Below are 70,913 nucleotides of genomic sequence, written 5' to 3'. Positions count from 1 at the left end.
TGGCTTTTATCATTTTTAAAGCAACATTACTTTTAACTATCCGCATATATGCATTTTTACACGAAAGGTTTTTGTTGACAATTGAAATCTAATCCAAAAGGAAATAAATATTAGTGCAAGTTTGATTAGTTAGTTATGGACATGAGGTCTGTTAAAAGCCTTTCTGTGGATAAGGAAATTCAAAAATGTTTTAAATTCACATGATATGTCTCTTTTATTAGGTAAGTCACCACAATATGGAATGGCACAGTATCATCATACTATCCTATGGGCTCAACAAAATTAAAAGAAATCATCACAGCTGGCTATATTTACATTAAAAGAATTTAAATTAAATAGTATAGCTTTTGGGGAAAAATACATTAATTAGAAAAGCAAAAAAATGTACAAACTTCTTTTTTTTGTTCTCTTCCATTTTTTTAAAAGGTGAGGTGTTAGTGTTTTTGCTCAGTAGCTTCACTTTTTGTCCATGTCAGGTCACGTTTTGATGAGTCCCTCAAGGAAGTCCTTCTCAACCATTTCCTCAATGTTCTGTCTGGCCCGGCTCCAGAAGACTTTCTGGCTCTCCAACTTCCCATCCTTGCTAGGGAATGGGCCGTCTCTGGGAGTAGGGCTGTGATATGGTCCTGAGCGGCTGTTGCCTTTACTGCTGAACACCTGGCTGAGAAGGTTGAAGAAAGGGAGGAGCTGCTCCATGCTGCGGATCACATAAAGGGTGAGCAGGAGCTGTCCGGGCTCCCAGGACAGAGTGCGTGTGGAGCAGTCTTCCTCTGGATTTTTCTAGAGTTAATGGAGACATTCCCATGAGGGTAATGAACATCCTAGGGTTAGGAGCATTAGCAAATCTACTGAATAGTCTATAAATGTTATAGGTCCTATGCTAATCACGTGGAATGAACCTCTATTAAAATAACAAAGCAACAATTGGAAAGAACAGATTTCCATTGATTAATCCTAAAAGGGGCGACATTTAAGAGGCTGTGGGGAGAGGCAGGGAATGTGTAGGTCTCCTTTCTTGGATTCATGTTGAAAGGGTGTTTGTTGTGAATATTTAGATCTTTAATCTAAAAAAAAGTTTAAACTTTTTAATCTTTTTTAAGATTAAGACCCAAAATGTAATCTTATTTATTAAGGGTTAATTGCATATTGTGGCGACTGTTTTGTGGTCGTATTACCTTGGCCCTTTTTCTCAGCAGCTTGGCCAGTCTGACAACATAGGGCTTGAACTCTCTCTGATGGGTCCCCTGTCTGCGGACCTCCAGACCAGAGTCATCCGAGGCTTCAGGGACAAATGCCCAGCGATACCTGTGGCACAGTGTATTATTATTTCCTTCAAATTAAATATGCTCAATATTTGTAATGAATTGTATCAATGAAGAAGACTGATATAACGTAAAAGGATGAATAGTTTTCACAGCTCGGAACAGAAGGGCTTTGCACACTTGAAATAGTTAACCATGGGTCATTCTAAACCCTGGGTAAACAGAATCCTGGGTTATCACGTTTCACACTGCTCATGCTTTAGAGTTAACAGTTAATCATAAACTGCACTGTACATTCCTAAACCCTGTGTTAATGTCCTTATTTGCATATTTGCCATGTCAGTGTCATTGAATCGACAAAAGTAGCATGCGACCTGTTTAGACTTTTTGAACTATAACGGTGAGAATTAAATGAAACAGCCTTTTCTTCACTCCCATTAATGTATTTTCCATCACCATTTCTCAAACACAGTGTTTCTGTGACTGTCCAAACCGTGTGAATATGAGGCAAGCAATTGGGTCTATGTTGCTAAGCATCTAGCCATAACATTCTAACACCACATAATTTCACACAACAAGTTTGGCACTGCAATGCAGTGTTATTGCAAGAGCGGTTTGTGAGGTTTCACAACTTTAGGTAAGAAGCGGTGCTAACCTCACTTTTAAATTACAAGTGTGAAATGTTCCTATATCCAGGGTTAAAAGCAGTATTTAGAACAACGATAACCTGGGAATAAGTGCAGTGTGAAAAGCCCTTGAAAGCCCAAGAAATATTAGTAGCTTATTCAAACGAGTTCCTTCCTTGTACTAAAATACATTTCAAACATTTGGAACACCCAAACACCCACATCTGGAACTGAGGCAGACTCTCAGAGGGCAGAGCGAGGGCCAGGTCCAACAGCTTGCAGGCAGACAGGTAGAGGTTGAGCCAGCGCTGGCTGTTGTAGGAGGTAGAGAAGCCATTGCCCCCTGAGTATGTTGTCTCGAGCCCTGCAACCGAGGGGCCTGAGGTCCTGAGGAAACCCAAAGACCACATTCATCAGTATTCAAAATGTATAAATCACCTATATGAGGTCTTAAATTGAGCCTGATTTTATTTCTTGAACAAAAGCTAAAAGATAAAACAGATTTGATAAATGGATACCTGGTGATGTCCTCATCTGCAGTGAGTTCTTGTTCCATGAGTAAGAACACCTGAACCTGTGGGAAGAAACAAACAAGCCTAATGAACACGGCTGATTCTAACAGAATGAGACAAAAAAGCTCTACCAAATAACTATTCCTGTCCAGATTCTCCCTGGGAACTTCTGTTATTTCACCATCAAGGCCAAGAGCTTACAGACTGATATTTGAGATGTTGCTTGTGATTATTTGTAATATGTCATATCCTCACCAACTCAGTGATCATAGTGGGCCAGAGTGAGGTCAGGTGCTGTGGGGACATGCGCAGTAGCAGCACTCTGAAGAAGAGGAAGACCTGAGCATGGAGGATGGGCACTTGAGGGAGTCGTAGGCTCTCCACAAGACGCTCTGAAACGACATTGTGTGAAATGTTAAGGACTGTGTATACAGAGTTGAAAATCTCATTGACAGCGGTAGCTTTTACTCTGAAATATAAGGGCCTGTCCCAATACCTCCCCTTACCCTAGATTTCTGCCCTAACCCTTGTTTTTGACCGTTCTCGTGTAGGGGTAGGGTGTCCCAATACTCTAAAGAGCAAGGGGGAGTGCTATTCTCCCCTTAAAATCAACCCTCAAAACATAGTGCGGTCCGATGCAGGCTTAAAACGAAGTGGAAGATGAAATTACCCAGAATACCTTGCGGACTCAGCAAGCCGGTACATTTTTTTAACAAGATGGCGGATACCGCTGGAAAGGAACAATTGAATTTTAAGTATATTTTTGCAAATAAGCATGTTAAAATTTCTAAATATGTTGGAATATGTTAGTTTGATGCACATCCAATGGACTGTTAAGTTTTGAACACTAATGTTAGAAAATATTTCACGAAGCTATCTATCTGACGATGTTCATGATATCTGCTGAGTGCTTCGAGAGAGTCTGCCCATCAAATATACATCTGATCTGGGTAGTTCATCTAATTTTATTTTCGATTTTGGCTTCCAAGGATTATAAAAAGAAGATGTGAGGTAAAACGATTAAAAACTAGCCGCGTTCGTCTAGTGCTTCATCTTTTTTCTTTACAGCGCGCTGTCACTTCTCCCTAATGTTAAACCCAAACAGCACTGAGCACAATCAGTGATTGTTGTTAAATGCAGTGTCTGCTGATTCTAAATTGCGGGAGGTGTTTGATTGTAAAAAGAGCTATTATAAGCACAATGATCCGCGCAAGAGACGTTGACCCTGTTCCCATGGCGGCGCGCGCGCGTTCGGAAACGGACTGCAACGAGACAAGCAAACTATACTTTGGGTTTCATGTGCTCTAAACGATCAAATACAGACAAAAATATGGCTAAATGACCGGTTTGGAGATTCACTTGAACACAGTTTATGTCTTAAATGGGAGTTAGTTGGGGGTGGTAGTGGCGCAATGGATAAGACACATGCCTTTGGTGTGAGAGACCCGGGTTCGAATCCACTGTGAGACACCAATGTGTCCCTGAGCAAGACACTTAACCCCTAGTTGCTCCAGAGGCGTGCGACCTCTGACATATATAGCAATTGTAAGTCGCTTTGTATAAAAGCGTCAGCTAAATGAATAAATGTAAATGTAAATGTAGTTGTGGAATAGTTGGGAGAAAATGTATTGTTAGATCTGCATTCGGTCTTAAAGTGGCAGCGTCTAATAAACCTGCTAATGATTACACCTTTAATGTGAATAAAACAACTAAAGGCAAAGAGAAAATTAATCCCAGCTCTTGAATTAATAACTTTAGCTTTAATAAGCATTAATCTATCTATAATAAACTATGCTGTGTTATTTTACATTTGATTACTATAGGCCTACTAGATTTCTAGCATATTATTATGGATATTTATATCCTGATCATAACTGGGATAGTTATGTGCATGTATTCACATAGTAGTGGTGTCCCATTTCATAGGGAAAGATCTTAAACTCCACTTCCCTCGTTGAGGGGACTTTACTTTCGAGGGCACTCAAAACCAAGTGGAAGTTTTAAGGGGGGAGAAATGGGACAGGGCCTAAGAGTAACAAATACAGCAGAACAAACTGTGAGCTGTCATCTACTCAATCGTGCAGTGTGACTCACCCTAAATAGTATTTATAGCTTCTAACGTTAAACAGGTTGTGTGACAATGAGGAACGATTACCTAAAAAATGTTCACTGGTGTGCAGGTGTGAGGGGTATTTATGTGAAATACATATACCTCTCTTGCTATTGCTCACGTGCAGAGTGCTGTTGGAAAGTTGGCATGGGTTGCCGACCCCTGATTTAGAGCTTATTATGTGCGGTAGACTCCTAGGCTGCGCTTCACTTAACTTTTTTATGCCCTTCCCTCACTGACTTCCCTCCGTCTCATTGATGTCCATCCCTCTCAGATGTACATCAGTGCTTACGTTGGACTATTGGCGATTCTTACAATTGTCCACTACTGGCAGTACCCTTGGAATGGATTGAATTGGAAAGTCCCAAGCCCTTGATCACTTTGAAATCTTAAATGGAACTGATTTATTATTTCCATTATATTGTTTATTTATTTTTCCTGATTACTTTGTTTGATGCACAAGTCTATATGCCTATAGGTATGCTTGGGCTGTTGGAGAAAATCTATAAAATTACCCAAACTAATAAAATATCAATACAATAACCTTATAAGTTAAGAGTTAATAGGAAGTTAATAGATTAAACCTATTAAGTGCGATATACTGTGGCGTTACAATCGTGTTGCATTGTGGTGCATGTGTGCTGCCTGAAGTTTGCATAGAAGTCGCCTCGCTCCCTCAGTCAAGGGTCTGTCGAGGGGATCGAGGGTCTGTCCATATAAGCTTTCCTCATTCACTTGAGGAACTCGAACTCACTTCAAATTGGAGATGAAGAAGAGCTCAGGTAAGTTTGCAAGTGTGTGTCTAAAAGCAAAGTGGATCGCAACCCTAGAAACTTACAGGCAAGTGTTTTGGGTCAGGCTGGAACTAAATTCAGGACATTGGCCCTCTAGGATTGTACACCCCTGATTTTGAAATCAATGGATTTTTGTTTAGGTGCTCTTATGTAGCATGTCTGTTAGTGTCTGCGTGTACCTTGAATGTCTGGCAAGTACTTCTGGTATTGGTCCACCTCACTGCTGTAGATGGTGAAGGCCAGTCGTTTGAGTAGCATAGCTCTCTGCTCAAGCTCTGCATCTCGATTGGTGAAAAGACTCAAAGAGCTGCTCTGAGCCACAGCAACTCGTGCTGCACATATACAAAATGTTAGCAAGTTCCTCTCTACAACACTCACAAACAAAAAACCAACTCGATGATAATGATAGAGCAATAAGATTGCCGCAGCTGGAAGACTCACTCATCAGGTCTCTGAATGTGGTTTTGTCATGAGTCATCAGGTGGTCTATGATTGCTCTCCAGCTGAAAGAGAGAGATGTGGTCAATTAGAGGTCACATTGCTCTGTAAGTGGCAGTAAAACCACTGTGACAAGGAGAAAGGACATGTTGTGCTGTACAGGACTCACTGGCTGACGCAAGAGGAGTCCATCTGGAAAAACGTATGGTCCATAAACAGGTCGAAAGCTTCTTTCTTCCAGGCTCTCCGGGTGTACTGATATCCACTGAGGCTGCTCAACAGCTGGATACATGCACGATAACTGGGGGCATTGTGAGCACTGGCAAAAAAATGATAGAGCAACAAAATCTTGATCTCTATAATAACTTTCAATTACACAATCCAAGAGACTGAAGCAGCTTCAACAACTTTGTGTCCGATAATTTTGTCAATTCCTCATCTTGTGTCAACAGTGTTGGATTTTGAAGACTAAATACCTATGGTTGCGCAGGTAGGGCACAACATAATGCATGAGGTTGACCAGCAGAGGAATCACTCTCTCCTTCTCATCACTGTAGAAGACCATATCTAATAGATGAGCCAGTACCTGCAAAGACACCCATGAGCACAATAATTCAATTCACAGAAAGCCAATCAACACAACAATGCAAAAAAAAAGCAAACATATAGGAGACAAGTAGGGCAGGGCAGAGCACGACCTCTGGTGACCTGTGAATGTTCTTGGATACCAATGCAAAATTCTAATTTACAAAGGATATCTGCTGCACCGGTTGTGGTAGATCTGGGCTCGTTGTATATTTAAAGAAGGAAAAGAGTGTGCATGTGACATTCTGTGTTTACCTCAGCCAGCAAAGTGAGGGCGTGAACACTGTACACAGATGGAGTGAAACTGGAGGCCTCCATCACTGTGAGCATTAGATCTGAAACATACATACTGTTAGTGAAAGACTCGCCATACCCTCATGGTCATGGAGCTGTGCATGTAAACAGCGGTCGATGTACATGGGCTATACCTTACATAAACACAGACACACATAGTCTCTGACCTTCTACATCTGTCTCCAGACTGGCCCCCTCCACCATGATTTGAGGGGAAGGTTTGACCTCCAGGTTTCTCCTCAACCATGTGGTCTGTTCTAAGGATGAGCCTGCAATCGTTCCAATAGCCTCTACGATCTTATGGGTCACATCCTGGAAAATCATGGTTTTATGATTTAATGTAAACATTTAAAATGAGACATGTAAGAGAAACAGCTGACACTGACTAAAGTACCATGGCATTACCATCTGTTTCAATGTTTACCACAGTATTATAGAATTGCCATATTTATATACTGTGATATTAGCAAGTGGTAGTGAAATACATGGTATTACCATGGTACAATGTCCAAAAAACAGTAACACAAAGTAACCATGTCAAAATAAATATGATACTTGGATGTAACAGTGGAGAGTGTTGGAATGAGGGAAAGGTCACCTGTAGCTCTCGCTGGTCCTTCTTGCTTTCCAGGGTGGGATTCTTTAGGATGAACTCATTCAATACTCTAAAGAAAACATAAAAATGAATTCCTGATTCTTAATGTAATCTAGAGCTGTCAAAAAGTCGGAATCGTAAACACCTCTGTTTGCCCATTGTGCTCACGTGCTCATCAAATATGTCTGTGATTGGCTACAATGATCAGCGCTTCAAAAACATGTTGTAAATATAAATCAATGACGCTCTTCACCGAGCGCTTACACAGATACACACGGGAGCGTTTGAAAGCAGGCGTCTATTGGCTGACCGGTCCTCTGATAAACGGCTGCTTGTGCTTTCAAACGTTCTCCCGCTCCTGTTTTTTCAAACACTTCCGTGTGCTCTCAAACGCTCCCGTGCGTTGCTCATTGTAGCCAATCACAGACATATCCGATGAGCGCGTGAACACAATGGCCAATCAGAGGTGTTTACGATTCCGCTCAACATCGTTCAAAGCATCACTATTTAAAAATTTCAGAACCGACTTGGTACCGAAGTCGGTACTTTTTGACAACTCCAATGTATTCCTATAAGTCAATTTACTTATTTATTATTTATCAAATCAACAGCAAACACTAATTTCATGTAGAAATGTAAATAATCAAAACAATACTTTCTCAAAACAATATAGAAAAATACAGAAATTATATAAGCTCTTTATCCCAGGAGAAATCTTTTTTTTTAAAGTCTATTAATAAACTTTCTCAGTAAAACATTGCCTAATATAATTTAATCCAGGACATTCCAATGAAATATGCTTGATAGCTAATGAAGTCTTTCAAAAGTATTGCCTATTTTTTAAACAAAAACAAACTTTTCATTTATGACAAGGTTCACTTTGTAATTGGACACATTCATTCCATTACATTTGCCACCATTTATCTTATAAGTGAAACCTCTAAATGAATGTACTTTTGAAATGAAAGTATGGCTGTCCTAGGATTGGGAAAAATAACTTACCCTAGTATGAGGAACTGTCCTGGAGCAGGCAGACTGAGCTGCACAGAGTCCTTCAGCAATGCCAAGAGTGATGGCCAGCTATCAACCAGACTAGACACTGGAATACTAATAGAGACGAGACAAGGGCAGTGAGACAGAGTACTTTAAAGAATACCTGTGGCATATGCTGATATTACTATAGTTGCTCAGTTCACTTACCTCTGCACATAGGCATAGAAAAACTGAAGCATGCAGACCTCCAGGGAAAGATTCTTCTGTAAAATTAAGAAAGGCAAAGGGGAGTCTTAAATCTGCCTGCAACTCCAACAGCAGTAATTGACAGTGACTGGAGAAGAATTATGGGAGTTGTCAGGGTATATTCGTAACTATACCTTCTCTTTGGCGATGGCTGGGGGCTGCTTGAGGACTTCCTTCACTGTCTGTATCACAGTCTCAGTTCGCATGGCACTTACTGAACGAACAAGTTCCACAAGGAGAAGTTGTTCCTCACTAGCTGTGGGAATTACCTAAAATACAGACCAATGCATTTATTTTTGTAGTCCCTGGGTTCAAACCTAATAGTTTACTTCTGGTGTTGTTCATACCTTGTTCCTGGATGGAGTTTTAACTTGCTTCCTTTCATTCCACACATAAGCAATAGCAGCCATGAAGTGAGCTCCATGATTCATTGAGATTGGGCCCAGCAGCTCTAGAATTTGCTGCCTGAGATTCTGTGAACAAGCAGTAAAAAGTTTGTTAACCTAGCGCCTGGACTACTCTCAGGACCAAAGCACAGTCACTACATGTCTTAAGACACAAGTCCACTCTCCTCACGGTACCTTTGTGGATCCTAGGTTGATGTTGGAGGTGGAGCAGGCAGAGGCTGCAGCTGGCTTGTCAGAACTATCAGCCAGATAAAGGACACCCCACAGCAGGGTTACGGAGGACATGATGGTGTGCAAGATGGAGAGAATGCCTGCACGTGCCTCTGCAAGGTGCTTCTGATCTACATTAACCTGAAGCTGAGGATTACATGCACATTAGCATAAAAAAAAAAAACGAATTCAAAGCTCACACCCAAGCAGTGATTAAAATTGGAAAAAAACTGACACCTATTAAATTAATATTATATATACATAAATTATAGATGAATAATAATTAATAAGTAATTATTATTAAATTGTTCTCACCATTTATTCACTTTTTTAATGTATCCATTATCTTAAGCATTTGAAAGATAACAAGCATGAAACACTAGCTCCCTCACCTGGTGATATTGTGATGTTGGGTCTAGCAGACAATAATGGATTATGGCTGTCATTCCTTCTAGTACAGTTAGAATCAGGTCAGGAGGGATACACAATGCCATCCACTGGGGCCTAGAAATATACACACAGAAACATTGGCTTTCCCCTCATAAACAAAGCACTGCTTCAAATGTTTATGGTATTTATTTTAATTTATATTTCCTAAAGTGCTATTTAAAAGAACATGATATTTTTAGAGCGATAACTGAAGAATTGATGGTGAACAGTGCCCTCTTGTGGATATAAATTAATATACTTATCACATGACCTATAGTCAAATAATCACTTTGTGGTTGCGGTGTGTGTAAATTTTTACAATTTCAATACAAACAGCTCCGTAAACTACTGTGCTTTGCTGTATGGCACTGTTTCTCTGCTATATAACTGAATTGGTCCAGTACCTTGTGTCCGTGAGGCCCGTCTCGTAGCGGTATTGCTGGATAAGGTTGTCAAGGTTTTTGCACAGCTGAAGAGTAACAGATGCAACTACTCGCCGAAGCACTTTTCTCATGTATGGCAAAGTGGCTGTGATAAGGCCAATCCACTGTGGGTGCATCTTGCATGCATGATGCTGATGCAGGGCTCGGATCACAGCACAAAGAAACATGCCCTGAGCTGTAATGGGTTGCCCATGCAGATATTGCAAGGAAGTCATAGGTTGTTGTGGGTTGACATGCTCTACCTCGCCCCCAATCAGCTCAAAACCAGCCCCGGGACCATTAGGTATGCCACTAGACCCAGTTGACCCCGGACCTCCCTCTCCACCCTCATCCACTGGGATCATCACACGGTGCTCCAACACCACCAGGCTCTGAAGCAGACGCAAAAGTTGTGACTGTATCGCGCTGCAGTTGTCCAACTGGTCCTCTGACAGATTGATGACGCTGTCCTCTGAAAGCCCCTCCTCAACTGCAGCCACATTGGTGCCACGGGCACGGTGTTCATGCCACTTCTGTACACTAAATATGGTGGAAAGCAAACAGTGTAGCACTACTTTCTGCACCTTGCATTTGGACAAAACGTCACAAATAAAGCTTGCAAAGCCCTTGGCTGAGCCCCCAGTGACCTTAGAAAGCTCGCTGAAGAGCAACGTCAACACCTCCACGCTTGTCAGCTGCATGGCATGGTTGCCTGCCAGGTCCTGTGAGGTGGCGGCCACATGGGCTGAGTAATAGCTGCGCAGAAAATAGAGGCAAAGGGAGATTATGATCTCCAGGAACATAGCACTACGGAACGAGTGAGAGTGCGAGTCCTGCGGGATGGGGCAGTAGAAATCCTTGCCCATGACAGAGACACGATGACGTGCTAGCAAGTTCTGCAGAAGAGAGAGCTGTGGGGTGTATGTGTTGTTTATGCTGGTGGTGGAGATAGCGCTCACAAATCCTGCTGGTGAAGCACGTAGCATGGCGGCAACGGCAGAGAGCGCATGCAGAGTCCGAGAGGAATCATAGAGCTGAAGATAGAGCAGCACATGCTGGTATAGGGGATGGATGTTAAAACGAGGTGACCCAGAAGTGCGAGATCCTCCCACCCCACTAGCAGCCCCACCACTGGGTGAACCTGTCTCACTTTCAATCTCAGACACTTCCCCTTCCCCACAGCTATACCAGTTTTCCAAGTCAAGACTGTCACCAAAGAAGATGCTGGGTGGGCGGCTCTTCTCAGCCTGGTTGGTTTTGCGTCTATCATCATCTTTCCTCTTGACCTTCTTGATTTTAGGCTTGGCCCCTGGGGATTTGTCCACCAAACGCTCCATAATCTTGCCCTTTAGGCTGAGTTGTGTGCTGCTGTGGCTGCGCTTGCGGTGCTGGTCATCTACCTGGAGACTCTGCTCTGTGGCAGCACTGCCACCGCTGTCTGGCAGTGTAATGATGGAAGGGGAGGAGCTATGCCGAGCAATGCCTTCCCGATGCTCCTCTTCCCCTAAAGCATCAATTGAGGCCACAGCCAGGAACTCCAAGGTTCCCCCTGCAACAAATTCTGGGAGCGTTCTGGGTTGGGTGTTGGAAAAGGGAGCAAGGGTGATGCATGGCCCATTAGAGGTATCGGTGGATGAGTTAGAACTGTCAGAGTCTGTCTGAATCCAGGCATCAGGAGATGATGGTGTCTCAGAGGACTCTTTCTCCACCATTTGCACCACTCTGTCTACTAGCTCAAAAAGCACAGCAGAAACTGCCTTGTGCAAGGACTCCTCCTCTGACGAAACAGATTGACAAAGCACAGGATCAGATAAATTAACAGTGCTACCACCTCCCTCCAGTTCATCAAAGCTGCCATTGTCTATAGTGGAGGACTGAGAGCCACTTGAATCTGAGCTCTGGTGCTCCCCCTGCTGATCAGGAGGTTGATATTCGCCACACAGCTGCAGGTTCTCGCTACTAAGGCTCAAGAGAGAAAGACTGTCACTCAAAGGGTTGACTGTCAGGCTAAAGGGTTCCATATCATCCAATGGGAGGCATCTGCCACACGCTTGGCCATTCCCTGATATCTGGCCATAACCTGCAGCAGAGACAAAAATCACATTAGAAAACAAATATTTATTTTGGTTAAAAAAGAAAAAAAGCAGATGATATAAATCTATTTAGATTACTAGATGAACCCTCTTACTTTCAGTATAGCCCATATCCCTCATGTAAATTGGCTCAGAGGACTCTTGTTCCGTTGGGTTAGGAAAGACCGGGGTCCAGTGACGCTGTGCTTGAACCCGCTGTATGGATACACGGTGAGTTTTAGGGTGCAGCAGCAAAAGCAGTAGAGGTTCAAGAACACGAGCTATGTCATGTCTCTGCAAAACCTGGTTCAACCAGGCCCTGCCAACAGCACTTGCAGAGCCGTCCCAATAACTGAGGCTGTCTAACATGATAAACAGAGACCTACAAGAGGAAGAGAATGGAGAGGCGATTTAACAATTAATGACAGTGTCTTGAGATGATTCTCCAAGTCATATTTGTTTTTGTATAATTAGACTTCATCTCCCATAGAAGTGCTGTTACCTGTCAAAGGTCCGATTGAAAGGGGAGGACTTGGTGATATTCAAATCTCTGGTTAGGTGCCAAAGAACTGAGAATTTTACATGAGCCTCCAGGCGTATTCTCTAAAATAAAATTGGTAATATGTGAAAAAATGTCTGTGCATGTATAATTGTGCAATTCTATGCCACTTGTTTGTGGGGTGTCTGTGCATGCATGTATGACTGACCCTGTCTCGATGCATGAGTTGCTGGCTTATGACATCTTCACAAATGCTGGGGGAGGGAGCCAAATTATGAAGCTGGTAAAAGAGTTCAACACTGCGCTTGTGGTGCTGGGGGGTCTCCTCTCCCAACTGATCCCATAAGATAAGGGCTACACTCTACGGAAGAGAAATGAGAAGGTGATCAAGATAGAAGAAGAGACTTCAAGAGAATTAAAACAAGTGAAGAAATAATGCAAACCTTGAAGAAACCTGTTTTCTCCGCAATGTACTTCAAGATACCCGGTGTGAGTGGTGGTCGTATCACCACTGCAACACGCCCCTGGCTCGGACTCATTGGCTGGCCCGAGTCTGGACTTGCCACACGCTCAGCTGTCACCATAGCTACAGACTGTGTGAGTCCAACAAGGTCCATGACAAGTGAGATAGCTACTGCTTGAATACTGAAATCAGCAGCTGTACAGCATGCATCCATCAGGGTCTGAAGCCACACCGCTGGCTGAACACTCTCACCTGTCAAGAATTGGCACAACACAAATATGTGACATAGAAGGATTTCAAGTGTGAAAATAACTACGTATTTATATAAATTACCCTAATTAACTGGCCCCAAATCCCTTTGTATTAAATTAATTCATACTGCATGTGAAAAAAAACACAGATTGTGTTATCAGGTATGTAAGGGTTGTTTATTAAAGCAATACTAATACTTATTTCTTAGTTATGATTAAAGGCAGCAGAGGCAGTCAAGGATAAAAATGTCCAGCAGGATTTGTGATAAAGTCACAACTTACAGGAAGATGACTAACAGGCTGACCTCTGACCTCTGGTACATTAAGTTAAGAAATGGCAGTAGAAGGTCATTTTTACCTGCCTGCTCCTCTCTAGTAGGCGAGGACTTTAGGTTGCCCTCAGCAATGTAGACTGGAAAACTGGAGCACTCCAAGAAGAGCTGGCAGGCAGCAGTGAATGCAGCCAGACACTCCATATGCACAGAAGACTCCTCAAAACCACTTGTCAATCTTTTATCAGCCACCACTGTTAGAGTGTCCATCTCTGCATTGCAGCTCTTTCCTGCTTCTGCCTGACCACCTGGGGTAATGTAAAGCCTCACTAGGCAAGAAAGGAACTGCTGGAAATGTTCAAGGCAGCACTGCATCACTGGCTTGTCCTGGGGCTTGCTGTGGGATGAACTATTAAGCCCAGATTTGGGTTTAGTTTTGGGTTGGACAGGTACATCTTCAGGGATGGAGGCATCATCCTCAGACTGTTGCATCGTATTAGGTTGCTCCCCACGTTCAGCCTGGTACTGGATGAAGTCAGTAAATCCACTCTCTGACAATCGGCTGCTGGAAGCATTCTCGCCATCCTCAAATACATCAGTGCTGCCAGGGGCTTCAAGGGTGACTGGTAGGGTCTGAGCAAGATTGGGAATGAAAAAGATTATTTCTCTCCAGGATGGCATATAAAACATTGTTTTTTTTACTGTTTTGTTTCCTTGCCACTGTCGCCTTTTTCGCCTTCTTTCACCTTTGTTGCCATTGGCTTTTGGCTTGCTTAGTTGGGGACATTAAATTTAACATTTAATTTAATATTCAACAATAATATTGATCTGCTTGCATTGACACCATTATATGAGAACTGAACTGAGCTGGACGATGACATCGCGGTTTTCTTCGCGGTATTAAACTAAATTAATAACTTTTTTACAACAAAATGAAACATCACTGAACTTACTTAAGCTGGACTGTGACGCAATTCTCTTCTGAAAACAAACTTTGTTGCATTATTTTCCTGTTATCTCGGTAAAGCTGCTTTGAAACAATCTGTATTGTAAAAAGTACTATATAAATAAATAAATAAATAAATAAATGTAAATGTATTTTTAGAGGTGGTGCTTATAGTTAGCATGCTGACAACGTGTTGTCCTTCACTGTTTGAATGGTAAAACAATTACTATTCAAAAAGTATTTTTTTTTAATTTATCCCCTTTAAAGCACTGGAACTGCAGCCAAACACATTCAAACATACAAGACATCCACAACTCAGTGGCTTCTATAATAGACCCATGTAGCAGCGCAGAGCCAGACTCAGGTGGCAAGCAGAGCGCTGCATGAGCCCCGAAGGAGGGAAAGGCGAGAGCTTGAGAGGTTGAAGTCCATTTTCACCTGAGTGAAAATGACAGACTCTTGGGCCTCAGAGGCTAGACTTGGCTCCCACTAGAGAGAGGAACTCAGCTGTGCATGAACGTCTCATCCCTATTCCCTTGCTTACCCTCCCTGCATGCTGGCACCATCCAGGGAGTCTGGCACAATTTTGATGAAGCTTGACTTACGGTAGAGACACATAGTCCCAGTAAGGTAGCAAACAGGTCATGGGGGCGTACACACACACACACACCCTAACAAACTTATGTCAGGGGTCAATGACGGAGGACCATCCTGTCTACTGAACCCAGAGCAGGGAGTCAGTGAAGGCATGTACAGTGGGAGACACACACCATCAGGCAGAAGAATGGTTGTTTCCAGGCCAGTGCTTGTATGGCAATCAGGCCATGTTGGCTTGACTTTAACAGACTAATGCTGTAGGGACTGCTTCCAAAGACTTCAAAACAATTAAAAGACATTCTAAGTTGACAGAGTACTGTTGATATTGGCAGTTAAATAAAGTGCTGTACAAAGTCAGAGAAGAAAGAGAGTACATTTCACAGCTGAACTGTGAACAGTTAAGATACTTTTTAATCTACACTACATATTCCCTATGTGGAATGCCAAAAAAAAAAAATTGTACATGAAGCACAGGACAGAGATGAGAGTAACAGATTTTGTGTTTCAGACTGGAGGTCAGTCTCTGTGCACTGATGCCAATGTGTTTCCTTAGTTGGGCTTGAATCAAAGCTTCTAAAACCCATTAAAATTCAAATTAGATCATCTTACTTTCATTTGATTTATTTCATCAGTTACCAAGGGCAGCCTATATAATTGACATTTACATATAAAGAAGAAAAAAAAAAACTTTGAATATTCATTACTAATCAAATGTTTACTAGAAGCTTACAGAAATTACATAAAATATAGCTGAAGGTAGCAATTATCGGGGCCAAGCACAATACATCATACCAACATGGCTGGGAGCATCAGACCAACTGCAACAAAGAGCAATTAAATACATTTTAAGATTATTTTAGACAAAATGGCTGAAAAAAAGGATAAATACAGCCATTAGTATGATTGATTTAATGGTTTATCACTTTCGACCAATAGGTGGTGCTGTGACCAAAACGTGTGTTCAGAGTGAGGTGACAATGACACATGCAACGTTTGGTGTCAATATGCCAAAGCATTGCAGAGATACAGCCTCAAGAGTCGACACCAAATCCATTACTTTTTTTCGGCACAGTCTGAAGATGATCTGCCTTGAATTTGGTGAAAATCAGGCAAACGGTCTATGAGTTTGAAAAAATTGGTTTTTAAAGAAAATCAAAATGGCGGAGAGGAAGTTTGGCAAAGACTACGGCAGAATTGGTATCTATGTTGTCGGCATGACCCAAGGAATCTATTAAGATCATCATAATAGGATAATTTGATCAAAAGTTATTCGCATTTTTGGAAATTTCATTATAACTTTTGACCACAAGCTGGCACGGCCACAAAACTTTTTGAGTACTGTCAGGGCATGGTGCCGAAGACACATACCTAGATTTGTAACAATACACCAATGCGTACTTAAAATATAGCATTTTACGACAAAATTCAAAATGGCTGACGCCCGAAATGGTTGATATAGGAAAGTTTGGTATCGTTTGACTCAGCATAATGCAACAAATCTAACAAGACTGGGCTGCCATAGACTTCCTCAGCGGAAACGGAATAATAAGAAGAAGAAGAAGAAGGCCAACGATTACAATAGGTACTTTCGATGCTTGGCCCCTAATAAAGGAGGTCTACCTGTTACCTGCAGGCAACATACATCTTTGAATTTCCAGTCGTTTGATTTTAATGGCAATTTGTTCTCTACTTGTTTTTCATGACATTTTAAGATGGTGTTTTCCTGAATTTTCCAGACCTGGAAATATTTTAATTCTTATATACAGTGCTATGCATAAGTTTAGACACCCATGCTAAAGTTGACTAAAAAGAGGAATAAAAAAATCATCTTTTGGAAATTGAACTTAATGCCTTAATGACATAGCCTTCAGCATACCTAGAGATTGCAAATCAAACCAGCTATTAGGCTAACTGAAATAAAACCATGCCAATCTCTAGGTATGGTGAAGGCTATGTGATGATGTGGGGCTATTTTAATTCCAAAGGCCAAGGGAACTTTATCAGGATGCATAGTATCCTGGATCCAATAAGTAACTGGCCTTTAAAAATAAAAATCTGCCTGCCTCTATGGTAATTTAACATAGGGGTGTCCAGACTTATGCACCCTGTATTTTAAGGGAGAACATTTATTTATTTACGATACATTATTCATTCACAAAGAAAATTGGTGTCCTTAAAGGTTGGATTTTTCCTAATTTTTTTAATTAAGGCATTAAGTTCAATTTCCAAAAGATGATTTTTTATTCCTCTTTTTAGTCAACTTTAGCATGGGTGTCTAAACTTATGCATAGCACTGTATATATTTCTAGGTTTTCCATCATAGGAACCCTGAAAATTAAAAAGTAGCACTAAAAAAAATTGCAATTTCTAACTGATGAAATATTTCAGAGCTGAGCATAACAAAAAAAAAAAAACATTTTATTCAATGTCTTTCCTAAGCTTGTTTGTTCCCAGTTTCCCATGGCTGTGTAGACCCTGCATATATTATGCTTTACCTTAAGCTTAAAATGTTCTGTTAAAAATGTGACCTACATATAAAGTCTTTTTGAGTATTTATTCACAGAACATGTTTGAATCATTTGATGGTCTGCTCTCACCATTTTCTCATCTTTGTCTCTAGAGGAAGGGGTAGTTGTGGCAGAGGACGGACCAGAGGGCAGTGCAAGGGGCGACACCAGAGGGGGCTGGACTTTGCTGAGGATCTTCGAGCAGAGGCGCAGACAGTGGGTGAGCTCTCTGAGGCCCAAAGCCTGCAGGTGTGTGGTAAAAGCAGAAACCATCCGCAGCAGCAACTGAGGTAGATGCTCTGTCTGGATCTCAATGTATGTCTCCTAGAGAGAAAAAGAGACAGAGAGAGATACATGAGGGAGGCTCAATTCCTTGTCAATATTAAGATAGCTGGAGGTCCATTCCTGCATCACAGTCAGTAATATACATTAAGAGTGATGGTTAACAAAACTGAAAAACATATAAGAACAATTTAGGCTTTATGTGTGGTGTAAAAGTGAGTAACAAGCTTAAGAATTTTAATTGGTGAGCTCATGCAAGTTTATGGTTCTACCTTCCGCAACATCCATAGATAAACATGATGAGTGTTTCTTTTAAATAATTATATAATGTTAGATATAATATAACATTAAATATAATTTAATACAGCAAATAGGCATTTTCATTTTTTTTATTACTCCGCTTGTCTGTTTCACGGCATTCAAGATCAGAGGGTGTGAGTGGTGTGAAGCTGAAGAGGCATTTATTTTTTCAAAGCGAGCAAGGAGGAGGAAATGGAAAACCTGGAGATTACAGACCATTAATGGATGTTTCTGGAAAGGTAGCCAAAAAATTAGAGTGAAGTGAAGGTAAGGTGAAGAGGCAAGTAAGAGCAGTACTGTACCTGGCAGATAACCCTCATGCTTCTAGTAGGCTTCGAGGAAAAAAAAGAGAGCAGAGATTTTCAGACAGACAGAAGCGAGCAGTGCAGAGGCCAGAAAACACTTCAGAAACCCTGATTGGAAGGCCAAGATGATCTCTGAATCTTTCACATGGACATCAACACACACATAAAAATTTGGATACATGTAGAAAATGTCTAAACTATGAGGCTAAGACAAACCAAGTGTCAATAAAACGTTGAAGTAGTTTAGTTGCGTATAACTAAAGAGGTAGAAACATCAATGGAGATTATTAGACCAACTACAATTTTAATTTCTAGCTGGCAAAAATTCACCAGGGATCTGAACATTTCAATAGATAAATTATCATATCCAAGTGTAAAGTTTACCAACCAAAGATACAATATCCAACAAGAAGTCCACCAGCTCACAGAACTCAACCAATGAGCGTGTTGATGTCACAGAGCTCATAGTCTGTCCAGTGGTATGACTGCTCTGAGTCCACCTATAAAAAGAGAATGAGGTCAAGCAAGAATGGACCAAAAATTGGAATGGACCAATGGAAAAAATATTTTCCACCCATTATCCTACACACACCTGCAGCACTCCTCAAACCAGTGTGCAATATAGTCCCACATGTAGTAGGGCTCAAATGAGTTAAACAAGAGGTTGGCGGTTTTAATGAGCTCTGCTGTTTTCTTGTTTTCTCTGAGTTTGCTGAAAAAGCAACACAAAAGAACAAGTTGAAAATACTGTCATTTAAAATATTTGTAAGAACTGCATAATTGTAAAAACCATTAGTGAGAGAAAAGAAGTGCGGACCTGCTAAGTTGAGTTTGGTCTTTGCTGAAGGGGTTTTGGTTCTGAAGGTCCAACTCAGCACGGCACTGGGTGTGCAGGGTGCGAAACACTTCAATCAGAACATCCTCTAAGATTGCTGGGCCTAAATAATGTGGATAAAAAAGTATCAAGGCAATTCCAAACACTTTGTGTGAGTCTAAGCATACCACAGACATCATGTAGTAATGGCTGTACCCAGCTCAGGCTTGTCGAGAAGGCTGATGAGAATGCGAAACGGCTTTAAGTCGTGCATCAGGATGCTCTCCTCCTCCCCTCCTCTAGCCTTCCCCTGCAAGATCCCCACCATGGCCTACAAACACACACAGAGACATTTAGGGATGCACAGACAAATGCAATTCTGATCAGTAACGATAAATGGCTGAAGTTAAATGGCTGATATCACACATACTATTTTGTATAAATTAAAAATAAAATACTTAAACCAATTGTTTAAAAAATTACAGGTAAATGTATCGTAACATTATAAATGTATATAATGTTCAATATGAAAAACATACAGTATATTCATTTTGAACTTTGCTAAAGATTACATTTAACAGTGTTATTGATTGAATTATTAGAGTTCGAAAGTAGCGACAGATCCTTTTTTCCATATAATGGACATACATCAGAGTATAAAAGATTATTGAAGAAAAAAAAAATTGTGGGGTTCATTTCTCTTTGTAGATTGGATTTTGAGATGTGGGCATGAATGTGAGCTTGTAGGGGCGGCGGAGGGGGGATGGGTTTAAAGGGATAGTTCACCCAAAAATGAAAATTAGCCCATGATTTACTCACCCTCAAGTCATCCTAGGTGTGACATTCTTCTTTATACATACAATCGGAGTTATATAAAAAAATATCCTGGCTCTTCCAAGCTTTATAAATTGAATTGAATTGCTGTTTCTGTTTTGAAGTCCATAAAAGTGCATCTATCCCTCATAAAAGTGCTCCATACGGCTCCGGGGGGTTAATAAAGGCCTTCTGAAGCGAAGCGATGCGTTTGTGTAAGAAAAATTTCCATATTTAAAACTTTATAAAGTAAAATAACTAGCTTCTGGCCAAACGAACATACGGATTCCATTTAAGTCTAAGCGCAACTTATGCAAGTAAAGCGACATACTGCTGATATTTACGCTAACGCCATGACGCACTACGCTACTTCCGACATCACATGTTGCGCTTTGGGCACAAGTAGACTGCGTATGGCCGTTTGGCCGGAAGATAGATTTTACTTTCTAATGTGTTAAATATGAATATTCTTCTTACACAAACGCATCGCTTTGCTTCAGAAGGACTTTATTAACCCCCAGGAACCGTGTGGAGCACTTTTATGATGGATAGATGCACTTTTATGGACTTCAAAACAGAAACAGCCATTCACTGCCATTATAAAGCATGGAAGAGCCAGGACATTTTTTAATATAACTCTGATTGTAATCGTCTGAAAGAAGAATGTCATATACACCTAGGATGACTTGAGGGAGAGTAAATCATGGGCTAATTTAAATTTTTGTGTGAATTATCCCTTTAAGCATCTAAATGATTGGAGAAGTCCAGCATACAATCACCAAAGAGAAGTTTTTACCCGGAGGATCAAGTTAAGACATTCTGAATAACATTATGAGCTATGAAAAAAAATAAAATAAAAATATCAGTAAGATAATGATAACAAAATTTACAATGAGATCTATAACATGCATTTACATAATAGAAAAAATAGGGTGAATTTTCATTTCATGCTAACTTTAAAGATTAACTCTAAGTGAGCGTTAGATGATGGAAAAGGTCTTCTAAATGTAACTAAAGTACTTAAGATGGATCTTTCCTCAGCATTACCCTCGAGAAGGAAAATTCTCTCCCCATTATACTGTGTAGGCCTTTGCAAGTGTGTATGTCCGCTCTTTAGGGATTTCACACTTGGTCTAACGCATGGCTGCACAGACAGAGGAACAGACGGTCCCTGCAATAACCTACTTCCCAAACAAGCGAGATCCAACAAGTGGCCCAAACCAGATGGCACGCAATCAAACAATTCCCCTTCCAATAAAACAGAGAGGAAATTGCCAAAAACAAAACTCCCCCTGCTGCAGTCCCAAACTCAACCCCCAGGGGTACCGGGATATTTTAAAAGCATGGCCCTGAAAGGCTCTGTCTGTGCATGCATTGGGACCAGTGTCTCATTGCAAGCTAAACCATGCATACAGACCACATGGAGAAAAGTGAAGACAGAGTGGCTTATTGACTAAATGTGTGCATGCACCTGTGCGCCACTGCAGACATAACAAAAACGGTTTTATCCTACAACAAAAGCAAACTCAAACTCAAAAAAAGAAAGAGATCTCTTGAAGTTTATATGTTGCTTTTGATTTCTCTGTCTGGAAATGTTTGTTTAGAAAACTGTGAACAGCAGAGATTTCTGATGTCCCATTGATGCTCAAAGTCCAAAACAACATAATGACTCGCATCAATCCATCTTTTGACATAAAACAAAATTTGGATGCTGCATTCAAAAACATATGTGAAGTTCTCACTGTTTGGACTGCTTTGAACGTTTGACCTTACCTGAATGAGCATCTCCTTGGAATAAGTGTTGAAGTACTGTGTGACGTGTTCTTCTGGATTACTGAGTCGGGTGCTACGAGGGCCTGCTTGCACGCCATTGTTATCAAAGCCTGAAAACACCATCAAGCACACAATTAGAACATTGAGTTCATAGATATTAAGTTTTCCAAAACAATTTTAATGACTTGCAGAGATCGAAGGAAATAAATGAGGAAGTGTTCATGAAAATATGATAAGAGGGTACTTATAGTTGTCACTGTGTTCATGACATACAAACTTACCACAATGTTCATCCACAGCATATGGACAGCAAGTAAGAGACAAAATCAGGTCAACCAAAACACTTAAACACGCAGGCCATTTAAGAATCATATTACCAATCTGTCTAAACTGATAATGTGTGATATGGTTCTTATGAAAACATGAGAAATCAGAGGGGAATCGGAACGTTAAAACAATTGTTTCTAACCTTTGGTCCGTTTCATATAGCTTAAATCTAAAATGCTTTACCACTACAAAACTTGAGCAAATTTATTCTGTTTTCATGAAATTGTAAAATTAAGTACAACATTCACAGCAACTAGTTAGTTATGATCGTTTTTTTATTTTGTCTTTAGTAAGCAAATCTTTGCAAATCAGCTAATTTGCTTTTAGTGCTAATGTACACTACCTTTTAAAAGTTTGGGGTCAGCAATATTTTATTTAAGAAATGAAGGTTACACTTTATTTTTAGGTGTCTTTGTTACACTGTATTTATACATTTAAGTACTGAGTAATATTCAGTAACTACATGTACTTACTTTAGAGTTAGGATTTGGTTTAGCTTGGTTTAGGGTTAGTTGCATGTAATTATGCATAATTAATAGTTATTACTATGATAACTACATGTAACATATGTAACAATGACACTGTAAAAATAAGGTGTTACTGAAATTAATACTTTTATTCAGCAAGGATGCATTAAATAGATGAAACATGACATTAAAAGACATTTACAATGTAACAAAAGATTTCTAAGAAATGCCATATCTTTGAAAATGGGAACAAAACTAAAAAGGGTGGACAGTGGACAGCGTAGTTTGTGTGTGAGGTGTGGATATCTCACCCAGCAGCCAAGCATAAAGTCTACGGTTCAGGGACATGTCTCTTCGTAGAACAACATGAAGTGCTGCAGACAGAATCCTGATCATGTCTGGACGTGTAGCCTGAAATGAACAGTATACTTCATCTTAGTGCTTAATTTATGTAAAAAACTTTACACTAACTTTTCTATTTTTGTGACTAGAGAATAATCAAATCTACACATATGTGTTAAAGGTGGACAGGTGATTCTGCCACCTGAGATGCAACACAGTAAGGTCTTACGGAGAGAAATATATGAAAGATTCCTATCATTGGGGTAAAATAAAAACGTTTTTTGTCAGTTTTGTTACCTGACTCATGTGGAAGGGAAAGCAGAACAGGATAAGATCTAGGGTGCTCCTCTGCACTAACACACTGGAATCCTGCACAGATGTGCTGACTGCTTCCACCTAAAGAAAACATGAAATCATGATATAAATAAATGTTCCCTGTGGTATCCAATAACACAATTTCTATATTGTGATTCGTTCATTTTTAAAGGCTGTTTTGCTTGCATTTTGCCACTATTGATCAGTGTACCATCAGTTCGATGTCACTGCCAATGATGTACAGCTGGTCCTCCATTGATAGTTTTCGGTTAAGGTGCAGTAGGACGAAGGACACTCCAGGCAAACGCACAGAGGGGCTGGTTAGGATGCTGCCCCACAGGGCACTGTAGAAGGCCGGCTGCTCCACAGCTGCTGCCACCTTTTCTAGCAGGGTATTGGTCCTATTGGTTTTATTTATTGGTATTAGTTGATATTGTAGATACATGTACACACACACACACACACAAATACACACACATACATATAAATATCTTAGTTGATATTGGATATTTAATTGTGCATGCTCATTAGCTCTATTTATACATTAAGATCACCTTCATCTAACGCTTAATCTTTTTAAAACGCTAATAATTTAATAACACTGTAAATTTCTAAATGAATGTCCATGCATATGCATTTGAAATAACTGATTTTAGTTTTTAGTGTTAATTAATTAATTTATTCTTTTTTTAAGAACATATAATATACACTGCTGTTCAAAAGTTTGTCAGTAAGATTTTTTTAAAGAAACAATTTTTTCTTAGCAAGGATGCATTAAATTTATCAAAAGTGACAGTAAAGACATTTACATTGTTAAAAAAAAAAAACACTTTTAAAATAAAGGCCATTTTTAAATGAAGAAAGAATCCTTTCAAAAAATCCGTTTCCACAATATTATTTATACGGTGACCAGGAGGGGACATATTCGGTTCACTTAGTTTTGTCGTGGCCACAACATATAAACTCGTGGGAACGTAATAACATGTTGTTGCCACGAGATATTAATTTGTGGGAACGTCATATTAAGTCATGGAAACGTGATAATAAATCGGGGCCACGAGATCATTTTGTTGAGGGAACAATATTCATACTTCATATGGCCTCGAGTTATGTTGAGGGAACCACACCGGTCAATACTGTATGGAGATGACTGATGAAATAACATTTTCATTTGAATTAGGAATGTCATATAAAGATATAGTGCGGTCTCTGGCATTAAGACATGGGTACGTTATAAGTGAAAGACACCTGAAGCGCATTCTTAAGTTGAATGGGCTTTTTCGTCGGAAATTTGCTGGCTTGAATGAAATACTCGGGTCACGAATAAAGTCCTGTTTAAGGCAATAAACAAAAACAAATGATGAGAAACTTAAATTAACAAATAATAAAGTAAATTATGACCGGGGTAAAAGGAGGAGCCTGTGTCGCGTGTGAAGATTCGGTTCCCACGTTATAAAACTCGTAGCCACGAGAAACGGATGTCGTACCCTCCACATATTAAGTCGTGGCTACGACAAAATTAAGTGAAGTTAACACGTTTCCCTCTTGGTCACCGTATATTTATAAATAAATATTAAGCAGCAAAAATGTTTTCAACATTGAAAATAATAAGAAATAAGAAAATAATAAGAAATTCCCAGGAATAAATTACATTTAAATTTTAAATTGCAATAATATTTCGCAATATTACTGTTACTGTACTAATATAATAATAGTAGTAGTAATATAAACAGTAGTATACATTTTTAATAAACATGAAACAAGTACATTCTAGATTTAAAAACTTTTATTTTACCTGTCATAATACTCAGATCCCTCCTCCAGACCAGGCATTACACCGGTCAGGAGTCCCTGCAGGCCTGGTTTAAGAGTCTTCCCCAAGGGCAGGTAGTAGGTCTCATATAACCCAAGTAATACTGGCTTCACAGACATAGCAGCATTGGATAGTAAAGGGAACAGTCCAGAACTGAGGAGGAGGAAAAGGGTAATAAAAGCACATATTAGGCACTAAAAGTCACTGTAGCAGAAAAAAAATCAATCTTGCAATATCTCTACCTATAGAGGAAAAGATCCTTGGCCAGGCGCTTTGGTCCAATGATCTTGAAGATGATTTCGTAGGTCTCCAGGGCCTTGCGGTGTACCCCGCTGGGCAGCGCCGGGTGGAGGCATTGGGCCAGGCGCTTTCCAATGGTCAATTTCTTGGGTACAACCTGATACTTGCCATTGTTTTGCAAAACCTGTCCAACAAATACAGAAAAATTAGATCAGGTTTGGAACTGCTACTAAATGTGATCAAGAGGATGTAGAAAAGGACCTTGTTGAGCTTTCCGAGTGCTGAGATCAGATCGGCCCATTCGCTGGAGTACTCAAAGTTTTTTAGGGCCTTATCTACCGCTGCCACATAGTTCCTGTACTTCGAGTCACCAAGGAGTTCCAACTCCTCTGCATTCATCGTCCTACACGATGGGACTAAAAGCCGATTCCGAGGTCACGTACAAACATCACACCTTCAGTTTAAAGGAACAGAGGGGAAAATGCACAAAGGTTAAACTCAATCATAAGGAGTGTACTCAATGAGGAATGTTAGTGTAGATCACATGCTTGATGACGGAAAAAAAGAGCTCCACACCCAGATTCCAGTATACTAAACATTAAGCTTAACCAAGTGGTATTTAACACTCAACCAAACACAGCAGCACTTTAGTGGTCAGAAGAGCTCACTGTCACTGGTGGAGAAGCTGTGGGAGGCGGTTGAATTAGTAACAATGTGACTCAGTTGCAGGTGAGACACTTTAAGCTATAGAGGGCAAAGAATAACAACAATAAAAGCACTGACTGGGGAAAAATAAATACTTCTACATTTTACTCCATTCTAATCTGCCGTTAACAGCAGTTATGCTATTGAAAGCATTAAATTCTTGCAAACAACCTGCAATAAAATTTAAAACGTTTCATTGGGGCGACAGTTCACCCCAAAAAACATCACTTACTCACCCTCATTTTGTTCCAAAGGGAATGGCAACCTCAGTCATTTTCTACACAATGTAAATAAATGGTGCCTGAGGCTGCCATTCTGCTTAAATTCTCATTCTGTGTTCCACAGAGGAAAGAAAGCCGTACAGAAAACATGAGGGTGTGTAAATGATGATTTCCATTTTGGATGGAACTGTCCCTTTAAGATGCATTACAACAGCCCAGTTTTTACTCTCTATCCGAAACCAAAACAAGATCACACCAACCAAAACAAGTATGCATATTAAGCCCTTCTAAATCTGACTCTGGTTTCAAATGGAATAAATTAAATTTAGAAAAAAACATAGCATCACTCCATTTGGCAGGCTTGTGATTTCCCATAATGTGCTGATGGGGAACAAGGGACCATTGATGTGATGAGAAGGCCCCTCTGAGGTCCTCAAAAGCGGTTAGCCAGTGTGACAATGATGAATCTGTGGTTCATAGGTAAACATCTCTCTAAATCTCTCCACTTGGTACGATACCTCCTCCACATACTGAGAACAGCCATCCAAACACGATCAAATGTCATGAACACACGCTAACTGCTAAGCTACTGTGCGCTCGCTATTATCACAGGATTTTCTCTAATGAGCTGCTGCTTACCGTTGTCAGTCGACGACGATTTTTAAAAAAGGTCTGAGCTGTGAGGGGGCTTGTTAGTCTTGTAGGCAGGCGAATGTATAAATGGATAGATGGATGAATAGGTTGTGAGCGATGTGCGGTCAGGTGCGACGTCGGTGGGTGTACTGACAGCATAAACGCTTTCCCGGACTCCTCTGGCCAGATCACATATCTGCTCTCAGTAAAGCCATCTGTTATACAGCTGCGTTATTGTTGACATCAATGCAGATAGCGTTGACACTCTGCGGATGAAACCATTTTTGATAAAGACGTTGACAGGTAAAAAATATTTGTTCTGCGCATGCGGGAGCAGTTCCTTGTTAAACAAAAAAAATACGTCACCCTTTCATAATAAAAGTTCCCATGATGGCGTCACTTTGTAGGCAAGTCCCGGAAATAAGTTTCACACGGGCGATTTAAAAAAATAAGTAAAATAATATTAACATTTAACATTAACAATAACATTTCTGGAACAGCGTTTCACGTTTTATTATCCAGTATAAATTATACACATTGATACCGCAAAAGTGAATTTCGAATAAACAAAACTGAACTAAATAACCATATTGTGGACTATAAACGGAATAGTTTGTACAACTACTTTTAGCTCAAAATAATTCTCACTTTTCAAGCTGTATTAAGTGGTTTGAATTCCATTAAATTATTGAAAGGTTGTTGTTTCTTCAATAAGTGACGTGTGCATCACCGAAACCAGTAAATGTAGCTCGTTGCCAGTTGATGGTGCTGTGGAAAACAAAACAGAAACCACTGCACCCAACGTTGCGCACTTTTTTTTTCCATTTGGCAGTTAAATGAATTTGATTAAAATACGTCAAATACACCAGAAGCTTTCAAGATCATTCATAATTATGTATAATTTAAAGTAATTATAATAACTGTATTATTTATCCTTTTTCTCAAATCATTTTTGTGTGTGTAATTGATGTTAATTAAAGTTGATGTTAATCGAACGTACTGTTACTGAACGTACGTTACTGCTAGAGGCTATAACCACATAAAACGTAAGCAACAGTGAAACGTAAGCAGTGGATCTAAGTTGAACAATAGTGAAATTCTCCGCCGTTGAGAACTAGTAGTGTGAGATGTTCATGGTACAAACCATTCTCTCATTTCTCTGTATCCTGAATTCTATGTTTGTTATAAGCTTAGTTTCAAACAAATACGTTTTTTTTAAACGAGCTCTGAAAATGTAAACGGTTTGCCAAATACCAGCCATCCATTTCCTGTTTTTCTGTAGCTGTTAAAATTACGCAGTCAAACCTAAACGTTGTATTTTTTCATAATTTTTATGACTTCAATTTGTATTGACAAATATTTAGTCTGCCTTTTTTGTTATAGTGTAATAATTACACACAAAAAAAAAAAAGAAAAAAAAAAGTTATCCCTATGCCTTGTCAAATCTTTCCAAAGAATTCAAACGGACTGAAAGAACATTTATTAACAGTTCGTTCGCTTAATGACACGTCATAAACCACCGTTATAAAACCTTCCAAGTGGGTTATGCCTATGGGTTATGCGGTCTACGTGATCAGACTGAGTTCTTGGCTTCGAAACTCAGGGCCAAAGTCCATCAGTTGCTTGAATGGAAAGTAGCCATTGACATTTCGCAAAACAAATATTTGTACATCACTAAAAGTAAAATAGTGTGTGTGTGTGTGTGTACTCCTTTAAGTGGAACTTATTATATTGTTCACTGTAGGGTTTAGGTGAAAATTGTATCTAAATGCAGAAAAAATACATGAACAACTAACATCTATTGTTTTTGTTTACATGTTAACTCTCAGACAACAGATGACATGAAAAAACATCACACACAAAGACAATATTGGGGGGGAGGGAAGGGATTTTATTTTTTTTAGACAACCAAATTAAACAATCTTTTAGTATACCAATTCTTTCCAAAAGGGCTTTCAGTTTGCATTTCAAGTGACACTTACAAGGTTGGGATAAATTCAAAGCCAATTGTTCGGGACAGCCAAATTTAGGAAAAGGACTTTTACACATTCTATTAAAATAATTTACTTTTTACTTTAAAAGGTTAAAATGAAATCGGTCTTTTCTGGAGGTAAATGCAGCATCATTGGCATCAAACATTGGCCTGCGGAGGAAAGACCAATGACGATGCAAATGCAACACTACTTTTAAGGACTCTGGATAAAGGGCAAAATTTACTGTTATACCATTATAACCAAGCAAAACATTTAAAACAAAAGTACTATTTGCATAGGCAACTCAAAAACAATGTATAAAAGTCCCTTTCAATTTCAAAAAAAATTTATTCCATCTTTTTTTTACTTGCACTTAAAGCTCGTTCTGCCCCTACATGGTGCATTATACAAAATAAAAATATTATGTGCAAGATCACTGGCAACAAACTGCACAGTGCAGGGGTTTTGACGCACTATAGGCAAAATTTTCTCTTTTTTTCTTAACAAAATATTCTTCAGCATTTGAAAACAAGCCACGTCCTTAGCGTGACTTTTACATTCAGTGTTATTACTAAAAATACTTTATCTGCAGGTTTCAAACGTTCCTGCACAAATGTACAATATGCTACAACATTTTATACATTTCATTATTTACATGGCTCCATTACACACATCCAAAACTTATCAGCTTTGTTTTGTCATCTTTAAGATAGCTATTAATATCACGTTCTGCAAGAGAGGTAGTTTTTTCCGACACACGCATAACTAAGTGGGAAGGGGTGCTTCACATATCCACAGTTGAAAGAGCAACATTGTCTGAAACTTTCGAACACAAATGAACAGCAGTGCAAGAATAACAACAAGTGAGAAAGGGCAGTGTGTGTGTGTAAAATGGCGGCAGCCAGCCTTTTTTTTTTTTTTAACAATGTAAACATGTCCACACTGGACTTGCGCCCTATTTCTCACTTCCCCCGTGCCATAATACACACATATCATAACATAATGCTTATAATATCAAAACACATCACAGAGCAAATAAGGCTTTGAGACAAGACCAGAGAAAACATCCGTCCTATGGTCTCGCATCATAACCATCCTCCGCATATTTGCTCTGTGATCGTTCTAAAAGTACAGCAAAGTTTAAAAAATGAATTCCAAAAAATGATTTGTCAACCAAAACCTTGATATACGGTAATGCCTTACCCAATGATTTATGGCACTTGTAACCAGATCTGGTTAAGCTAAGGGGGATTTTCCAACAGAAAATTGCTGATTACATAGCTTTGGTAGACATTAAAAACAAAAAACACTTAGTTTTATAAGCTATAACATAAGGGATGCAAAAAGTACAAGCTTAACGCTGCAATAGAGCTTGTGAACCTTAATGAATTTCAACACCTATAGTGCAATGCGCACAGCGCCATTAAAAAAGAAGTACAGGTGTTGAAAGCACAAGGTCCATTGTGCCACCTCATTAAGCTTGAGGTTAGTTAAATGACCTTTTCACTTAAGCTTGTCCCCCCCTCCGTATTCTGTTCGCTTAGTTCTCCCTGCAGAACGACGTCAAGTGGCTTTTACTTCCCAAAAAGCAAAATAAAAAAGAGATACCTGGAAATGCAGTACGCACTATAATGCTACAAATGCTGCTGTGCTTAGCACCAAGAGGTTTCCACCACTCCCTGCATGATTAAAACTCAAGCAGAGAGTGCGCATCAAACCTCAGCAAGCGAAAAACAGAATGCGAAATATTAGAAAGGAAATGGTGTGAGTTGAGTTTTCTTGACATCTACTCCTAGGCCAGGTTGAGAAGAAAAAACACTGTCACAAACAGCCATCAAAAAAAGAACAAAACAAAACAGGAGCATAACAGAGCAATGAGTTATTAGGAGGACATCCAGTTCATTTGTCATGGCGTACAGCTCCGCTAAGAGTTCTCGACCACCCCATAAGGCCTCAATGACGTAATAACTAGTGGAGCGGTTTTCTTTAAAAAAAAATTAGGTGAAGGACATTTAAGAGAAACATCTGCCCGTCAAATGCTCATCACCTTATTAAGACGCAAATCTAAAAATGGCTGTAAAATATATTACGCAGCTGAAGCATTCAAGGGGAGGGCAAAGGTCAAAGCGGAGCCTTCATTCATAGATTGGCTTAAGAGAGCAGCAGTGAGACCTTGTTATGCCTGAACCTTCAGAAGGCTCTTTAACTGAAAGGTCATCATCTCACGATGATCGCAAGCGCCGATGGGAAGAGACACCCAGTGGCTCGGGGGCTTGGGTAGAACACTTGGGGATGGGGGCTCACTGAACTTGGCTCCAGCATAGTTCTGACCACACTGAGCTGACAAAAGTTTGTTCAGGTGGGACATGGTCCCCTCCCAATTCTGATCATATGGCGTGGCAAAACGAACAGCGGCATTCTTCTTGTCTACAGACAGCGCGGCCTGCCGCGCCTCAGGAGACCAAGAATAGCTGGTGCCCTTCTCACCCCTGCGATGGCTGAGGTGATGGGGCACCCCTAAGGCTCCTGAGGAGGCGGAATGCACCACTCCATTCTGGTCTCGACTTCTCTGCTTGCCTCTGCCAATCTGGTGGCTCTTCTTGGGCGCTGGGCGATCTGGAATGTTGTATCTCTCACCACCTCCCATACTGCTTTAACTGGATGTCACCTAAAGATAAAAAAGAAACCTTGGTTAAACAAAGGGAAATAAATGCGCCCTTTAAGTACAATGTTAAAGTGTGCAAACTGGTTTTAAAACAAGCTTAAAATAATTGTCAAATGTCCCGTGTTGCTGGCTGGCAATAACAAAGGGCTACGTGCAGCGCGAGACAGCCAGCCCATCCCCCACTCGCTTCCTATGCTTACCTCACTGTAGAAAAGTTGAGTGCTTGGTTCTCTTCACTTTTTAATTTCTCTTCACCGATCGGGCTCCAGGTCCTCGAAGTAGTTGATCTACTTCTCGCTGCACGTCTAGGTTCAGCAAGATCTGAGGTTTTCATGTGCCAATGAGCGTTGTTTTGTCGTGTAACCGAGTTGAACATGAATTCACCTCGGCGCACGGTGCTCTAGAAGCCGTGAATCTAACAAAAGAAACACGATTTGTTTAATACTAAATACGACAATCTTTACAAAATATATTCAGTTTAGACAGCATCTAGCAACATTAATTTTTCCAGGAATATAAAATCTCACTAAACCATTTGTTTGTGTATACGTGTAAATAAACAGTCTAAAATTAGGTTAGGGTCAAATATAAGACAATCTTTCATATAGTTCTTAGTTTAAATATCTAAATCTCGAATATTTTGTAGATGTGGTGTTACATAAACATCTAATCTGCCTCTATTATGTTCAAAAACAGTCGTTGTCGACGAAAAAACACATTTCGAAATCGCAAATAAATACTATAATTTAGTAACAAATACTTGAGCTTTAAACGATAAAAAAAATAAAGGTATTAGGTCATGTTTTCTGGCACCGTACCAAAACAAAAGACTCTTGAACGCAACATGGCGTCAATACCGTCGACGACTCCCTATGTCTTTAACTCAGTAAAAAAACAACTTACCGACTTCCTCAGGCTTTGATGAAAAAGCCCTTCGTCTTCCCTTGGTCTAGTCTGCTAGCTGTAGCTGTTAATGGAGAAAATATTTCCCGATATGTGAATCTTCATAACAATCCGAGGCAACAACGGAATGGTATTATTCTCCTCCAGTTTGTCTCCGTCTAACAACAAAATGGAGCCTCAACAAAGCATAAGTACTTCAGACGTGTGTTTTTCTGGCCAATCAGGGAGAAGCACTGTCGACGTGTGGCCAATAGGAGCGATGTACACGCCTGTTGCCATCCTTCCTGCGTCATTGCATGTTTGTGGGGACTGGGGAATTTTGGTTTTTCCGCGTTACTGTAACAACTCGAAGCCATATAAAACGTCACATGGGTTTCTTCCGGTTAGTTTCATCCATACAGTCTATGGTTTCATGTCAAAATGCAAACAATTAAACCTACTAATGTATGTCCATGGCATATCTTCTTAAAAAACACATATGGGCACAACATATAGAAATGTCGATGCTTTATTAATTACGTGAACAATGAAACCGTGTTTTAATTCTTTAGATATCAAATTTGCTTAGCCTATGTACAAGAGAGAACTTTTTTGAGGAAAATGTATTTTAACACAAGCCAAAAATACTTTACTTCCAGACACTTCATGTTGTGGAAATTATCAGACGAGAACAGAATTTTGAGTTGTCCAATTTTGAATTCAGGATGTTAAAATGTATAAGGCCTACTATATTAATAACCTAATAAAATAGTAGACACTTATATAGCAGGCATTACCATGATTGATCATAGGAAAGGTGTGAGTGGGATACAGGAAGTAGGCCTTTGTCTTGAAAACCAAGTAGAAACATGGCATCCTTTAGGCAGTATCACACACCACTTGCTGGCATGTGACAACATGTAGATAAAAACCTGTGAAGTGGTGTCTACTGCCAATAACAATAGGAGGGAGAGTGTTTGAAAAGTAACAGACAGAGGTGTTATTTTGGGGGTGTAGCCTAGTATCTTCATAAATCAATGAATGGAATTAGAGGGGGCATATGGGCCATTTGGTGTTCTTGAACCAAAATGTCTACTTAGATTGTTCATGGTGGTGCTATAACTGAGAATGTTCAACAGCTGTTAGAAGTTATATAAACTTTTCATGTAGGCCAGATTTAGACCTTCTCTGTTGTCATATTTCCAACATTATTCTCAGGAAGTAACTTGATGTTTCATCAGAACAGCTAAAAATGAAGCTAATCGGAGTCAAACAGAATTTAAACTATGCTTATTCAATATTGTCTAATTGCACAATAACTAAATGCACATGGCTTGCTGATCAAAACTGATGATTCTCAGTGAATGTGTCACTCTTCACAACTAAACATCCTTTCAGGAGCCAAAATTAGTCAGACATCTCATATGTTTTCTGTTCACATGTTACAAAGTGCTACAAAATAAATGTAGGTATGATGTGCATATTCTTTTTCTGTGTGCTACAATATTAACTTTCTCATGTAAACTTTTATCAAATGTTGAAATGTGTATCTAAAAATCTTGTATTCGGACAAAACTGACAGTCAGTGTCAACAAAAAGTATAGGCCTATAGTATAACAAATATTTACAGGGTGGACTGCCATGGATTAAAAAAACATCTAAACAATTTGACCATATGGCACATAATGACAGAAATGTTTCATTTTGGTGGCATTGGCCAATTTACTGACACAATAACTAGGTTTTGAAGCATGAATAAAAACAGATGTGACAATTGCACTTATAGTTTAGAGAATGCTAAGGCTTATTAAATAAATGAGCCAAATTGATTAAGAAAAACTGTAATTTGTAAAAACTTTTACTGAAGCGGTGGTGGTTCTAAACATGTGAAAGTTTTCAATTCTCATTTAAAATTCCCTCATCTGTTGATTAAATACTCCTGCTTTTCTCTCTAGCAAACATGTTACAGCACTTGTTTGCCATAAACCCATATTTGGTGATGGAAGTGCACACCCACTGGATGCAACCTTGGTTTACAGCTTTCTAGGGGGCTTGGCCTGAGTTTGAATCCTATGTTTGGAAAGTAGGTCGGGTGGGAGGTCTTATTGGTCACACACCATTTGAGAAGAGGTCAAATGACCAAAATGTGGGGAGAAACAGATGTACACAAGAAACAAAACGCACAAAAGGATAAATTGTGTAAAGCTAGATAGATAGATAGATAGATAGATAGATAGATAGATAGATAGATAGATAGATAGATAGATAGATAGATAGATAGATAGATAGATAGATAGATAGATAGATAGATAGATAGATAGATAGATAGATAGATAGATAGATCGTCAACTGTCTGTTTACCAACATTTGGAACAACAACATGAGGGTGAGTAGCTAAATGATGACAGAATTTTCCTTTTTGGGTGAACTATCCCTTTAAGTACATAAAAGATTCACAAGCGCCACCTGTTGATTAAAAATAACGCTACACTCAATATTTAATAGTTAAAGGGATAGTTCACACAAAAATGAAAATTAGCCCATGATTTACTCACCCTCATGTCATCCTAGTGTATATGACATTCTTCTTTCAGATATATACAACCGGAGTAAAATGTCCTGGTTCATATGGAAAAGGTTTGCTAAAAACACATGTGATTCTTATATGTTCCAACAGAATATTGTAAGGGACATATATGCAGCAAAAACTACATATATAAATTGCATAATATTAAAATATATTTTAATCATATATGTCATATAGGTCATGCATACAACTAAAGCCATATAGATTTTCATGATGTAAAAACATAGGAAAATAATGCTAATTTAATATGAATGTCCAGCATATCTCTTAAGACGTTTATAAAACACAGTGCAGTTTACCAATCAGTATAGGCTGTACTTCACTCATTCTCTTGCTCTAATCTTGTCCTAAGTGCCTATGCCTATAGTCAATCATGGTTATATACTGTATAATCAACCTTAGATGTAACACAACATTTAAACTACACACAAGCACATATTTTAATTACACAATTATTTATTAGAGTGTATTCTACAAGATACAGTTGCATATTTCACATATCAATAGTTTTCATTTTAAATCCTGCATCACCAGATTTCATTTTCATTTGTGACAATTTCTCTAAACTTTATCATAGTAGGCCAGCTAAGTTTAGTATACAACAGTTCTATTCTTAACCTACAAACATAAAACTTTCCTAAATGTTGATGTGATTCTTATGCATATCACCACCAGAGTTCATGTCACATATACAAAAAAATATTCCAGCCAATTTTCAACATTTTAATCACTGTTCTAGAAACATATTTGACTCAACTTTGCTCATTTGCAATAATATGCAAATAATATTTGTTCACAAACAACAGTCCCAGACAGTTCACAATAATTTAAATACACGGTCTCACAATGTCATTGCTGTCAACTGCTCTTTCAAATCCTGTAGGAAAATGAACAGTCCTCATAAAGGTCAGTGATATTTTGACAATACATCCTCGAACCAGCTTCTGCACAGTACAATTTCCAAATTTGCACATGAAAACATGAAATCTGTATGAAACACATATAAACAAATGACACAAAATGTGTATAAATCTTTACTTTAATTTGACTATAGCATATGATTCAATATAAGAACTTTAAAAGATTTGTATATGAATATAAGTTATATTCTACTAATACCATACACTATTGCATACTTTTGTTATGTAAAACTCATAAGACGTTTTACAGTATTCATAAAAGTCCCCTACAAGTTGTATGTGTGCTATTTAGTATGAAAGTGGCCATAATCGGTCTGATTTTGTATAGCACATGGCTTACATGAAACACAGAAGGTAATTCTGGCCGATTTAAGTAAGGAAGATATGGTTGCTGCATATGAACCATCCATTTTTATATATATATATATGGGCCAAGCTTTATAATGGGAGTGGATGGCCGTTTAGTGTCCATAAAAGTGCATCTATATCCATTATAAAAGCTCTGGGGGGTTAATAAAGGCCTTCTGAAGCGAAGCGAAGCGATGAGTTTGTGTAAAAAAAATATTAATATTTAACTCGTCACTTCCGGCCAAACAAACATACACAGTCTACTTGCACCCAAACCAAACTTACGCAACTTCAGAAGTAGTGTAGTGTGTCATGATGTTAGTGTAAATATTTGCAGTACATTGCATTACTCGCATAAGTTGCGCTTAGACTTAAGTGAAATCCTTATGTCCGTTTGGCTGAAAGCTAGTTATTTTACTTAATAAAGTTTTAAAAATTAATCTTTTTCTTACACAAACGCATCGCTTCAGAAGGCCTTTATTAACCCCCGGGAGCCGTATGGAGCACTTTTATGATGGATAGATGCACTTTTATGATGGATAGATGCACTTTTATGGACTTCAAAACAGAAACGGCCATTCACTACCATTATAAAGCTTGGAAGATCCATGATGACATTTTTTTATATAAATCTGATTGTATTCGTCTGAAAGAAGAATGTCATATACACCTGATGACTTGAGGGTGAGTAAATCATGGGCTAATTAATTTTCATTTTTGTGTGAACTATCCCTTTAAGGGTGGCATTTAATTTTAAGGCAAGACACTACATGCAAAAACTACTGGCAAAAACATCCAAAATACACTTTTAACTGTATCTTCTAGAGCGCTTTATCTATTTGCGTCTGTGGATTTCAATTACAGTCTTTATTTTTAAAGGCCGTTTTCTCAAAATTAGTTTTCCCTATACATTGAGCCAGAAATCTCCACTTCAGTAGCACTTACATACACCAAACTTCACAGTTTTATTCTTATCTATATTTTAAAGTTTTTTTAAAGAGGGGTTTGTTCATTTATAATTTTCCTGATTTTATACAACATTTTATTCCTTAAATTTTTTTGCAAATGTATTTGTTTTTGGCTGTTGACAATTTTTTCTGATTTGTCGAGTGATAAATAGAGATATCCATTTGCATATTTAAGCATAACATTTCAGAAAACTTGTAATACATTTTTTTTTTTACCCTATTCACCTGTGGTGCCTTAAAGGTGTCACAGACAAATATTTATTTTTCCGTGGGTATGTCTATATTCGATTACACTTTGCGTTGTTATCCCTCACAACATGTGCCTCTAAAGCCTTTCAGAATAAGCATTTACAGAAATGGAAAGCATAGAAATTGGGACAGTTGCAGTGAGAGGTAACCGACATTTTTTCTCCACCATCTGCTCGCAAGATTAGGGTAAATTACATTTTCAATTATTGTGAAATAGGACATCAACAACATGAGGAAGCTGTGGCAAAAGAGAAATGTTTCAGCATTTATTACGCGATTTTCATCTTGTGGTGATGAGACACAAAAAGCTTCCTCTTTGGATACTTTGTGTATCTTAGAGAGTAACGGCTTTGGTACTTTCCTGTTGCTTTTCTTTTCTCAGTAAGGTGTCATGGTCACTTTAGTCTCTGAAACCCGCATCTCTGCTCATATATGATAAATACATCATCAGTTCATAACAGCTGTCTGGAAGGATACTGAAATCTTTGTTCTCTCTTTCTCTCATTGGGGGTGTGGCATATGATGTCGTGTTGTAATCAGAGGCAAACTGCAGAAAGAACAGAAAGACAGTAACTGGATTCAATACCCTACCAACAGCTAAATATAAAAGGTAAGAACCAGTTCATTTGATCAATGTGTTGGCTATGCCAAAATCCTGTGTGAACTGAAACAACTCTAATGGGTAAAAGGAACTGGCAGTTTTTTTTCTTGCCCTTATTTGAAACATATGTAAATAGAATTGTTATTAATTCACTCAAAAATGAATTTAGGGTCATTTATTTACTGACCCTTAAGTTGTTCTAAACCTGTATGAGTTTCTCTCTTCTGTTGAACACAAAAGAAGATATTTTAAAGAATGTTGGTAACCAGACAGTTGATGGCACCCATTGACTTCCATCGTATGTTTTTTTCATTTTGGAAGTCAATGGGATCCATCAACTGTCTGGTTACCAACATTTTTCTTTAAAATATTTTATTTGGTGTTCAGCAGAAGAAAGAAACTCATACAGGTTTGGAACAACTTGAGGGTCAGTAAGTAATGGCAATTTTTTTAATTTAGGGTCTATCTCTTTAAGATCTTCTTATATTTCACTTGTTTGAGATTGTGAAAGCTTAAAATCCCCAGTGAGCCACCGAAGGTGAAAGTGGCTATAGGAAAAAAGTACAAGAATATTTAAGTAGTCTAAATGAGGAAGAAATTTTGGGAGGAACAAAGACACTGCGGGAAAGCCCTTCTAGAGCTAACATGAGAAGTGGCTTTAACCGGAACATTATCTGACATTTCCAGACATTTTAAGAACACTGAAGACAAACATAGATGGCATGGAGCTAATGCGCCTTGGATGAAAATTTAGGAGGATAAAGAAGAAAAATATATTAGTGTCTCTTGTAAGGAAAGGATGAATAAGGTGATCGTGGAAGGAGGGAACAATGAAATGAGAGCAGACTATTTAATTTACTGTGTACCTAAACAGATTAGTCTTCATTGTATAGTTAAACCATGTGTCTGCTTTCTGGACATTGCTTGTAGGGCTATTCACTGAGCCACATAGAAAAATACTCTATCTCCAAGTGAAAATACTCTATCTCCTAGTGATACTAGTGAAAATATGGTTGGTTATGGTTCATTAACATGGAATCAAACAATAACACTTATAGTTTTGCTTCATTTGTCCATCCTTCTCTTGTAATAAATCTGCGTGGTCTTTTGGCCAGCAGAGGGCAATATGTAACTCTATTGAACAGCTTTAGGTCACATGAGTGGTTTATGTGGGACAGGCTGATTATTTCACATTATTAAATATAACATCACTTCTCTTCCAAATCTAAGCCATTCAGCCTGAATAATGTCGTTTTAATTATAGAATGCATTAGCCTAATAAAAATTTTGCTTTGAGACATGTCTGACTTTAAATGAGTGTTTTATCCCTGTTAATCATGTCAAACTCCAAAATCAAAGTTTCATGATTCATCATTTACTTTTAATAGATCAATTCTGTCCTGGGGAAATGGCGAGTGAATTGGATCAAGAAGCTACCACTGTGCTTTATTTAAATGAAAGTACAAACATTTCAACCACAGGTATAGTTTCTCATTCAGATTTTCTATGGTCTGTGATCATGACATGTCTTTCCAAGTTGTGTTGTGATCATTTTACTTGTATTTTTTAAGGATTTTTTTTTTTTTATTAATTAATTTGAGGTCAGTAAAAGACTTTAAAATTTTTTACAAAAACAATTCTATTTCAAATAAATTCAGAAAATAAAGAAATAAACAACCGCATCATGGCTTCCACAAAATTATGAAGCAGAACAACTGTTTTCAACGTTGATAATGTTTCTTGAGCACCAAATCAGCTGAAGGATCATGTGACACGGAAGACTGGAGTAATGGCTGCTGAAAATTCAGCTTTATCATCATAGAAATAAATTACATCTTAAATAGATTAAAAAAAATTCAAAATAGTTATTTTAAATTGTAATAATATTTCACAATATTACTGTATTTACCAATAAACACAGTCTTGGTGAGCATAAGAGACCAAACATTAAAAAAAAATCTTACTGACCCTAAATATTTGAATGTATTTAAAATAATTATTATTGAAAATATTTGTTTTAAATTTTTACATTTTTATCATATTAATTGTTTATCTTAAAAAAAGTGAATATTTTGAATAATTTTGTTCCTGACTTGTTGCAGTTGCGAGCTTGTGCAACAGCCTGAAGTGCTACATGGTCCTGAGCACACCAGAGAAGAAGGCAATTGGCTCAATTTGCTTTCTAGCTGGTCCTGTGACTTTCCTGGAGAACATTTTGGTCCTGGTGGTCATTGCAAGCTCCGCCACTCTGCGCGGACGGCCATCATACCTGTTCATCAGCAGCTTGGCACTGGCTGACGCTTTTGCCAGCTGTTTCTTCACCATCAGTTTTCTAAATTTCCATCTTTATAGTAAAGACGACGGCGCTGATAACTATCTGTTCAAGCTGGGTGGCGTCACAATGGCCTTCACGGGCTCTGTGGGAAGTCTATTGCTGACAGCACTGGACCGTTATCTCTGCATCTACCAGGCTTCCAATTACAAGGTGCTATTGACATGCACAAGGGCCAAGCTCGCTATAGTATTATTATGGTGTGTAACGATTATAATTTCATTCCTTCCTCTGATGGGTTGGAGGTGCACAACCTGGTTGGATCCTCCGTGTTCCCGTCTTTTCCCTTATGTGGATCATCACTACCTGGCCTGCTGGACGGGCCTGCAACTGGTGGTGCTCTTCCTCATCACAGTGGCTTATGCCCTCATCCTGTTGAAAGCAAACCGGCATGAAGCAGCCATGAGTGGACCAAAGTGTGGAAGGTCGAGCATAAAAGGACAGGCTCGAATGCGAATGGACATTCAGCTCGCACGTACCTTCAGTCTGATCCTCCTAATCCTCGCGGTTTGTTGGCTGCCTGTCCTGTCCTTTATGATGGTGGATGTCATGGTGACCCTTACAGATAAACAACAGCGAATGTTTGCTTTCTGTAGCACGCTTTGCTTGGTGAACTCGTGTGTAAACCCGCTCCTATACGCTCTACGCTGTCGAGACCTAAGGAGAGAACTGTTAGCTCTGTTCAAATGTTGCATGGTATGCAGGGAACATACTTTGGGAAACACATATACCATAAGAAATGAAAATAGTTTGGGCAAAAAGAGCAAGGATCAGGCAGTTAGTGATAGTAATCCAGATACTATTTCCGAAAGTGTAGACAACCAAAACAGCAAACAAATTTCATAAAGTTTTATTTATTTATAAAATATTTTGTTCATTATTTTCATCCATTTTACTGGTCAGAAGCTGAAATATTCCACAAAATGTAGTTCTTCTTCATCATAGTAGGCCTTGCAGTTACATTGTTTTGTGATAAGAATTCGCAGGATATCATGTAAAGTTTGGAAAATATGAAAGGAAGAAGTTGGCATACTTATATAAGAACTTTAACATGAGCAAAACATGCTTATAAATTAAAGGAACATACAAGGTCAGTGCGTAGTAATGTGGTTATTGTGATCAGCTTTTGATGTATAATACTGTTTCTCCTTTCTACAGGAGTGCAATTATCTTAAGAACTCAGAACAGGAGAATCACTTGCTACATTTTGTCCCAAACATAAAATATGCCAATATACTGTATATATAGATTACACTGTGAAACAAAATACCTTCAGCATTATTGATGACTACAGGCAAAAACTTCACCTCCCCTTTTGGATCGATTGTACATGCTTTGTAGCACTACATTCTGTAATACCCATTTTTTGTCTTTATCAATGTTCTTGGCTGTATGTCTTACTATATCACGACGATAATTGTTATGATACACTAAGTACATTATAATATGTTGCTTTGGTAAGAAAGAGTCTGCTAATAAGGCAAAATCCAATGTAATTAGTGTAATCTTCTATTGACTTTTAAGGTCTTTTGCACTATTATAATTGTATGTTCAATAAAATACTGTATGGCATAACTATAAATTACTGTTACATTGTTTAAGAAACCATACACTTCAATCTGACCAATTCATTGACCGATACATCATTAAAAACACATTTTCCTGAATATTATTAACCCTTTTGATGAAATAGCACAGTTTGAGGATCTTTAATTGTATACATGTAATCAATTAGGCCTATCATTATAATCTTCCAATATGTTTTACATTTTACAGTATTTTCATTGGATTAAGTCAAAATTGACAAATGATGGGATATAAAAGTGTGTGATATTCATATGGTGTATGTAATATTCAAATACCTCACACTGCGTATAAACAGAGGTGTTAAGAGACAGTGAGGAAATTATTCCTCATGATTTGAAAGACTGCTTTGATGGCAAACACAAACAAACACCAACATGCAAATCATCCTGAAATATGGTCTTTGGCCAAAAAAAACTCAATAAATATTGATCAGAGTCATATGATTGTAAGGCACCAATAAGGATTAAGCTGTTGGAGGAGTGGATTTTTTTTCTTTCTTAGAATGAAATGCAAATACTAATCCAATAACTAACCCAAAATAAACTGAAAGAGTTCAGTGAGCATATAAAGACACTGTTTAAATTAGAAAAACAAATATTGACGAAAAAAGAGCAAATATTATACATTAATAATATTAAGCAAATATTGTACATAATGTATTCATTTGATATATTTACCTATTTATTATATTCATAAGGGAGATAGATAATAATGATCGTAATTCTTAAAATATTAAGTAGGCTACATTTATAATAAAAGGTGTTCTTTTCTATGCAAACAGCATCCACAAAAAAATCGGTGCAAGAGGCCTGTTTATACAGTAAAAGCTAAACAATAGCAAGCATAAACCCGAGTAAGTATAACTATCACTTTCATTATTAATAATCGTTTTGATTTGGAGCAGCACATCACTGGAAACTATGTTGAGAGAGGGCATTAACATAATCCACTACTCACGGGTGGGGACGATTACCACTGTAGTAGATTTACTTATAAAGTAAAAAAGAAATTAACATATAGCTTATATTTTTGCGATATATTTTAAACCACGTGAATGTTTTTGTTGCTTAGTAAACAAAATAAGTTATGATAGAACTTTATGTGAGAAAAAATAAACTTGTTTATAACATTCGCCCCCCTCTCCGTGAATGGTACAGTCCTTGGCTGTGTCGTTTTAGCATTTTTGCTACAAATCTGGCACTTGGTGTTTAAACCGGTGTGTGAACAGAGGGGGGGCCGCCAATGTCGTGCGAAGCTCAATAAAACCCCCTGAAAAAGTCGAATTAGAAAAGGAAATCTGAGCATTTTATTATCAAAAAAGGTGCTATTTTACCGCTGTTGTTTATTGTCGAATTAAATCAGCGATCATGGCTTGTGGCGCGACGTTGAAGCGATCTATGGAGTTTGAGGCCCTTCTCAGCCCGCAGTCCCCCAAGCGAAGGAGGTGCAATCCTCTACCGGGGACTCCGACTACTCCTTCCCCGCAGAGATGCGGTCTTCGCCCGTCAACAGAGAGCCCGGCACACTCGATGTCGCCCCAGTCAATGGGTGGAGAACACAGGCTAACTCCAGGTGAGAAAAATGCACGATTCTCGCCATTTAACGTTGGTTTGTTTGACATGGAGGAGGGGAATGGGGGTTGTTTAATCTCAGCTAACCAGCTAGTGTATTTTTGAATTTCGATAGTCCGTTAATTTAATCCCCCCACCAATCTGCTTTGAGTAACGATTTGAATGTTAAATGCCGTTTCTTAATGGATGGTATGGTTGTGGTGGGTAGTTGGTATGGACTGTAGTTACCGGTAATTATGCAGTTTGGATGAATAGCTGTTTTGAGCTCGACTAGCTAGGCTGAAAGCGGCCGCTAATACAGACTAGCTGACACAGAGCTTCATTTAACTCCCATGGCTTAGTGTGAACACACACATAGCCATCGACCATTACAACAGAAAACAATACACATGACATTGTTTTTCTACAAACGCCTGGCTCTGGTCTGGATGGTGAACATTTATCTCTGCGTTCAGCCAGTTATAGTTTACCAGCAGGATTGAACCAGTACGTCCAAACAAAGAGGAAAGGTGGATGTGTGCGCAAGGGTGGATTGGCGTTATTTCTTTTTGATTTAACAATATTATTTAAAAACACAAGTGTTCATATTATGTGTGCATAATGCATAAAATAACCCAGGCTAAATGTTTCCGCGTCAAACAAACTTCCAGTAATTTGATATTTAACATTGATAATTTCGTTAAAGCCGTGCGTATTTAATGTAGTACTTGCACTGCTTTTATCCGAAATTTTTGGGCCCCTTGGCGAACCAGCCCAAATCCTGCTGTTTAGAGCTTGTAAAACGGCTAACGTTACAGCTTTTATCGCAAGTAAAAAAATCCAAGACGCCACTTTGAATAAATGGGGAAACTAGGAGTGACAAATTACAAAAGTAAAGTTCAGAGCAACCTATCATTTTGCCATCATCGTTTATTTCTTAATTATAGGCACTGAGTTTGCATCCTCATTAGTAGGATTTAGAATATAAGAACACTGATTTAGTTTCTAATTTTTAATGATTCCAATTCCATTAACAATCGTTGTAGTAGCCTACTTTGGATGATATATTTGGTGATTTCAGATTAAAGGCCCAGATGAAAATTCAGTGCTATAAATATCTGTTCAGACCAACGGTTTTATGCAGTCAGTGCAAATATATATATATATTTTTAAACAGATCTCTATTAATCTATTTTCCTTCGCACTGCTCTTACATAGAACTACAACTTGGTGGCACTCACAAATTCACTAAGCGATAGTGAATAGCAGGGGGAAGAATCCAGAACTGGTTCTCATATCGTACTCTTGTATTTAGTGTTGTTTGAAATGCATAGTGAATGCAGAAAACATGAAAATATTGTTTGACTTTTTCCAGTGACAAGCAGATTAGAAACAGAACAGGCATTACAGGTGGCATTAAATGGAAGTTGCAGTGGTCTTTTATATAGTTCTGCCCCTGACTAAAGATTTTTCTAGTCAACTAATAGCCTAGTTGTTCATTTAAGGCATTAGTTGCATGTTAATGATGATTTGAGTTTCAGGATTGAGATGATATTCTATGTTACATTGTTCTACATTAGAGGTAGGCTAAACACTAAACCACTAAGTCCCTTTCGGCAGCAACTGTGAAGTTGACGACGCAGACTCTCATATAGAGAAATGCATGTTAAGTAAACATGTCATGCAGGAAGTGCTGTACTAATTTAGCTTCCGCATGATCACTTGGATATGCGCCTCATAAAAGCCCACATTTATTTAGGTTCTAATTAATGAGAGAGTGGCCATGTAAAGTAGCTAATGTTAAGCTACTACTAGTATGTTTCAGATAAGCCATGTTTGATGTCGATGAATGAAAGGTGAACATTGCCTGACATTCCTGCCTGACATAGTCTCAAATGGCACCCTAAACACTCACGGTCTTCCTATGAGTCCGCACTTTCGTGACGTAACGCAGCTTTGACTGTCGGGAAGAAGTCTGCTGCGGAGCTCGCTTCAGTGCGGGCTCTCCAAAAGCGTGCATCGAAGACGCATATCAACCACAAGGGGGGCGCTCTTGAGCACCCTTCTGAAATCGCACACCCTGACAAATTGGACACCCTGCGGTCTTGTGGACTTATCAGACACAAGTACGCGGCATCCAAGTGCATGAAGTGTGTCATTTGGGACAGGACCATAATTGCGATCTATCCATCGGACTGCGTGAATTTACCAATTCCTGTAGAGTTTTTTTTTTTTTTGACTAAACGACTAATTAAAATTTGGTCAACTAAGCTTCTTGATGACTAACGTCTAGTCGACTATTTGGGGGCAGCCCTACTGTTATTCCCTATTGTGACGTATATTCAAGTAAAACTGCTTCTCGAACAAGAATAATAATGTAGGATGGGACTTGATTTTTGTCGATCTGGAATTGATTGGATCAGAGGTTTGTTGTTTACTATTGTAAACACGTTATCAGAGATAAGATGTCATTGCAAGTGGGAGGGTAGGTTATTGTGATTAAAGATTATGAGTAGAGGTCGACCAATATTGAATTTTACAGATAACTGATAACGATAATTACTAGGTTGGTTACACTGGGGTGCATTTCCCAAAAGCATTGTTGGCCAACTATGATCGCAATTTCCATAGAACTCTATAGGTAACGACGGAACTTGCGACCATAGTTGGCTTTGGGAAACACCCCTGGCTGATAACTTAATCAAATGAGATTTAAAAGTTTACTACGTTTTTAATGAAATGTATAAATATTAAATATCATACCTTGATTATTCATGTTAGTTCGTAGTACATTAAAGTTAACAGATACAACTTTTGTTTACTTTTGTTTACAACAAAAATTAATCTATTAGTGATTGTTGAAATTAAGTCTAACAAGGAACAATACTGAACAGTCATGCTTAAAGATGGCCAGGCATTGACACCATATCCAAATATAAAGGCCATTGCATTGAAATTAGACACGCATGTATATGGTCTCTCGCATGTTATATGCTTCTATTTTAATTGATGATTATCTAATCAAAATAACAAAATGCGTATTAGTGTTGTTGATAGAACTGAAATGACTTGCATGGCCATACAGTTTGCTTTCTCACTTCATTAGCTTTAAATGTGGAACTTTGCTGGCTAACGAATGCATAAGTGACCAGCTGGATATGAACTAATGCAAATAGATTGTAACAATCGTGACATTAAACATTTGGCTGCTATCGTACTGCTCTAGTAATGGATGCAACCTGAAAAAAAATTCAGTAAGTATTTTTGCAGATAACCGATTGTTCCAGCAATCAACCTCTTATGCGGGCACATGAATAAAAAATTACAGATAAATAATTGATGATAAACTGCAATATTCCATAATGGTGACTAAATACACTAATCACTCTGAATGATGCATAAGTGTTTTTGCTGGTTCCCCCTTGGACCCCAAGAGGTCGCCACTTATAATGCCTCATATCTTTTTCTAGGTAATCAAAATGGTACAATTAACTGGTGGTAATATGTGTGCGACTATGCAAAGATAGCAGTTTAATGGGGTAGTATCATTTTCCAAGTTAGCTGGCAAATATACTGATAACAGAGTAGTGGTTTACAAACAAAATAAAATAATGATTTGTTTAAGCAAACGTGAGCAAAAAAAAAAAACAAAAAAAACAGAACAAGAAATGATTGTCTTTGACTGTTTATATTAAGTGAATTGTGACAATTTTAAAAGTCGTATTTACAAAGTTAAATGACAAAGTACATTTTGTAGGTTTCTAATGCGGCACCATAAAGAGCAGACATTTTATGTTCTTTCAGCCAATGGAATTGCTTCGGTGTCCTAGGGGGTTAGGATTTTGCATGGCACTAGCTAGACAAACATCACTAAAATCATTGGGTTTAGTGTTTTTTGTTTTGTTTTTGGGGCTTGTTCTTTGTTTCCAAGCCTGCCCATCAGTTCCCTTGTTAAAATGGCAAGGATGGAATGTGACTGGCCTTAAAGCCCAATTTGGTGTTCAGTAGTCTTGCCTTTGTAAAACCAAATGCCCGTTTTGCTTTCATAGAACAACCCTCTTTATCATCCTTATTTAGCTTTGTGTCTCTAGATAGGCACATTCGATTTTGAATAGAATCTTCATAAAATAGTCTTCCATCAGCAGCTCATAGTTTCTTATTACGAGCCAGCGTCTGATATTTCAAGCTATGTCTGAAGTTGCTTGACCCTGTTTGTGCTGTGATAACTCATCTAACATTCAAACACAAAAGCTTTTTGCTTCAGAATAATTAACGTCTGTAATGCACCAAATCCTAAACAAAGCGAATCAAGCTCCCTGCAGGAACACACCCTGGGCTTGAGCTCCTAGCTTGAGGGCACTTCCTGCCAGTTTGGGTTTTTTAAATTCCCTCCTCAAAGCCTCGACAGTGTAGTGAATAAGACGCCTCAACTCTACACCCACTTACACTCCCCTCCCCCAGTCCAGTTCATCCCACACCTCCATTGTATTTGATTTATCCTTGTTCAGTGCTTTTGGGCCTTGAATCGCTCCCCATCCTCTCTCAGGAAGCCACTGTGATTGATTGCTTGGTTTGACCATATAAGGTTACAGTTGCTAAGTAACCTGTTGGACCTAGTCTCAGCATTTGGCAGCATTTGATACAGGCGGAGGGATTTACCTGTCATTCAAGGGGTCTGGCGTTGCCCATTGACTAAGTTTGTGTGTCTTTCTCTATCTGTTTCTAAAAAGGATTATTGCGTGATCTGAACTTAATGAGTTAGTGCACACAAATTACATTTCTTAATTTTCTCACCCTTGTTTTATTCAAAACCTTTTAGACTTTATTCTGCAGTAGGGCTTCAACTAACAATTATTAGTTATAACATAACAGATTAGACCATTATTTCGTTAATTTAATGGAAAAATCCATGATTGATTAATTTTACGAAATTATTAAATTGTTGTTGTATGTTGCTAACGTCAGAATTATTGTACTCCTTCTGCCAGCCTTGTTCGCTAAAGGCTGTGAAGTCTTGCTGTCCTGTCAGGACAAGCGTTTCTTTTCTAACATTAACGGATAATTGTGAACTAAACCATTAGGAAGTGTGAAATAACCCAATAAGATTTCAGATAGAATAAGTTATGCATTGAGGAAAACGTGTCTCAAACATATTAAACAGCACGCACATCCATCAAAGCACATGACAGGGCAAGCAGTGTTAAAATATGCTTTTGTTTTGAAGCGCGTAATATGACACATTCTCATGTTTAGATCAACTTGAGTCATGCACTTTTCCCACAGCAGTCCTACGCTATTTTCCAGATGTTTTCTCCATAGAAATGCGTTATTCACTGCTGTAAAAACTGGCAGATGTTTTCAGTGCATAGTGCGGAGTTGCGATTTTGATTAGTTGTTACAGCCCTAGTCTGTAGGACACAAGAAAATAACTGCTTTTGGCCATGCAATGAATGGCTACAAAATGGCATTAGACTCCATTGGCTTCAAAAACGCTGAGACATTTTTCAAAATATTGTCTTGTTTCGTTTCACTGAAGAAAATCATACAGGTTTGTAACAACATGAGGATGAGTAAATAAAGCATTTTCATTTTTGTGAAAACTGTCCCATTAAGTTCGGCTAATTTTGTTTAGTCTGTTTTGGACTGAAGCATTTTAATCTAGATTAGCTTGTCAACATGTTAGTACCTCTATTGTAGGGGTTTCCAAAATCTGTCCTGCAGAGTTTAGCTCCAACTTGCCTCAAACCTGCCTGGAAGTTTCTAGTATGCCTAGTTAGACCTTGATTAGCTGTTTCAGGTGTGTTTAATTTGGGTTGGAGCTAAATTCTACAGGACAGTAGGCTTCCAGGATCAGGGATTGGACACTCCTGCTCTATTGTTACAAACAAACTTTATTACAGGACTTTTACAACTCAATAGTGAATCTTTGGTTCTGGTATACTCATTTCTAGAGTGAACACTGGGTTTGGTTGTGCTTCCCAATAACACTTCTTTATTGGCCATGCAAAGCTGTGTGTTTACACAAATAAAAACCAATCAGATGAGACTGCAGAGGAGACTTCCTGTGTTTACAATGCAGCTTAGGCACTGTTAGGTTGTAGCCACACTGCCTGCTTCGCTGGAATGCATTAGCATCAAGATAGATGCCACCCCTTGATAAAGCTGTGAAATGTATTTGTTTCTAAGATGCATCACAATGCTGATGTGAACGATTCCGCATCGATGCATAAAAACAAAAGAATCGATTTTTAGAAAATCTAATTTAATAGGCATATCATACCGTTTATTGTAAATAATGTACTCTTATTATAAGCTATATTTATAAAGATGCTTATTTCCTTCGTAAGCAAAGCACTTGCGGTTTCTATGAAAAGAATATACATGAATGAGAAAATAACGTTTTAACATCAAGCACGTCCCGCACTTTAAGAGTAATAAGTAACAAAAAAGATCTCAATGTGTTACTCGTGCTGACTGAAACAACTCTGTAAACGTAAAAAAAAAAAAAATTCACACAATTTTGGGTGAACTATCCACAATATAAATTGTTGCATTTTTGTATTGTGATATGTTGACACGATAAATTGTTACATTCATACTGTCCAAAGCACGTAAATATGCTTAGCAATGACAACCAATAGCGTGACTCATATAGTCATCACATTCTAACACCGCATCGATTCACACTGTTCAAGTTTTGCAATGGCATGTGAAACGTTCTTTTACCTGGGGTTAAGAGCAGTGTTTAGAACGACGATAACCCGTGGTTAAGCTCAGTGTGAAAAGCCCCAAATTGTATTTGTTCTACTGTTTGTTATTTGCATATTTGTTCTTATTTGTAATAAAAGATAAAATAACAGTATTGTATTGATTAATTGTTAATAAAAGAATTGAAGATGCATCGAGAATTGTTTTAAAATGTAATCGTTACCCTCTGAATTGTAATTGAATCATGAGGTAAGTGAAGATTCACACCTCTACCCCTTCAGTTTTTACCGAGCGGCAACCTTCCAGTCTCTCTCTTGAAGCCAATACGGAAGTGACTTAAACTGCAATTCATCGACTGGCCGCTAGAGTCAGGCTCCAAAAGGGAATCAATTCCATAGTTTTCATATTTAAAAACGTCTATAGATATAGAGGCTACACTTGTTCTGCGGTACCGCTACTCTTACGGAACAGATAGTTTTATATGCTGATGTACCGTCAGATGAAATCCTGCAGGTGTCGGTGCTTTCTCAGTCCATGCAATAAATGCACATCTTTAAATAAGCATGGATTTCTAGCGCATTTACTTGAACTTCCTAGGTAATATCTATGGCTTGACCCATTTGAGAGGCGGCCAAAACCAGAATTTAAAGTGTACTGAATAAAGCTCTCTAGTCTCTACGAACCTGACGTGGACTCTGAGCTCCACACCCAAGATAAGTGATGCAGGTGCAGCAGATAGATGTGCCCTTGTGTTTGTCCACCCTTGAAGCTTTGAATGACCTACATTCAGGAAGCTGAGATGATCAACCTCCAAATACTAATTTTTGTGATGAATTAAGATGATTATAGAAGATCATTTTAAAAGAGTTTGGCTCATGGAAGTCATGCAGGTTTCTAATCAGTTTTGAGTCATCTGCTGGTGTTGAAGATTTGGACAGGGGACTAAACTCAACCCAGTTTTTCTATAAAGGGACTCTGGAGGTTCCTGGTTGCTTTGCTGTCCTCCGCATTGCAGTCCCGTCACCCAGATTCGGTTACCAGAAATAAGCCTGACCCTCCACAAAGCCAAACGAAACTAACCTGCATCCCATTTTCCCCCTAATGTAGCGCGTGTTAGTGACTGTCAGTGTACCATTGTGGCTGATTGTAAAACTGAAGTGAAACTTATTTCTTCACACTATTTCTTCACACTACGTCATGGGACCCATGCTGGAAGCAGGATATCCTCTGTGTATTGTGTGCGCCTGCTAAGGTTAAGACAGTGATTGCTGTTGTTTTTCTTCACCTCATTTAAGATGATTGAAAATAGGCCCCAATATTCTTGCGGCAAAGTAATTTTTTTTGCCCTTTCCTTGGGGGGCAAAAAGAAGTTAAAGTACTTGAGCAGAGGTGCACTGTTACGGAACATCCCGACACCTCCCGTGCTGCTGAGAGCGACTTTTAGATGAATATGTAAATGTGCTGCATGCTTTCCTCGCAATAACAAAAAAATTAACACTACAAAAATTACAGCAGTGTGAAAACCGGGGTAAAGAAAGCATCTGATAATGGCAATGTGGACATGTTTGCACAAGCTCAGCAATTCTGCACTTAAATCAAGTCACGTTGATTTATATAGCACTTCATACAATATATTTCTTTAATGCAAGCACCTTTACAGTATTAAAGAGAGAAAAAAATTGTCTGGGTTACTTTCAATTAGAATTACAACTTCATTTCTACTAGGGATGCACCGATGCATCGGCTGAACATCGGTAACGGCCGATATTTGCCTCGTTAACTGCCATCGGCCATCGGGAAATAAAAATGACATTCGCCGATGTCACATGGGCGTCAGTTTGGTTTGATATGCTGGGGACAGAGACGCATTCGGAAGTGCATTTTCAGAAGTGCTGGGTACAATGACGCATTTATTTATTTATTTTCTATGAGAAAACTCCTTTCTCGAGAAAAGAACGACCATATGGTGTGTAGCAGAAGAAGCGGCGGAGTATGCACGATCCGCGAGTGCTGAAGACGTTCTGCACGGCTTTGATGGGTGAGCAGGAGGACACAAATGGGCGGCGACCGCTTCTTCCAGTGGGGGGAGCTTTTCCCTCAGCGCCGTCAACAGATAGAGCGTTAACTGTACACACCGCCGCCGACTTGAGCTGCAAAGAAACTCTGGCCTCCCTGTCAAGGACTCTTGTCAAAAAGTACGGGGAAGCTTGACCGCTCTGAATAGTGAGTGAGAGCGCGCGCGCGGTCGGGGCTCTCTCTCTCTCTCTCTCTCTCTCTCGCAGAAGAGCGCGTGCGCGCTTAAAATTTAATATTTTGGTATGAACATTCACCCGTGTTTTTTCCCTCATAAATGCGAACACGAAAAATAAAATGAATATTATAATGTTTTTTTTGTTGGGTCAGACAATGATTACCAAATTTCTCTCTCATATTGCTCTTCATAACAACTGAAAAAGAACTTATAAATAAGGTTATAACTGTCAACCAGAAAGTGACATTAAAGGTTTTTTTTGTTTCATAAATTGGTCTGATTGAATTTGTGCTCATTCTAGGATAGTGTGATCAAGAGCCGAAAGACTTGTATGTTTCCGTGGCACAAAAGAAGGAATAAATAACAAAAAGAAAAAACATCGGCATCGGCATCGGCCATCGGCCAAGTTGTTATGTTAAACATCGGTATCGGTATCGGCCCAGAATTCCCCAATCGGTGCATCCCTACTCTCCAGTGTTGTTCATGGTTTTTACTTATTTCTGACCTTGATGTGCTAAACAGAATAAGTCTTCCACCAATAAGATTTCAACGTCAAATAAGGCACCAGGTGGAGTCCCAGACTACACTTACCAATTACATAATTGCCACGGACCAATTGGTAGTTTTAAGGGGTTCATGGAGATAAATTTCCCCGAAAAGTTTGCTTTGGGAAAACTTTGGTGTGCTATCAACACCCTGGTGATGACTGCGTAAATGACTGGGCATATTCGAGCATACGGCACTCGTATTGAACAAAGTTTACAAAGACAAAGTTTTTTTTATTGTTGTAATGTATTGGGAACCCAGAATGTGTATCCATTGTCAGAAACATTTAGCTTAACTGTTTTACGCGTTTTCAATAAACCATATTATAGATACGTCGTCAGATTAAGATGAACCGCTGTGCTAGTGCGTGGAGAACGGTGCGTTCGAATTAACTTAATGGATTTTTAAAAAAAAAATTCAAATAAAGACACTTATAGCCTTTTGTGTGATTGGCCAGTTTTTTGTAATACATTTCAGTTATTTACTGAATTGAATAAATTATGGCGTTAACTGTAGTCTTATACTGCAAAATGATAATTTACAAAAAATTTAATCACAATTATTTAAGGAACGAAGCACACAAATGCATGACAAAGCCCTAAAACAGACAATCAATCGGCACAATCGCTATTGATTGTCAGAAAAATGTATGTGACCGCCCTAATGATAACGGTTTCACCTGACAGTGTTTCCACACATGTTGATCCATTTGATCAAAAGTTTTGTACGGTCATTTGGTAAAAAATGTTTTGATCAAAGTAATTCCAAACTTTGCTGTGCTTAGAGGCAGATGACGGTATTCTGTGATCAAATACAATCAACTTAAAGGAGAAGTTCACTTTAAAAAAAACTTTTGCTGATAATTTACTCACCCCCATGTCATCCAAGATGTCCATGTCTTTCTTTCTTCAGTCGAAAAGAAATTAAGGTTTTTGATGAAAACATTCCAGGATTTTTTCACATATTATGGATTCCATTGGGACCCAAACGGTTCAAGGTCCAAATGACAGTTTCATTGCCGCTTCAAAGGGCTTTAAACGATACCAGACGATGAATAAGGGTCTTATCTAGCGAAACGATCGGTCATTTCAAAAATAAAATAAAAAGTTGACGTTTTATAAGCACAAATGTTCGGCTTGCTCTGTTCTGTGATGCGCGTTCGTGACGTCACGTAATACGCAATTACGTTGAAAAGGTCACGCTTGAAAAATTGAAGAAAATGTTCTTTTTGGCTTTTTAATATTAAAACACTCAGGATGCGCACACGAAATGGGCATTTTAAACGATAAACTGACACAAATACATTTGAAAATGTTTATATGGTCCTCCTTCCGCACATTTGTAAACACATCAAACTTGACCTTTTCAACGTAATTGCGTATTACGTGACGTCACGAACGCGCATCACAGAACAGAGCAAGGCGAACATTTGTGCTTATAAAACGTCAACTTTTTATTTTATTTTTGAAATGACCGATCGTTTCGCTAGATAAGACCCTTATTCATCGTCTGGTATCGTTTAAAGCCCTTTGAAGCGGCAATGAAACTGTCATTTGGACCTTGAACCGTTTGGGTCCCAATGGAATCCATAATATGTGGAAAAATCCTGGAATGTTTTCATCAAAAACCTTAATTTCTTTTCGACTGAAGAAAGAAAGACATGGACATCTTGGATGACATGGGGGTGAGTAAATTATCAGCAAAAGTTTTTTCAAAAGTGAACTTCTCCTTTAACAAGCTCCACTTAGTGCATTCAGTTATAACTGAGTTTTAGTTTGCATGCTTAGGATTTCACTGCATTCACGGCCAGCAAAGCAACATGTAGCGCAATTTGAATAGCATTTTTTATTTTTCAGATAATAATTAGATTGAATATTCGACTTTGTGCACACACCTAGGGGAAATTTTTTACGAAAAAAATATGTAAGCTGAATTAACATCTTTCTCTCGATTTGTCTTCCTTTGACCCCAACAGAACAGATCTTCCAGAACATTCGTCAGGAGTACAGCCGCTATCAGAGGCGACGGCAGTTAGAAGGGGCCTTCAACCAGACTGAACCCTGCAGCTCCACTGATATCCAGAGCTCCAGTCCCGCCCTTACCTCCCCCAGCTCTCCCACAGGTCAGTCCACTGAAAACCATGTCCATTGAGATTCTTAAACCATTTATCAACCTTTTTTTAGACCAGAGATGCCTAATCCTGTTCCTGGAGATCTGCCTTCCCACAGAGGTCCAGCACACCTGTCTGTAATTAAGTGTTCTTGAATATCTTTGTGTATTTGATTTAGGGTTGGAGCTGCTTTTTGCTGGACAGAATCTCTCCAGGAACAGGATTGGGCTCCTGGCTTTAATTTCAAATGTGCATTGTGAAGATGCAGTTTGTCGTCAGTAATGTCGAATACTTTTTGATTCTTGATGCCGGCGAGTTTGAATGTACAGAAAATGCAAACGTGACAGAGCAAAATTGGTTTATAGATTTTGAAGCACAATTTGACCATAAGCAAACGTTGTGATTGTCATGAAGATGAGAGCCCATGATGACGGTGACTATAGAGAGGAAACCTCTCAAAACATGCTTTTTATTACTTATAAAAGCTGTGAGCACTTTAAAATCAACAGCTAAGATTCTTTACTGATGATTTTTATTCAAATGGAAATTGTAAGTTGTAAAAAGTGCTTGGCTTGGCTCAAGCGTTTTAGTAAACGCTGCCATTCAAAAGTTTGGGGTCCGTAAGATTGTTTAAAAAAAATTATACTTTTATTCAGCAAGGATCTATTAAATTAATCAAAAGTGGCAGCGAAGACATTTGTTACACAAGATCTTTTTCCAAATAAATGCTTTTCTTTTGAACTTTATATTCTTAAAAGAATCTTGGGGGGAAAAAAAGAAGAAAAAAGTTTCCACAAAAAATATTAAGCAGCGCTGTTTTCAGCATTGATAATGATTATAAATGTTTAAGAACCAAATTAGAATAACTTCTAAAGGATCATGTGACACTGAAGACCGCATCTTTATTGTAATACATTTAAAAATGTATTTTATTCTGGTGACGTTATCTTGAATTGTACACAGTATGCTGTTTTTACTATACTTTTGATTAAATAAATGCAGCCTAAGTGAGTAGGATTGGGTATCATTTGAATTTGAACTATTCCAATTCTTATCGATTCCTATAGATATTTTGCCAATTGAATGTAAAGTGACATGGTGAAGTATGGATATTCAGAGTTGTGTGTGTGTTTTTAGGTGCCTCATCATTGAAGAAGGATCAGCCACTGTTCACGCTGAGGCAGGTTGGCTATTTGTGCGAGCGCCTTATCAAAGATCACGAGGAGAAGATGCGTGAAGAGTACGAACAGATACTGAACACAAAGCTTGCAGGTACAACAAATGGCAGATTCCACACAGTGGGGTGTTAGCTTTATCGAGTTCATGCCTTTATCATTAGGATAAATAAAAAAACACACCAGTTCTTTAAGTGTATATACCTTATGCACCAGAGGGGAAAAAAAGCATGCAGCCATCTCTAGAATTTTGTCTTTGAACGTCCTTGTTTGTATATTTATGACATCTCTGTCGAAGAGTAATTAGCTGGTGAAGCTTTACTCATTGTAGAGTTAACGAAAGTTATCAAGCGTTGTAATGATGAAGCCGATGTCATGCATAACAAATATCAGTAGACGAGGAAGATTTTAAAATGAGCGATTCATTCATATTTCTGTAAACCGGGAGACAGGTACTTAAGGTCTATTTCTTTTATTAGTATCAATATTTATTTTTATTTATTTGTAAAATTATGTAACATGCTACATTGTCATGTTTTCTGGTTTCACCACTCTTATGGTTATGGCTGAATTGTGTTCTTAACATGCCGTTTCTCTTCCTTTTCCCCTTAAGAACAATATGAGTCCTTCGTGAAATTCACACAGGATCAGATTATGCGAAGATATGGCGCCAGGCCTGCAAGCTGTAAGTGTATTAACTTTCTCTATAAGCAAGCGATTACCATTCTGTCATAAATTTGTTTGTTTGTTGCAGTTAAAAATAATTGAGCTGATTTCAGTTGGTCCAAATGCTGATTATGGTCTCTTTATTTTCAGATGTGTCTTGAAGAACATTATAGATGGTTCTAGCCACCCCTCAGCAGCTGGTTACTATAGAACCAGCCCCCTTCGTTTCATTTGAAATTTCCTCCTTCCACTTTTGAATCTTTTTTTCCCCTTTAAACTGCTTGGGTGCCATGGTCTATCCACATTTAACTCATTTTTATTGCTGAACTGTTACTGATGGCCCAACTCCAAACATGCATATCTAGATGCATTCTAAGGAAGTTTAATCTCTAAGAATTTGTGGGAAATGTCAAACTACCGCTGTAAAAAAGCTTGGCTGATGCGATCTCTCTCTCTCTCTCTCTGTTTAATGTAATGTGACTGACCTGCAGCAGATATACCAGACTCTCCCTCTATCCTTCAGTCTGTTTTTTAACTCCAACTTTTTTTCTTTTTTGACAAATAAAAGATCTGTGATAAGTCATCATTTGAATTGATTCTGTTCTTTCTTGCAAATAATTTGGAATGAAATTGCATAGGTTTGTGTTGCATATCAAGTGTTTGGAAAGACATGAATGTGAGTAGCTAATGACAGAATGTCCACTTGTAGCTTTCTGCTTTGGAACACAAAAATACATTTTTATAATGTCCTAGATTTTTTTCCTCATGGATTTAATAATGCTTCACAAGTTGATAAACCTTAAATGTTAAATCACCATGAAAGTGGTTCATAAACTGTTAGTGTTCTGGAGTCATATGATAGCCTTGTGTGTGAGAGAGAAATTAAAGTAATTAACTTAATGTAATTCTTGTAGAGTTTGAGTGTTTCATTAATAGCTCACTGGATGTAAAAATTATCAGTGAATAACATTTATAATTCTGTTCTCATATAAAGCTTTTGAATTGCCCTAGAAGACTTGGAATATAGTGTATGCTGCATGTAAACGATTTTTTTTTAATTTTTTTTTTTAAGGTTTGTCAAGATGTGGTCACCATTTATTGTCATTAAAAAATGATTAGGACATTATAAATGTACTATTTCAAATGAATGCTTTTCAGTTGAACTATTCATGAAAGATTCTTGAAAAAACGTAACATGATTTCCACAGCACAACGTTTAATATTAAGTGTTTCTTGTGTTCCAAATCAGCACATTAGAATCATTTCTGAATGGTCATGTGACACTCAAGACTAGAGTAATAATACTGAAAGTTCAGCTTTGCCATCAAAGGAATGTGACATTTTAAAATATATTAAAATAGAAAACCATAAACTTTTTTTCTGCAGAAGGGGTCTGATACAGGTTTTAAAACGAGAATGAGCAGAATTTTCATTTGTCTGAATTATCTCTGTAGATTGTACTGGAAATGGCGACATCTAGTGCTCATAAAGCATGCTACCATTCTCTTTGAATGAGTTTTATGTATTTTCAAAAATGTTGTCTATTTATGGTTGGTTAATTGTCAGTATTTAGAATTTATAGGTTTTTTTTTGTTTAGTTTTTTTTGTTGTTGCGTGTATTATAATTTGGACGAAATGTTTAAAACAATTGCATCACGTGACTTCAGGTGTGGCGGTTTGCGGAAGCTCAGGTAAAGAGTCTACTTACTCTACTATACTTTGACGGGTCAGAGGTTGCTTTTTTTTTGCTCAACAAAAGTAAGCAAAACGATCCTGCAGTCCCTTTAGTTAGGAACAAGAGGAAGGAAGACTGGAACCGGAAAAGCTGGATGAAGCCTGTAATTATCGTCCAGGGAGAGCGTCTTGTAGTCCGTGGTGGTCACACAACTATTTTTGTTTATCTTACTATTTTTAAAACATAGATTTTATTACTTAATTATCATAATTTCAAATAACCAACAACATTAATGAACTCCGGTCTGCGCGCGCTCTTACAGAAATATATTGTAGCCTACTCGCGTGAGAGGTGGTGGATCAGAAGAAAGGGTAAGTTGAGTTAATGTTTGCAAATTATCTATTCAAAAGAGTTTCGGGCATAAACCGCACTTGTAAAAAGCACCCAATGTATTAATCACTCTCACAAGAGATATTTTTTTCTCTCACATAAAGTTGTTTCTAAAATGAAAAGTGTAGCCCACCTCTTAGATAATTCCATACAGGATGAGTTTGTTTATGCAGGAAGAGCCAATAACTCCGGAAGAGAGTTCTGAAAAAGCATGTGCAGCTGAAACTGAAATCTAAATAGCTTTGAAAGATTTCTTTTAAATTTGCTTTGCTGCAATTGCAAAGATTAGCCTACTAAAAACTTTTCTGATAGCCTAATGAAATAATTAAAAACTTTAATTTATTGGTTCATTGTCAATTAGGCTAATCCAAAAAACGACCCTTCTGATTTGCATTTTTAAGAGAAATGGGCGATAATGACATAGAAGAGCAAGACACTTTTCCCGTGCAGAGGGACGAAGAAGGTGATAATCGAGCAAATCCGAAGAGGAGTCGTCGCAGGGTAGAACAGATTCATTCGAATGTTTCTAAATGGATGCTTCCAGAAGAGTTACGGGAGACGTATTTGGAACGAGCGAACTGCTGTCCGCCACCGATCTTCATCATCCTCATCAGTTTAGCGGAGGTACAATCAAATGTTTTTTTTTTAGCGAAACATCAACCTTTGCACCACTGGAATTTGATCTTTCTGGCTATCTGATAAATTGAACCGTTTCTATTTGCTCACACAACAGCTTGAACCAGTTAAAGTTAGCTGGTTTAAGATGGTCTCCTAGCCTGGCCAAGCTGGTTTATCTGATTTATGGCCAATCAGATAAAACCCTCTTTAAAACCAGCCAACAGACTAGGCTTTGTTACCAGATACTGCAATACTGTAAGACCAGAAAACAGTTTAGACTGTTCATTAATTAATGAATTAACATTCATACTATATTAGTATACATGTTCATTCTTTATAAAAACCTACAGCAACCAGTACATTTCCATTAATTTGTGAATGTTTTAGTTGGGATGTGTCACTATGAAAGAACTGAGAATCTTTTGAGCTTGGCTTTCCACTTTTCCATTCCTGTATGGCAATTCTTAGCCAAAGTGTTTGAAAAGCTAGATTCATCCTTGTTTCCGTGGACATTCCTTAAAATAGACCTAGTCACTGAAAATAAGTGTCTGGGAAATGAATAAACTTTTGAGACCTTCCATTAGAAAGAGTCATTTTTTTTAATAATAATTTTTACTAAAATTGTCTTCCCCCCCCCCCCCCTTACTATACTCTACTATAATTGTTTTACTAAAATGATCTCCCTAAATATGAGTTAAATACTGCTAAACCAACATCCTAGAAATGAAGGCCTTTTGAGACATTGACACACAGGTTAATGTTTTTGACAGTGCTTTTTGGCAACTGGCATAATGAAGACTTTAGGTCTTGTCTCTCAAAACTCTTTTCAATCTTTGACAGTTAGGAGTGTTTATCTACTATGCAGTATGGAAGCCTCAGAAGCAGTGGATAACCCTGGGTACAGGGATCTGGGAGAGTCCTCTTACCTATAAGCCTGATCAACGCGAGGAAGCATGGCGGTTTCTCTCCTACATGTTTGTACATGCCGGGTAAGGTTTTTCTTCTTCCTTTTCTTCATTTTAAAATTACAATGAAAACTATTTATTTAGCCCCTTGTCACCCTGAATGTGTGAAATAATAAAAGTTTATTAAACTCCTGTTCTACCGTAGAATGACAAATCAAGCTGATTTCTGGATCAGACATCTTAGTTATTACATTATTGGTATTTAAAGGTAGGGTAGGCAATCCTATTCATAAACACTTTTTGTTATACTGGTTGACTTAAAAATCTCTTTCACATTCTGATGTCAATCAGCAATAGATCATTTACACATAGGCCTATCTTCTGTGGAAGTCTCAGAACCAAAATATGTTTGTCCAATCATTGCATTTGGTCCGAATGCAATATAGGATGTCCTACCTGCTCATGAACATGTGTATTTCCATACATCCACGCACCCTGCTCGCGCAGACATCACACGTCATTAGCGATTTCTGTAAGGCTATGCAGAGTTGTAGACAGACAGTCACAGAGCGCTGCAAACAAAAAGCAGCCACCTTTTACAATTCCTCCTGAACAAAAACAACGAGCTTATGCTGCGTTTACGCCATGTCATTACTGTAATTAAAAGATGGCAACCTGTGATGTTCTACTTCCGTCCTCGGAATTTTGCGTTTCTATGTCAACACTACCAATGTTGAAATGAATCTGCAGCAGTCAGGTGGTACAAGTCAGGGCTCTTTAAGTTGTTTATGTTCATTATTATGGTAAAGTTGTGTGCTTTGAAACATGAGGTAATTTAACGCCGTCTCTCGTCTCGTGACGGTTTGCAGACTCTGCTCTGGCTTTGAGCTCTCATGTGTTTTGGAGTAGGCGTGGCTTTGGACAGCGCTCTAAAGGGAGGGTGGGATCTTATGCTTTCAAAGCTAGCTTGCTATTGGTAGCCTCTCTGAAATTGCCTACCCTACCTTTAATATATATGACCATTTTTCTTCAATTAGGGTGGAGCATATCTTGGGAAACCTGTTAATGCAGCTTCTTCTTGGCATTCCCCTGGAGCTGGTGCATAAGGGCTTTGAAGTGGGCATGGTCTATATGGCGGGAGTCCTTGCAGGTAGGTTTGTGTATTTCAGTAGTTCTTACTGGAATACAGTATACAATATCTCACACTGTTTGCAATCCAAACAAATATTGCATTGCAGTTACTGCAAGTTATGTGACAACTCTAAAGTAACAATGTTTATTCTTTAAATGCATATTGTTTCACATAATATTGCGTAAAAATAAAAATCATAGTTTTTATTATGAAGATGAAATTTTAAGACTGTCAAAATACACATAATAAAAAAAAAATACAGTATTACCAGTTAAACTAAATTGTTGCACCTTTTGTGTTCAGGTCTGTTTTATCCCGAAAATGAACTGTGGCTATACACATGAAATTATGCTATTTATTTATTTTAACATTAGTTAGATTAAGCCTCTTTCCTACATTTAATCAGTACACTCAAGTGTGTAAGCGTAGGAAAGGGGCTGCATTTTGTTTATAAATATGCTCGCATATACACACACAAGAATTCTGAAATTAAAATAAAATGACCAACAAATGGTCTTAATGTGATTGTAGAGCAAAAGTTCATAGACCAAATAGTCACAATTTTCAATGAATTTAATTAAATCAATTAATTTTCATATTATATGTTTTTATAAATTGATATATTCAAATACAATCTCTCAAAAATACAGATTTTTTTTTTCTTGCATTTCAAATAATCTTTACTTTTTTTTTTTTTTATAAAAAGGGGGTAAATGAAGTAATGGCACAGTGATAACATGGTAACATTGACTCATTAATGAGAATACTGATTAGATATAATATGGTCTTAGTTGAAAAATATTTAGATTAGACTTTTATAATTTTGCTGTTGATCCAAATCTTCATATTCTCATGGAATGTGTGTCTGTGTATGAATACTCTTTAAGGCTCTCTCGCCAGCTCCATCTTTGATCCTCTCAGTGCTCTTGTGGGTGCTTCAGGTGGTGTTTATGCCCTCATGGGAGGTTACTTCATGAATGCTGTGGTGGTGAGTAACTTTCCAGTAATATTTGATGGGATATACAAATTTTTTTTTTTTTTTTTTTGAAAATACTATACTATACTCAAGTACCCAAATCAAAAATGTTTTTTTTGTCCTATAGAATTTCAGGGAGATGATTCCACTTGTGGGAGTGTTTCGCATTCTGGTAATTGTTATGATTGGTGCGTCCATTTTCACTTTCCACTCTACTATTGGTATCTTTTTTGACATCTACTATTAATGTTTGGATAAACTAAGCATTTTGTTGGGACTTATTGACATGATTTTTTTGTTTTTGTTTTTTTCAGTTGGAACAGATGTTGGATTTGCCATTTACAGAAGGTTCATTGTCCATGACACTGCCATGAAGGTGAGACATTTTTAAGACCATAGCAGAATCATAAACCATACATTAAACAGGTATTTAAACCACAATACCTAATACTCAACTAGAGTGATTCAGACTACATATCTTAATAAATAGGACTTACCACAAGAATTCACTCTGAATGTAGTTTTCACACTTATACTAGAAAGGTCCTTCATACTTTCCTTTTTTTTTTTTTTTTTTTTAGGTCTCTTTTGTGGCCCATATTGGTGGTGGTGTAGCAGGCATGACCATTGGTTATGTTTTTTTCACCAACTACGATAAAGCGCTCTTCAAGGACCCACGCTTCTGGATGTGCATTGTGGGATACATCCTCTTCTTCTTGTTTGCTGTCATTTTCAACATCTTCCTGTCCCCAGCACAGTGAGGATGATGGTTGAAGTCATGCTTCAGTTCTCAATGGACAATCATGGCTTTTTAAAAGAAGCTCTCAATGGACAACCATGGCTTTTTAAAAGAAGCAAGTCTCAGGTCAATATAACTGTCAGAAAGACTCTTAAGGTTGTATGCTACATACAATCTAAAGTAAATAAATTTACTTTCTTTTAGAAAGATTTTACATCCAAAAAAGGATTTCCATTTTGATTCCTTTTTTTGTGTGTATTCACAAAATTGAGCCCTCTAAATGCTGGCCTACAAACTGATGCCATGACTAAACAAACCGCTCAATTTAATTGATTTGAAGGGAGACAAAAAGGAGCTTTGTGGTCAAAAAGAATAAACTTGCCATGTACTTTTTAAATTTTTATTTTTATTTTTTATAAATGCATTTCTAATTTCTTAGACTCAGAATATTGGAAGTGTCCTTATAATACTGTAGAGGGCAGCACTGATCAGCATGTGGACAGACCTCAACCTGAGGTCACAACAATGTAGTTTAAATGTGGCATTACATAAGTTATTGACCTATAATCAATGGGAAATTGTGTCAGTTCACTGCTAATGACATGTATCTATAATTACATATTCATGATTGTCATATTTTGTTTCAAGTGTTTAGGTTGGAAATGTGTTTTTAAAATACAATAAAATGTACAAACATGTTCGTTAATTGTATTCACTTGGTTTACATTTAATTGTTTTATGTACTGGTTAATTCTGGGGTTTGTGTGTGGCGTAAATGTTGTACCATGCCGAATAGCTTAAGGTAAAGTGAGTTCACCTGAAAGCATCCCAAAACAAATGTCCTCTGTCCCCTCTGTTCTAATGAGCTGATGGTAGTTCTCCAACAGATCATTGATTGCCAGCCAATATGGATACAGTGTTCTTGCCAGTCTAAACAGATCATTCCAGGTATTTTCAGTTCACAAAAATCAATTTTCATTTGTCTGAGCTACTATGATATTCATGGCACTTCAGTGTTCACTGAAGTCCTTCATACAGTGTGTTTGCTGAAAAAAAAGGCTTGTTAAAATGACTGATACAGACCCCTATTAAGTTTGTTCTTCTTAATTTAACAAATAAACTTCAGCCACATGACACAAAATAGTTCACTGATCGTTCAAGCATGCTTTCATTAAGTGATTCTATTATATATAGGCTACTTATTCTAGTCCTCACACCTGTGCTATAATAAACTGAATATCTGCCATTTTCAATGCATGTTTCTAAAAATATCTTTCCTGATGTGACCTGTAAATCCTCAAAGTGCATTTGAGGATGTGAAGAGTACACACTGAGGCTGATTTTCCACTCTGTTGCCAAAGTACATCAATTAGGTACATTTACGGCTAGCAGAACTGCAGTACAAACCAGAATTTGGGTTGTGAATCAAATCAATGTGCAACGCACTCATTCCTGGAATATGTATTAATCTAATTCTGGTCTATTTTTAGAACAATATTGACTCATGTCTGGGGCTGTGTTTTCAACTAAATTTCAGTTCAAGTTCAGTTATTTGCCCTGACTAACAGAAAAGCCGATCTGGCACCACCAGGGATATTCCCCTGCCTTCCGCAAACAGTTTGTTGTAATCTATTTTTAGTAGTACAAATACATGTATAAACATAATCTGCGCTGTTGCGTCATTAAGAGTTTTTCTTTTAAAGAAATTAATACTTGTATTCAACGTAGACTCCTTAATTGAATCAAAAGTTACAGATTTTTTATTTCAAATAAATGGTGTTCTTTATATTCATCAAATGATACTTAAAAAAAGTATCAAGGGTTCCTCAAAAATATTAAGCAGCACAATTGTTTTCAATATTGATGCATCAAATCAGCATATTAGAATGATTTCTGAAGGATCATGTGACTCTGAAGACTGAAGTAATGATGCTGAAATATATATACTTTATTTTACATAAGAAACATCTTGCAATCTTATGACAACAGATTATATATACTGTATATATATGGATGCATTATGGTCATTTTGACCACATCTACGACGGATGTACTGACATGACGAATCAGATTAATAGTTAATAATGTATAACGTTATATGTAGAGAATATAAATATTTAATTAAGCTCAAAAAGTTAGTCATTAGAAAAACTGTCTGAAACTAAATTGTCTTCCAAAAACAGACTACTCAAGTAGTGCTTGTAATATATTTTATTATTGTGACATTCTAATAATGTTTGATTTTGTACCTTTATGGCTAAACAACAGATGCCAATTTATATTTAGGCCTGAACAAGGATGGTGTTTAAATGCATAAAATGTTTTTTAATTAATATGATCATATGGAAAGGTCATAAAATGTTTAAATTGGAAAGATGTTTTGTACTCATCAGGGAGCATGAAATGCATTCAAGCTAAACTGATGTGCTTCTCTTTTTGAGATACCAAAGCTATTAAACAATTTAATTCAGTTATTCATTTAAAGCATGCCTATCAAATTATGTAATGAAGAGACTCACTCACTATGTTAAATAGGGCTTGACCCTAAATAGCAGGCCGGGTATGAAACCAACCAACAGCATAGTTAGTGAGTGTAATGGGGTTGCACCATTGATTTCTTTTAAATGGAATAAAATATCTCCACAACTAGCAGAGACAACTTAATTACATTGGGCTGGACCCAGCAGAGTATGAAATCGGACATGACCGATTGATTGCTTCTCAAAGTATTGACGACTAAAAGTAGTGCCAACATGTGGCCAAATGCCATTAGAAGCATTGTGTTAAGCTGTGATCCCTATCATGGATAACAATAAACAACTCTCAATGCAGTTTTATTCGACATTACACTCATAATGTCAGTCATTGGTTTTGGTTTTATGTTGTTAAAAGAACCACAGGCCTTCATTTCTCTTTACAAAACGTGGTAATTCGTAGTGTTGTGCATGTGCTTTTAGCTCAGGCTTGCGTGCAGAATTGGTCTATTTTTGCTATTCAGCTGAAAAATCGTTCTCTAATGTGTGTTAACTAGCAATCAAACATGCAAGACTGTCTACTGATTAAGAGCGGGTGCACAAGAGCATGAAGCGGGCACCAAGTGTAACAGAGCTTTAAATTCATATAGAAGGGGGCTTTATCATTCGACAATGTTTTATATATGCATGGCATACACAATCAATTCAGTGCTCCCTTCATGTTTATAGTGGAGTACTGGTTATTGAAGCAGTGACATACAGAACCAGTGCGCTTGCCAACACCCCTGCACATTTGGAAACCTTCTTTCGGTGCCAACAGAGAGGAAAGAGGGGGTCACAAAAGTTCAGGTGATGTGCTGCATCAGATGTGCAGGGCATCAACGATTTTTTAATATTTTGGTGGCCTCGTCGCGCCTGTATGACCCGCGGGGATTTGAAGCAGCGGCATTCTGTCCATACTGCTGTAAGGTAAATTACATGGGCTAGCGCATTGATTTCTCCTGCATGACTATAAGTTGGCACCAAGAAGACCTGCTTGTTTTGTGTTTAGTCGAGAGCTTTAACGATAAACAGGATGGCATAAGTCTAGCTTTTTGTACTTAAGAAGGTGTAGGCGTTGGAGTAGCATTTGAGTCGCTTTTACAATGAAGATTTACTTCATTTTCTCCCAATTTGTTTAAGGTATGTTGGTGCTTCAGTTTATTTATCTATGTTTACTTTCAACAAAAAGATGCTTAGAGCAATGCACCGACTGACTGCATTTAGTAGCACTGCATGTTTTGTTGATTATTTAGTAAGTCATTTAAGCTTGCTGTAATTATACCTAATATAGGTGCCTAAGTTAGGCAATGTTTGGATCATTATTGCAGTGCATGCTATTGGCATGTTTGGAGACAGTTCTTCTAACCCTAATTGATGGAGTGTGTATAGCTTTTCATGTTTTTATTAAACATACTGACCAAAGATCTAGATCAAGATGATCTTGACCAAAAATGTATGCACCTCTCTTACACACTCCACCAATTAGGGTTAGAAAAACTGTTGCCAAACATATAACATGCTAGAAATATAATAATCAGTGCAGTAATGATCCAATCATTGGCTCTAGTCTAGCATTTGCCTATTTGTTGTTTGGGACCAAATTAATTTGTTTACATTAAATTCAGGTATAAATATTGTAAAAAAGGTAAATGTATTATTATTATTATTATATTTTGTTTGCAACCAAACAAGAATCTGTAATTGAAAACCCCATACTGATCAGCCATTAATCTGACTTTTGTTGGGCGGATTCAATATTTATGTCTGAATTATACCTAATTCCTGAGATGCTTCGATGCTTGCAATGGAGACTTTATGATCTTGCATCAGTCTTTTTAGTTTGCCATTCATTTTTTGTCTCTTTTGTATGTTATTCCTTCCTAGGTTTGAAAAAGAAGTCCACCTATTTATGGTTTATGCATTTAATATACAGGGTAACTCTGAGATGTTCTTAGTTTGGGAAAGCTTAGCTCTCTTCATTTCAAATAAAAGTGACAGTAAGGATGAAAGTGATATGCGCGATAATAAAATAATAGTTTGGTACACAATTTTAATTCAATGTATTACATTATTCAAATGTGACTCACAGTCCATTGTCATGATTCTTGCTTCTTATTTCCTTCTCCTAACAGACTCAAAAATGTCAGAGTGAAAATGGGAGACTGGAACTTCCTTGGCGGGATTTTGGAAGAGGTGCATATCCACTCCACTATGGTGGGAAAGATCTGGCTGACCATCCTCTTCATATTCCGCATGCTGGTGCTTGGGGTGGCGGCCGAGGATGTGTGGAATGATGAACAGGCTGACTTTATCTGCAACACAGAGCAGCCTGGATGCCGCAACGTGTGCTATGACAAAGCATTCCCCATTTCCCTTATCCGCTATTGGGTGCTGCAGGTCATTTTTGTCTCTTCACCTTCGCTGGTGTACATGGGCCATGCCCTCTACCGCCTCCGTGCCCTTGAGAAAGAGCGACAGCGCAAAAAGATGACACTGAGACGTGAACTTGAGGCCGTGGATGTGGAGATGGCGGAAGTTCGACGCAAAATAGAACGTGAGCTTCGGCAGATCGACCAAGGGAAGCTGAACAAAGCTCCGTTGAGGGGGTCCCTTCTGCGCACCTACGTGGCTCACATAGTCACCCGCTCTGCCGTGGAGGTGGGCTTCATGACCGGACAATATGTTCTGTATGGGTTTCAACTAGATCCGCTGTACAAATGTGAGCGTGAGCCCTGCCCGAATTCGGTGGATTGCTTTGTATCTCGACCCACTGAGAAAAGCGTCTTCATGGTGTTCATGCAATGCATAGCTGCCATCTCATTGTTTCTCAACATCCTGGAGATCCTGCACCTGGGCTACAAAAAGCTTAAAAAGGTCATTTTGAACTACTACCCACAGCTGAGGGACGATCCTGATGACAGCTACTATCCCAACAAGCTGAAGAAAGATTCTGTGGTCCATCAGACGTGCATCGGCACCTCAACTGGCCGCAAGGCCACCATCGCATCTGCACCCAGTGGATACAACCTTCTGCTCGAGAGACCACCTGATGGAACCGGCTACCCTCCTTTGATTAACCCAACCTCTGCTTTCTTGCCCGTTCAGGGTGATTTGCCAGCTAAAAATGGTTCTGATGCACCAAAGTACTCGCAGCACAGTCCCACAGAGCACAACAGCAATTCCAACAACACCAGCAGTGACACACGCTTGCCACCTTGCAACTCCGTCACGCCGCCGAAGCAAGAAGAGGGGGAAGATTCGGTCCACCCTCCACCTTCGCACAAGAAAGGGCAGGACTCCAAGACTCCAGACTCATCGAGCCACCCCAGAGAATCTTCTCACTCATCGTCTGGAGTTGGAAAGAAGCCATGGAAGGCCAGCGCACCATGGAACTGCTCAACGGTTGTAGAAGGCAATGGCTCAGACTCGGATTCCCTGGAAGGCGCTAAAGCCCGCTGTCCCTACGCCACTGTGCGGGCACGTACTTTGTCCAGGTCTGATTCCAAGCGGAGCAGGCCCACCTCTCCTGATTCAATAGAAGAATCCAGCTCTGAGTCACGGCATAGTCCACGAGCGTCACCAAGCCATCCCGCCTCATTGGCCAGCAGTTCCAGTAGCAGGCGAGCTGCTCCCACAGACTTAAGGATATGAGAAAAACTCATAGATGGTAGCCATATAATTTTTGTAGTTATAAATTGATGGAAATTGACCAAAGTGACTGTAAAGTTAACATCTACAGCTTTGATGTTAGCACGGAAGCAATCTCAGACTGAAGTTTTATATTCAACTTTATAAAATGGTAGCATTCATTATGGATTGTTTTATACATAATTATATTATGTACTACATTATACATGTCCTTTTATACATATCAATTCAGCAGTACACACAGACAGTATACTTAATTAACAATAGTAGTATGACTACAATACAGGAAATGGATTGTATGTTTGATTGTGTATGCCTTGTTCTCATCTGGACATTTCTCTTTTTAAGTGCATCAGAAGTCAAAATGGTGTAATGGTAAAAGAAAATCCCAATTTTAAAACATAGTGCTGAATTAGAACATCTGTAAAAATCTGCAAAAAAAATGATATTGTAAAAAAAACCTGTTCTATCTGCATATGTTATATTACAGCTAAATAAACTGATCTGATTTACAATGCAATCAAGCCAGATTGAAAATTTATTTGTAAAGTCAGTCTTTTCTAAGCATATGGACAAAGAGCATTTCTAAGTTAGATTTCAACTAAATCTCAAAAGATTAAAAAAGCAGAATAAGTAAGGTATTATTGAAGACAGAACGTTGAATTATTAAAAAATAATGCACACTCAAGACATTGCTCGGACTAATTTCTAATGCATCTCATCCCACGGCAAAAGCATCATTTTAGAGTTAGTAATGGAGGCTTGAGCCATTGATAGCAGATTAATTATTAATGAGAGAGAGAGAGAGAGAGAGAGAGAGAGAGAGAGAGAGAGAGAGAGATGTATGTGAAATACCTCAGTCTGTGGAGTGTGCGTCTCTCAACAGTGTTTGGCAGCAGTGTCTCTACTAATAGCAAAACTGCAAGTTGATATAGCCTACTTCAAGAACAGTGTCGGTATTACCTCGCTAGTGAAAAAATGTCATGTAGCTTTTAAGTTGCTAAAACTATTTTACTGATAAAATCGTCAGAGCAGCACAAACCACACGTTTCTGTGCGAATGTGTATCCGTACTGAATGTGTGCGTTTGAGGGAGGGAGAAAGTGCGGGAGAAAGAGAGTATGTGATTTCCGTAGCCTATTGAAAAACGCAATTTTGTGTCAAAAAACATGGAAATATTTTGTCGTTTTTATTGCTATATTTATTTGCTTGGTCAGTGTCGGCGTGGTTTTTGGTTATTTCTCTGTTGTAGACTGTAAGGACCTTTGAAATAACTTAAATCATTTTGCAACATGATATGGACATGTAATACGGCCA

At 38.3% G+C, this 70,913-nt stretch overlaps 6 protein-coding genes and 1 long non-coding RNA gene across 7 annotated transcripts; 4 read left to right on the top strand and 3 right to left on the bottom strand.

Annotated features, from left to right (window-relative positions):
• Nucleotides 1–195: 195 nt before the first annotated feature.
• dop1a (DOP1 leucine zipper like protein A) lies at nucleotides 196–27,233 on the bottom strand. Its single transcript, XM_082149874.1, has 37 exons — nucleotides 26,887–27,233; nucleotides 25,583–25,775; nucleotides 25,324–25,505; nucleotides 25,064–25,234; nucleotides 23,480–23,669; nucleotides 23,251–23,349; nucleotides 22,923–23,022; nucleotides 21,818–21,927; nucleotides 19,448–19,562; nucleotides 19,235–19,355; nucleotides 19,010–19,129; nucleotides 18,806–18,917; nucleotides 17,621–17,854; nucleotides 13,567–14,113; nucleotides 12,938–13,209; nucleotides 12,703–12,855; nucleotides 12,498–12,598; nucleotides 12,112–12,377; nucleotides 9,906–12,003; nucleotides 9,465–9,576; nucleotides 9,037–9,219; nucleotides 8,803–8,928; nucleotides 8,590–8,724; nucleotides 8,417–8,472; nucleotides 8,219–8,323; nucleotides 7,220–7,286; nucleotides 6,789–6,933; nucleotides 6,583–6,662; nucleotides 6,219–6,328; nucleotides 5,912–6,061; nucleotides 5,746–5,807; nucleotides 5,484–5,636; nucleotides 2,656–2,792; nucleotides 2,407–2,462; nucleotides 2,111–2,275; nucleotides 1,176–1,305; nucleotides 196–780 (listed from the first exon to the last, which is right to left on the bottom strand). Exons 2-37 carry the CDS (start codon nucleotides 25,718–25,720, stop codon nucleotides 478–480), a joined length of 7,404 nt encoding a protein of 2,467 aa, XP_082006000.1. The 5' UTR covers nucleotides 25,721–25,775; nucleotides 26,887–27,233; the 3' UTR covers nucleotides 196–477.
• Nucleotides 27,234–28,750: 1,517 nt separating this feature from the next.
• Nucleotides 28,751–32,597, bottom strand: pnrc2 (proline-rich nuclear receptor coactivator 2). Its single transcript, XM_082149875.1, has 3 exons — nucleotides 32,422–32,597; nucleotides 31,719–31,933; nucleotides 28,751–31,521 (listed from the first exon to the last, which is right to left on the bottom strand). The coding sequence occupies exon 3, from the start codon at nucleotides 31,498–31,500 to the stop codon at nucleotides 31,030–31,032; it is 471 nt and encodes a 156-aa protein (XP_082006001.1). The 5' UTR covers nucleotides 31,501–31,521; nucleotides 31,719–31,933; nucleotides 32,422–32,597; the 3' UTR covers nucleotides 28,751–31,029.
• Nucleotides 32,598–37,746: 5,149 nt separating this feature from the next.
• On the top strand, nucleotides 37,747–41,987 carry cnr2 (cannabinoid receptor 2). The gene is made up of 3 exons (XM_082149407.1): nucleotides 37,747–38,082; nucleotides 39,462–39,554; nucleotides 40,176–41,987. Exons 2-3 carry the CDS (start codon nucleotides 39,482–39,484, stop codon nucleotides 41,249–41,251), a joined length of 1,149 nt encoding a protein of 382 aa, XP_082005533.1. The 5' UTR covers nucleotides 37,747–38,082; nucleotides 39,462–39,481; the 3' UTR covers nucleotides 41,252–41,987.
• A 1,199-nt stretch (nucleotides 41,988–43,186) lies between these two features.
• akirin1 (akirin 1) lies at nucleotides 43,187–57,581 on the top strand. Its single transcript, XM_082149417.1, has 5 exons — nucleotides 43,187–43,564; nucleotides 55,023–55,169; nucleotides 56,295–56,429; nucleotides 56,946–57,017; nucleotides 57,149–57,581. The coding sequence occupies exons 1-5, from the start codon at nucleotides 43,360–43,362 to the stop codon at nucleotides 57,157–57,159; spliced, it is 570 nt and encodes a 189-aa protein (XP_082005543.1). The 5' UTR covers nucleotides 43,187–43,359; the 3' UTR covers nucleotides 57,160–57,581.
• Nucleotides 57,582–58,619: 1,038 nt separating this feature from the next.
• rhbdl2 (rhomboid, veinlet-like 2) lies at nucleotides 58,620–64,131 on the top strand. Its single transcript, XM_082149411.1, has 8 exons — nucleotides 58,620–59,044; nucleotides 59,465–59,687; nucleotides 60,522–60,670; nucleotides 61,624–61,736; nucleotides 62,606–62,706; nucleotides 62,822–62,882; nucleotides 63,009–63,070; nucleotides 63,276–64,131. Exons 2-8 carry the CDS (start codon nucleotides 59,469–59,471, stop codon nucleotides 63,453–63,455), a joined length of 885 nt encoding a protein of 294 aa, XP_082005537.1. The 5' UTR covers nucleotides 58,620–59,044; nucleotides 59,465–59,468; the 3' UTR covers nucleotides 63,456–64,131.
• On the bottom strand, nucleotides 63,553–64,863 carry LOC309483535. Its single transcript, XR_014200586.1, has 2 exons — nucleotides 63,697–64,863; nucleotides 63,553–63,597 (listed from the first exon to the last, which is right to left on the bottom strand). It is a non-coding gene; the product is annotated as an uncharacterized lncRNA (long non-coding RNA).
• A 3,237-nt stretch (nucleotides 64,864–68,100) lies between these two features.
• Nucleotides 68,101–69,600, top strand: gja9a (gap junction protein alpha 9a; the record flags this gene model as incomplete). Its single annotated transcript, XM_082150576.1, has 1 exon — nucleotides 68,101–69,600. The coding sequence occupies exon 1, from the start codon at nucleotides 68,104–68,106 to the stop codon at nucleotides 69,598–69,600; it is 1,497 nt and encodes a 498-aa protein (XP_082006702.1). The 5' UTR covers nucleotides 68,101–68,103.
• Nucleotides 69,601–70,913: the final 1,313 nt, after the last annotated feature.

The sequence above is a fragment of the Leuciscus leuciscus genome (assembly GCF_965113295.1).
Source record: "Leuciscus leuciscus genome assembly, chromosome: 20".
NCBI classification, from domain to species: Eukaryota; Metazoa; Chordata; class Actinopteri; order Cypriniformes; family Leuciscidae; genus Leuciscus; species Leuciscus leuciscus.
This window is presented reverse-complemented; position numbering and strand designations above follow the sequence as displayed.

What these genes read in the sequence shown, in the direction of transcription:
- dop1a (XM_082149874.1), bottom strand. Translation starts at nt 25,720, where the DNA reads ATGAATGCAGAGGAGTTGGAACTCCTTGGTGACTCGAAGTACAGGAAC. An exon ending in TCTCGACAAGCCTGAGCTGG is followed by an intron (nt 19,356 to 19,447) that starts GTACAGCCATTA and finishes CACATTATTTAG; the next exon opens with GCCCAGCAATCTTAGAGGAT. An exon ending in GACCAAACTCAACTTAGCAG is followed by an intron (nt 19,130 to 19,234) that starts GTCCGCACTTCT and finishes TTGCTTTTTCAG; the next exon opens with CAAACTCAGAGAAAACAAGA.
- pnrc2 (XM_082149875.1), bottom strand. Translation starts at nt 31,500, where the DNA reads ATGGGAGGTGGTGAGAGATACAACATTCCAGATCGCCCAGCGCCCAAG.
- cnr2 (XM_082149407.1), top strand. Translation starts at nt 39,482, where the DNA reads ATGGCGAGTGAATTGGATCAAGAAGCTACCACTGTGCTTTATTTAAAT. An exon ending in TACAAACATTTCAACCACAG is followed by an intron (nt 39,555 to 40,175) that starts GTATAGTTTCTC and finishes GACTTGTTGCAG; the next exon opens with TTGCGAGCTTGTGCAACAGC.
- akirin1 (XM_082149417.1), top strand. Translation starts at nt 43,360, where the DNA reads ATGGCTTGTGGCGCGACGTTGAAGCGATCTATGGAGTTTGAGGCCCTT. An exon ending in CTCCCCCAGCTCTCCCACAG is followed by an intron (nt 55,170 to 56,294) that starts GTCAGTCCACTG and finishes GTGTGTTTTTAG; the next exon opens with GTGCCTCATCATTGAAGAAG. An exon ending in ACTGAACACAAAGCTTGCAG is followed by an intron (nt 56,430 to 56,945) that starts GTACAACAAATG and finishes TTTCCCCTTAAG; the next exon opens with AACAATATGAGTCCTTCGTG.
- rhbdl2 (XM_082149411.1), top strand. Translation starts at nt 59,469, where the DNA reads ATGGGCGATAATGACATAGAAGAGCAAGACACTTTTCCCGTGCAGAGG. An exon ending in TCCTCATCAGTTTAGCGGAG is followed by an intron (nt 59,688 to 60,521) that starts GTACAATCAAAT and finishes AATCTTTGACAG; the next exon opens with TTAGGAGTGTTTATCTACTA. An exon ending in ACTTCATGAATGCTGTGGTG is followed by an intron (nt 62,707 to 62,821) that starts GTGAGTAACTTT and finishes TTTGTCCTATAG; the next exon opens with AATTTCAGGGAGATGATTCC.